Consider the following 72,089-nt stretch of genomic DNA (forward strand, 5'->3'; position numbering starts at 1 on the left):
CTGAGTTTTGGGCTGTAAAGGGCCCATATATTGTTCTTGCACAGGGGCCCTTTTCTGTCTGTGTCTGCAAGTGCTCTACAGAAAAGGTTGCATTTAAACTGGGGAGACAAGAGCAGCGAGCCTATACAGCCTATACAGCCGTACTGCTACCTCCATATGTAAAAACGTGATCCAGTCAATCAGCATTAGGAGCAGCCTGCTTGTCGATGGTTTCTACGCAGTGACAATTTTTTTCCCCATCTTGCACAGTTAAAGAACTAACCTAAAGGTAAATTTAAAAAAGCGAAACAAAAAAATTGCTTGACGATAGTGAAGATTGGCGCTTTAACAATCAGCAAAATTCATATAAAGCCGTCTGCACTCGTTCTTGTTTATTACTAGGAAAGGCTGAATTAATCTGAGGCTCGTCCATTGTCTTCATGTCTCCGGGCTGCTGAGTCATAGCAGAAGAGGGCAGTGTGGAAAATGCATAGCTAAATACTTAGTGCCACTTGCACAAAACTGGTTCCCAGCGCAAACCTGCTGCCTCGAATGGGGAAGGAAGCGGAGAGCAAAGCACATTATGTAAGAAGGCTTTAGGGGGTGATGTTATGCTGACACCGCTAACCTATAGCATTACAGTGCGCGAAGATCTTCTCTTATCTCAGAAAGGGTTAATAATGATGTATATTCCTGTAAGGACCTGGGGTGATATTTCACATTAGGCACAAGGGAGAATCAGCTTTGTCTACTCCAAGAGCATCGGCTAACTTTGTGATCTCAAAGAGAAGAATTGCCGCTCCAAGTTTCACTGCCAATTACTCTATATCCGGATGGTCAGAGTTGATCCTGCGATTATCCACGCAGGATACGACAAAGTAACGGGACCTGATAGATGTGGGATTATCCAACAGATATGGATCCGACAGAATCCGACATCAACGGGACCTGATAGATGTGGGATTATCCGATAGATGTGGATCCGTCAGGATCCGACATCAATGGGACCTGATAGATGTGGGATTATCCAACAGATATGGATGCGACAGGATCCGACATCAACGGGACCTGATAGATGTGGGATTATCCAACAGATATGGATCCGACAGGATCCGACATCAACGGGACCTGATAGATGTGGGATTATCCAACAGATATGGATCCGACAGGATCCGACATCAACGGGACCTGACAGATGTGGGATTATCCGATAGATGTGGATCCGTCAGGATCCGACACCAACGGGACCTGATAGATGTGGGATTATCCGATAGATGTGGATCCGTCAGGATCCGACATCAATGGGACCTGATAGATGTGGGATTATCCGACAGATTTGGATCCGACAGGAACCGACATCAACGGGACCTGATAGATGTGGGATTATCTGACAGATGTGGATCCGACATTAATGGCTCCTGATAGATGTGGGATTATCTAACAGATATGGATCCGACATCAACGGGACCTGATAGATGTGGGATTATCCGACAGATGTGGATCTGACAGGAACCGACATCAACGAGACCTGATAGATGTGACAGGAACCGACATCAACGAGACCTGATAGATGTGGGATTATCTGACAAATGTGGATCCGACAGGATCCGACATCAACGAGACCTGATAGATGTGGGATTATCCGACAGATGTGGATCCGTTAGGATCCTACATCAACAGGACCTGATATATGTGGGATTATCCGACAGATGTGGATCCGACATCAATGGCTCCTGATAGATGTGGGATTATCCAACAGATATGGATCAGACAGGATCCGACATCAACGGGACCTGATAGATGTGGGATTATCCGACAGATGTGGATCCGACATCAATGGCTCCTGATAGATGTGGGATTATCCAACAGATACGGATCCGACATCAACGGGACCTGATAGATGTGGGATTATCCGACAGATGTGGATCCGACAGGATCCGACATCAACGAGACCTGATAGATGTGGGATTATCCGACAGATGTGGATCCGACAGGAATCGACATCAACGAGACCTGATAGATGTGGGATTATCCGACAGATGTGGATCCGACAGGAATCGACATCAACGAGACCTGATAGATGTGGGATTATCCGACAAATGTGGATCCGACAGGATCCGACATCAACGAGACCTGATAGATGTGGGATTATCCGACAGATGTGGATCCGACATCAATGGCTCCTGATAGATGTGGGATTATCCAACAGATACGGATCCGACATCAACGGGACCTGATAGATGTGGGATTATCCGACAGATGTGGATCCGTCAGGATCCTACATCAACGGGACCTGATATATGTGGGATTATCCGACAGATATGGATCCGACATCAACGGGACCTGATAGATGTGGGATTATCCGACAGATGTGGATCCGTCAGGATCCTACATCAACGGGACCTGATATATGTGGGATTATCCGACAGATGTGGATCCGACATCAATGGCTCCTGATAGATGTGGGATTATCCGACAGATATGGATCCGACAGGATCCGACATCAACGGGACCTGATAGATGTGAGATTATCCGACAGATGTGGATCCGACATCAATGGCTCCTGATATATGAGGGAATATCCCAAATTATGAGCCATATAGTAAATACTCCGCCAGCACACTTGCGTTGGTGGAATATATGCACCACTCGCAATAGTATACAACAAATAGAGAAAAAACGAGTGTATATGCAGAAATTTATTTATTCAAAAAAAGACACAAGCAAAACAGCAATAAAACAAGGATTAAAAACAACTACCACAAAATCAAGGGGGGCATACATGGTGAAGAATACAGTATGTAGGCCGCCAGTAGTCGTGGGAAAGATGAACGTGTGGTAAAGTGGTACAAAGAGATACCAAGTTGGTTGGAAAATAGTAATACAATCAAATGTTCATCATCCCTGTTAGCCGTGGGAAAAATAGGTGGTCAAAAGAAAAAATACAGTCAACCAATAATTGGTAATATATAGCCGTGGTCAAGAGGAATGCAGAGTCTAGTTCTTTCTCTAGTCGTGGTCAGGGCGTGTGGAAATTAATGCATACACATAATGACCAAAGGCAATAGATTACCAAAAACATCTTTTTGTGAACATATTATCAAAATTATAAAGTGCAAGTGCACTTACCATTCACAATATCATATGACTCAAGTGTGGTAAAGTACCGCATGACAAAAAAAATAAAAAAAAAAAAATAAAAAATTTTTGGACTACTGGCTATAGGCGTATACAGGAATCATCACATAATGCACATACCCAAATAGAAGAAAAAAAAAAAAGAAAAAAGGGATCACCACCTTTTTTCTTCTATTTGGGTATGTGCATTATGTGATGATTCCTGTATACGCCTATAGCCAGTAGTCCAAAATTATTTATTTATTTATTTTTTTCTTTTTTTTGTCATGCGGTACTTTACCACACTTGAGTCATATGATATTGTGAATGGTAAGTGCACTTGCACTTTATAATTTTGATAATATGTTCACAAAAAGATGTTTTTGGTAATCTATTGCCTTTGGTCATTATGTGTATGCATTAATTTTCACACGCCCTGGCCACGACTAGAGAAAGAACTAGACTCTGCATTCCTCTTGACCACGGCTATATATTATTAATTAATGTTTCCTGTATTAAGCCTTTGGTTATTATTAGTGATGAGCGAGTACTAAAAAGCTCGGGTGCTCGAGGCTCGGGCCGAGCCTCCCAAGATACTCGTGTACTCGGCCCGAGCACCGAGCCCAATGTTATCCTATGGGAGACCCGAGTATTTTTGTGAAATGACCACCGGCAGCATGTAGAAACCATAAACTGTAAATTAAATAAAAAAACGTGCGTGTGTGTGTAAGCGTGCATATATATATACACGCGGAGTGGAGTGCGGGAGGGGCCGTAGCCGAGCGGGGAAGTGTCGGGCTAAAGGCACGGTCATGCTGTGAGGGCCGGCCAATCACTGCAATTCCACAACAGGGCTGTGGCATTGCATTGGTCTGCCAGCCAATCCCTGCATATGGGCTGGCTCTAAAAAGAGCGCCAACATGAAGACCACGAGTACAGCACGAGTATCGCGAGATTACTCGGTCCCCGCCGAGTAGCCCGAGTACAGTGATACTCGTGCGAGTACCAAGTAGTAACAAGCATACTCGCTCATCTCTAGTTATTATGTGTATGCATTAATTTTCATACGCCTGGGTCACGACTAGAGAACGATACTTTAATTTGCATTTCCTCTTGACCACGGCTATATATTACCAATTATTGGTTGACTGTATTTTTTCTTTTGACCACCTATTTTTCCCACGGCTAACAGGGACGATGAACATTTGATTGTATTACTATTTTCCAACCAACTTGGTATCTCTTTGTACAACTTTACCACACGTTCATCTTTCCCACGACTACTGGCGGCCTACATACTGTATTCTTCACCATGTATGCCCCCCTTGATTTTGTGGTAGTTGTTTTTAATCCTTGTTCTATTGCTGTTTTGCTTGTGTCTTTTTTTGAATAAATAAATTTCTGCATATACACTTGTTTTTTCTCTATTTGTTGGCTCCTGATATATGTGGGATTATCGGACAGATATGGATCTGACAGGATCTGACAGCAACGGGACCTGATAGGTGTGGGATTATCCGACAGATGTGGATCCGACAGGAACCGACATCAACGAGACCTGATAGATGTGGGATTATCCGACAAATGTGGATCCGACAGGATCCGACATCAACGGGACCTGATATATGTGGGATTATCCGACAGATGTGGATCCGACATCAATGGCTCCTGATATATGTGGGATTATCTGACAGATGTGGATCCGACATCAACGGGACCTGATAGATGTGGGATTATCCGACAGATGTGGATCCGACATCAACGGGACCTGATAGATGTGGGATTATCCGACAGATGTGGATCCGACAAGATCCGACATCAACTGGACCTGATAGATGTGGGATTATCCGACAGATGTGGATCCGACAGGATCCGACATCAACTAGACCTGATAGATGTGGGATTATCCGACAGATGTGGATCCGACATCAACGTGACCTGATAGATGTGGCATTATCCGACAGACGTGGATCCGACATCAACGGGACCTGATAGATGTGGGATTATCCGACAGATGTGGATCCGACAGGATCCGACATCAACGGGACCTGATAGATGTGGGATATCAGACTACAGGTCGTTGCTGTCCCAGCAACATTGGCGCTGTTATTCCCAGAGGGTCGTTTGTACATTGCTGTGTTACGAGACCGCTGCAGTCCATCAGCGTGCGCTGTCCGGACTCAGTCTTTACTATTTCATAAATAGCGGCAGGTGGTCACCACCATGTTTGTGCTTCTTAGATGGGTAATTTGACAATATACTGAATTATTGCAGTGTTTTGTACAAGCGATAAGAGATCACAGGTTCCATGAGTAGATAAAAAAGTGTTAAAACATTTTACTTAAAAATGTACAATACATTATTATTATTTATTATTTTAGTGCCATTAATTCCATGGCGCTTTACAAGTGAAAAGGCTATACATAAAAACAAGTACAACAATCATTAACAATACAAAAATAGAATGGTATAGGAGGAGAGAGGACCCTGCCCAAGAGGAGGAGAGAGGACTCTGCCCACAAGGAGGAGAGAGGACCCTGCCCACAAGGAGGAGAGAGGACCCTGCCCACAAGGAGGAGAGAGGACCCTGCCCAAGAGGAGGAGAGAGGACCCTGCCCATGAGGAGGAGAGAGGACCCTGCCCACAAGGAGGAGAGAGGACCCTGCCCGTGAGGGCTCACAGTCTACAGGGAATGGGTGATGGTACAATAGGTGAGGACAGAGCTGGTTGCGCAGTGGTCTACTGGACTGAGGGCTATTGTAGGTTGTAGGCTTGTTGGAAGAGATGGGTCTTCAGGTTCCTCTTGAAGCTTTCCACAGTAGGAAAGAGTCTGATATGCTGAGGTAGAGCGTTCCAGAGTATGGGGGAGGCACGGGAGAAATCTTGTTTGCGATTGTGGGAAGAGGAGATAAGAGAGGAAAAGAGAAGGAGATCTTGTGAGGATCTGAGGTTGCGTGCAGGTAAGTACCAGGAGACTAGGTCACAGATGTATGGAGGAGGCAGGTTGTGGGTGGCTTTGTATGTCATGGTTAATGTTTTGAACTGGAGTCGTTGGGCGATGGGAAGCCAATGAAGGGATTGGCAGAGTGGAGAGTTTGGGGAATAGCGAGGGGAGAGGTGGATTAAGCGGGTTGCAGAGTTTAGGATAGATTGGAGGGGTGCAAGAGTGTTGGAATGGAGGCCACAGAGCAGGAGGTTGCAGTAGTCGAGGCGGGAGATGATGAGGGCATACACTAGTGTTTTTGCTGATTCTTGGTTAAGGAAAGCACGGAGATATTTTTGAGTTGTAGTCTGGATGAGGTGAAGAGGGCTTGGATGTGCGGCTTGAAGGAGAGAGCAGAGTCGAAAGTTACTCCAAGGCAATGAGCTTGTGAGACTGGGGTGAGTGAGCAGCCATCAACTATGATGTATAGGCTTGTTGGAGGAGTTGAATGAGGAGGAGGAAAGATGAATTCTGTTTTGTCCATGTTAATTTTTAGGGATCGCGCAGAGAAGTACATAATCTATATAAAGAAATCCGAGTACATTCCCATGATCAAGGATATTACAGTATGAGAAAAGTGGATGGGATTAATAGAAATCTCCGTCCCGCTGCGCTTCTTTTTTTATCGCTGTGTAAATTGGCCTGTGGTGCCTGTCTCAAATGTGCAACATGCCAATGTCTCTTTTTCGGTTTTATGTGCAGATTTTTCCCATAAAATTGCATTAGATACGGAAAATCAGCAGGTAAGAAACGCACGTGTTTTTGGTGCGGTTATGCAGTGGAAATGCTTGTAATCTGCACCCAAGGATGTCAATACCAGGATGATTCAAAAACATTATAGCTTTATTTAAAGGATGAAACACTAAACAGAGACAAAAAAACACAACGTCAAAAATGCAATGAAAAAAACAAAGGTGCGGAGGAGATGGTGCAGAAATTCTACAGCGTCAAAAACTCAACTGATCCTGATGGTGGGAACGTAGACTACAAGTTCAAATAACCCTCATTTTTCCAATGCTAAAATCATATTTGGTATCACCGCGTCTGTACACGTTTTATCTTTCAAAATCTAAAATTATAATATTCTATTATTATACAGTGCCTACAAGTAGTATTCAACCCCCTGCAGATTTAGCAGGTTTGATAAGATGCAAATAAGTTAGAGCCTGCAAACTTCAAACAAGAGCAGGATTTATTAACAGATGCATAAATCTTACAAACCAACAAGTTATGTTGCTCAGTTAAATTGTAATAAATTTTCAACATAAAAGTGTGGGTCAATTATTATTCAACCCCTAGGTTTAATATTTTGTGGAATAACCCTTGTTTGCAATTACAGCTAATAATCGTCTTTTATAAGACCTGATCAGGCCGGCGCAGGTCTCTGGAGTTATCTTATCCCACTCCTCCATGCAGATCTTCTCCAAGTTATCTAGGTTCTTTGGGTGTCTCATGTGGACTTTAATCTTGAGCTCCTTCCACAAGTTTTCAATTGGGTTAAGGTCAGGAGACTGACTAGGCCACTGCAACACCTTGATTTTTTCCCTCTTGAACCAGGCCTTGGTTTTCTTGGCTGTGTGCTTTGGGTCGTTGTCTTGTTGGAAGATGAAATGACGACCCATCTTAAGATCCTTGATGGAAGAGCGGAGGTTCTTGGCCAAAATCTTCAGGTAGGCCGTGCTATCCTTCTTCCCATGGATGCGGACCAGATGGCCAGGCCCCTTGGCTGAGAAACAGCCCCACAGCATGATGCTGCCACCACCATGCTTGACTGTAGGGATGGTGTTCTTGGGGTCGTATGCAGTGCCATCCAGTCTCCAAACGTCACGTGTGTGGTTGGCACCAAAGATCTCGATCTTGGTCTCATCAGACCAGAGAACCTTGAACCAGTCTGTCTCAGAGTCCTCCAAGTGATCATGAGCAAACTGTAGACGAGCCTTGACATGACGCTTTGAAAGTAAAGGTACCTTACGGGCTCGTCTGGAACGGAGACCATTGCGGTGGAGTATGTCACTTATGGTATTGACTGAAACCAATGTCCCCACTGCCATGAGATCTTCCCGGAGCTCCTTCCTTGTTGTCCTTGGGTTAGCCTTGACTCTTCGGACAAGCCTGGCCTCGGCACGAGAGGAAACTTTCAAAGGCTGTCCAGGCCGTGGAAGGCTAACAGTAGTTCCATAAGCCTTCCACTTCCGGATGATGCTCCCAACAGTGGAGACAGCTAGGCCCAACTCCTTGGAAAGGGTTTTGTACCCCTTGCCAGCCTTGTGACCCTCCACGATCTTGTCTCTGATGGCCTTAGAATGCTCCTTTGTCTTTCCCATGTTGACCAAGTATGAGTGCTGTTTACAAGTTTGGGGAGGGTCTTAATTAGTCAGAAAAGGCTGGAAAAAGAGATAATTAATCCAAACATGTGAAGCTCATTGTTCTTTGTGCCTGAAATACTTCTTAATACTTTAGGGGAACCAAACAGAATTCTGGTGGTTTGAGGGGTTGAATAATAAATGACCCTCTGAATAAACTTTTCACAATTTAAAAAAAAATAAAAAAAGAAATAACATTCTTTTTTGCTGCATTTCACACTTCCAGGCTGATCTACAGTCCAAATGTCACAATGCCAAGTTAATTCCGAATGTGTAAACCTGCTAAATCTGCAGGGGGTTGAATACTACTTGTAGGCACTGTACCTCAAATCCCTTAAAGGGGTTGTCCACTACTTTTACATAGGATAGGTCTTCAATAGCTGATCGGCCTGGGTCCAACACCCAGCACCTCCGCCGATCAGCTGTTCTCAGTCCTGGCGGCGGCAGCAGGCAGCCAGAAATGCTCAGTTCCGAAGCTGCTCCATCTTCTGATAGTGGCAGCAGCCGGATACTGCACATTCGCCTCCTATACAGATCAACAGCAGGCGGATGTGCAGCGCTTACAAGCTCTTTTCTATAAAGCTTACGAGCGCTGCTCCATAGCTGACGGCGTCGCTGGATCTTATAGGAGTCTGTTCGACCCGCCGAGCTCATCCGTGCCACCGGCCCCAACTGTCAATCTCCAGGCAAGCAGGGAGGAGGCGCTCCTGAGAAAAAAAGGGTGCAACTGAGAATCAGTCAGTGAGCTTGGTCTGACGGTAGAGTTTAAAGCTTTTCTAACCTCCTCTGCGCTGATTTATGACCACAGACCACATCAAAGTGCAGCTCCGCTCCGATGTGGTCATAAATCAGCCGAGAAAGTTACATTATGAAACCTGACTGTGACAATTATTATTAGCCCAAAATACGGGACATTTAAATTAAATTTATAAAATCGCCCTCGAAGACGCAAATTATTATTATTATAGCGCCATTTATTCCATGGCGCTTTACAAGTGAGAGAGGGTATACGTACAACAATCATTAACAGTACAAAACAGACTGGTATAGGAGGAGAGAGGACCCTGCCCGCGAGGGCTCACAGTCTACAGATAACTTTAACTCCTCGCTGTCTGTGACATGGCCGCGTCCGAATAAAATATTGGACTAATTGGCGAAATAAAACTAATTAAAACTGCAACTTTTTGGTAAAAATAAAAGTATTAAAAGTCATGGTAACTATAAAAACTACAACTAATTTTGTGGACAGAACTATAAAAAAATGAAACTGTAAACATGGAATCAGCACTGTATATAACGTTGCCCCTAGCAACCAATCAGAAGGCCTCTTTCATTTTTCAACCTGCCTAACTGCACTGTAAGCTGAACTCTGATTGGTTGCTAGGAGCAACAGCTTGTGAATAAGAAGAGCGCGGATTGGAGGGCAGCGGGGGAGCTAGTTGTACGCGGAGGGTTACACGGAACGGCCGGTGCTGCGCTCCTCGCCGGTCTCTATAGTAACCGCCCCGCCTCCTCAGCCTGTGTAATGGCGGCTGTCGCTATGTACCACATCGCGTCTCCCGGCTCAGCCAATCACAGGCAGGCGTGCGGAGGGGCGGGGCCTCGTCATCTCTGCTCCGTGTGGAAAAGACGGTTTCGGGTGCAAAAGTTTGTATTATTTCCCTGCTCCGGACGTCAGAGATGCCCAGTGAGGGAGAAGCCGCCGCCGCTGCCGGGCTCCGGTCACTGCGCTCCCCCCCGGCTGTGATCCCGCGCGGCCTCCTCCAGCCGCCGGGCCCCGTCCCTTCGCCGCGCTGACCTTTGGACCGTGTCCTCGGCCCGGGGATCCCTCACGATGTGGGAGTCTAACCGTGTGCGGCTGCTATGTATGCTCGGCCTCACCTTCGTGTTCTTCGTGGCGGAGGTGGTGGTCAGTCGGATCACCGGCTCCCTGGCGATGCTCTCCGACTCCTTCCACATGCTGTCCGATGTGATCGCGCTGGTGGTCGGGCTGATCGCCGTGCGATTCGCTCAGAAGACTCGCTCCACCGATAAGAACACGTTCGGCTGGATCCGGGCCGGGGTGATGGGGGCGCTGGTGAACGCCATCTTCCTCACCGCCCTGTGCTTCACCATCATCCTGGAGGCCGTGGAGCGCTTCACCGAGCCGCAGGCCATCGAGCAGCCGCTGGTCGTCATCGGGGTCGGCGCCGGCGGATTGCTCATCAATCTCATCGGCCTGTGCATGTTCCGGGACAGCGCGGGGGGCGGACACGGACACTCCCACGGCGGAGGCTCCGGACACGGACACTCGCACGGGGCCAAGAAGAACCAGCGGAGCCGGGGAGAGATCGGCGGGAGATGGGGTCGTCCGTGACCGGGAGGAGACCAACAACCTGGTGGAGAACGGACCCGGGGTGGAGGTGCTGCCCGGGAAACATGGTGAGAATGACGTCATCGTGTCATGTAAGGCACGGAACCTGTAACGTAATATGGGGGTATGATGCCCTCTACATAGCCACAGCTCGTGTGTGATGTCATATGGGGGGGGGGGGGGTATAGTCTACATAGCTCCTGTGTGATGTCATATTGGGGGGGGGGTATAGTCTACATAGCTCCTGTGTGATGTCATATTGGGGGGGGGGTATAGTCTACATAGCTCCTGTGTGATGTCATATTGGGGGGGGTATAGTCTACATAGCTCCTGTGTGATGTCATATTGGGGGGGGGTATAGTCTACATAGCTCCTGTGTGATGTCATATTGGGGGGGGGGGTATAGTCTACATAGCTCCTGTGTGATGTCATATTGGGGGGGGGGGGTATAGTCTACATAGCTCCTGTGTGATGTCATATTGGGGGGGGGGTATAGTCTACATAGCTCCTGTGTGATGTCATATTGGGGGGGGGGTATAGTCTACATAGCTCCTGTGTGATGTCATATTGGGGGGGGGTATAGTCTACATAGCTCCTGTGTGATGTCATATTGGGGGGGGTATAGTCTACATAGCTCCTGTGTGATGTCATATTGGGGGGGGTATAGTCTACATAGCTCCTGTGTGATGTCATATTGGGGGGGGGTATAGTCTACATAGCTCCTGTGTGATGTCATATTGGGGGGGGGTATAGTCTACATAGCTCCTGTGTGATGTCATATTGGGGGGGGTATAGTCTACATAGCTCCTGTGTGATGTCATATTGGGGGGGGTATAGTCTACATAGCTCCTGTGTGATGTCATATTGGGGGGGGGTATAGTCTACATAGCTCCTGTGTGATGTCATATTGGGGGGGTATAGTCTACATAGCTCCTGTGTGATGTCATATTGGGGGGGGTATAGTCTACATAGCTCCTGTGTGATGTCATATTGGGGGGGGGGTATAGTCTACATAGCTCCTGTGTGATGTCATATTGGGGGGGGGGGGTATAGTCTACATAGCTCCTGTGTGATGTCATATTGGGGGGGGGGTATAGTCTACATAGCTCCTGTGTGATGTCATATTGGGGGGGGGGGGGTATAGTCTACATAGCTCCTGTGTGATGTCATATTGGGGGGGGGGGTATAGTCTACATAGCTCCTGTGTGATGTCATATTGGGGGGGGGGGGGTATAGTCTACATAGCTCCTGTGTGATGTCATATTGGGGGGGGGGGGTATAGTCTACATAGCTCCTGTGTGATGTCATATTGGGGGGGGGGGGTATAGTCTACATAGCTCCTGTGTGATGTCATATTGGGGGGGGTATAGTCTACATAGCTCCTGTGTGATGTTATATTGGGGGGGGTATAGTCTACATAGCTCCTGTGTGATGTTATATTGGGGGGGTATAGTCTACATAGCTCCTGTGTGATGTTATATTGGGGGGGGGTATAGTCTACATAGCTCCTGTGTGATGTTATATTGGGGGGGGGTATAGTCTACATAGCTCCTGTGTGATGTCATATTGGGGGGGGGTATAGTCTACATAGCTCCTGTGTGATGTCATATTGGGGGGGGTATAGTCTACATAGCTCCTGTGTGATGTCATATTGGGGGGGTATAGTCTACATAGCTCCTGTGTGATGTTATATTGGGGGGGTATAGTCTACATAGCTCCTGTGTGATGTCATATTGGGGGGGTATAGTCTACATAGCTCCTGTGTGATGTTATATTGGGGGGGTATAGTCTACATAGCTCCTGTGTGATGTCATATCGAGGGTGTGATGTCATCTACATGGCTATTAAACCTGTGATGTCATCTATATAGCTGTAGCTCCTGTGTGACGGCATAGTGCTGATGGCTAATGTACATAAGTATAGACGCCTTCTGATGTCATAGTCTGTGCTGTATTCTACACATCTACAAAGCTGGTGTGATGTATCGGCGGGTGTGATGTCATGAGGATTGGCGGCACAGACTATGTCCATATGCATAGAGCCCCGGTGATGTCATAGTGTGCTGCGCTGTTCTTGTGCAGAGCGAGGCTGCGGCCTTGTCCTTCACTGATTCTGCTTCCACTATGGTTGGTCAGCCACAATATGTGGAAGAAGGGAAGGGGGCACCAGAGTCAGTGTGCCAGGTGTGGATGTGGCTTCTGATGGGCGCTGCCCACCTTTCGAATAGACTAGGGTGCTGTAAAATGGGGTCTCCTATCAGGTAGCCTTTATATATAATGAGGGTGGGGGGCTTCTACTGGGCGCAGGACGCCCCTGTGGTAAATGAGGGTGGGGAGCTTCTCCTGGAATAAGACGCCCCTTGGGGTAAGTGAGGTCGGGGGGGGGCTTCCCCTGGGTGCAGACGACTCTTGGGCTAAGTGAGCTGGGGGCTTCTCCTGGGCGCAGGATTCCCTTGTTTTGTGGACGAGGGGCATACCCCCTGTATGTCTAAGTTTGTGTAATTACTGGTGACTGCCGTTTTGCACATCCATTTTTTAATCTCTTGCTCCTTTCCTGGCTGTGCTCCGGGGCACGGGCGGCTCCAGTGCCAGGGAGGTGCCAGTTAATGAATTGGTCACGCTCCGTCTGCTGAAGCTGCTTCCCGATCTGTGATTCTCTTGGCGTTTGATGAGATCGTGCAGTGACAGGAGGAATGCAGATGGCAGAAAACCCCTGATTGTCGTCTTTGCTGCCCGGCTGCAGAAAAGAAGTGATGGAAGTTATTAAAGCCCCCCCCCCCCCCTTTACCATGTTTAGGGGCTGTTACTGCTGTGGGGGGGATTATTAACTGCTTTTTAAGTTATTGGACCTGATTTTAAGAAAACCGGTGAGTGGTAAATATTGGTAAATCGAGGCTCTCCGGTGACCGTGCAAGTCTTGAAGTGTAATCTCAGCTCCGTACTGAAGGTCCCCTATCATAACACTCATCATTACTCCAGCCATTGTTTTGGGGTCTGCAGGAGATGGCAGAGTCCCATGCTGAGGATCGGTGGGGGTCCCAGCTTTGGCTCCCTAGTGATCTGCCCGTCATCACCTACAGTGCCTACAAGTAGTATTCAACCCCCTGCAGATTTAGCAGGTTTACACATTCGGAAATAACTTGGCATTGTGACATTTGCACTGTAGATCAGCCTGGAAGTGTGAAATGCACTGCAGCAAAAAAGAATGTTATTTCTTTTTTTATTTTTTTTTTAAATTGTGAAAAGTTTATTCAGAGGGTCATTTATTATTCAACCCCTCAAACCACAAGAATTCTGTTTGGTTCCCCTAAAGTATTAAGAAGTATTTCAGGCACAAAGAACAATGAGCTTCACATGTTTGGATTAATTATCTCTTTTTCCAGCCTTTTCTGACTAATTAAGACCCTCCCCAAACTTGTGAACAGCACTCGTACTTGGTCAGCATGGGAAAGACAAAAGAGCATTCCAAGGCCATCAGAGACAAGATCGTGGAGGGTCACAAGGCTGGCAAGGGGTACAATACCCTTTCCAAGGAGTTGGGCCTACCTGTCTCCACTGTTGGGAGCATCATCCGGAAGTGGAAGGCTTATGGAACTACTGTTAGCCTTCCACGGCCTGGACAGCCTTTGAAAGTTTCCACCCGTGCCGAGGCCAGGCTTGTCCGAAGAGTCAAGGCTAACCCAAGGACAACAAGGAAGGAGCTCTGGGAAGATCTCATGGCAGTGGGGACATTGGTTTCAGTCAATACCATAAGTAACCTACTCCACCGCAATGGTCTCCGTTCCAGACGAGCCCGTAAGGTACCTTTACTTTCAAAGAGTCATGTCAAGGCTCGTCTACAGTTTGCGCATGATCACTTGGAGGACTCTGAGACAGACTGGTTCAAGGTTCTCTGGTCTGATGAGACCAAGATCGAGATCTTTGGTGCCAACCACACACGTGACGTTTGGAGACTGGATGGCACTGCATACGACCCCAAGAATACCATCCCTACAGTCAAGCATGGTGGTGGCAGCATCATGCTGTGGGGCTGTTTCTCAGCCAAGGGGCCTGGCCATCTGGTCCGCATCCATGGGAAGATGGATAGCCTACCTGGAGATTTTGGCCAAGAACCTCCGCTCCTCCATCAAGGATCTTAAGATGGGTCGTCATTTCATCTTCCAACAAGACAACGACCCAAAGCACACAGCCAAGAAAACTAAGGCCTGGTTCAAGAGGGAAAAAATCAAGGTGTTGCAGTGGCCTAGTCAGTCTCCTGACCTTAACCCAATTGAAAACTTGTGGAAGGAGCTCAAGATTAAAGTCCACATGAGACACCCAAAGAACCTAGATAACTTGGAGAAGATCTGCATGGAGGAGTGGGCCAAGATAACTCCAGAGACCTGTGCCGGCCTGATCAGGTCTTATAAAAGACGATTATTAGCTGTAATTGCAAACAAGGGTTATTCCACAAAATATTAAACCTAGGGGTTGAATAATAATTGACCCACACTTTTATGTTGAAAATGTATTAAAATTTAACTGGGCAACATAACTTGTTGGTTTGTAAGATTTATGCATCTGTTAATAAATCCTGCTCTTGTTTGAAGTTTGCAGGCTCTAACTTATTTGCATCTTATCAAACCTGCTAAATCTGCAGGGGGTTGAAGACTACTTGTAGGCACTGTATCCTGTGAGCAAACCCTTTAAATTAACCATAATAAAACCTAAATCCTCTTAAGGACTAGGTAATTTTTTTGTTTTTATTTTTCTGTCCATGTAGACAAGGGAAGGCTTGTTTCTTATGGGACAAGTTGTACTTTTGATTGACCACCACTCATTTTCTCATATGATATGATGGTAAGCGGGGGGGGGGAATTGCAAGTGTGACGAAATATAAAAAAAAGTGAAATTCTGTAATAGCTTTTTGCGGTTTTTATTTATAACGGTAATTTTTACCATAAAACTCACCTGACCATAGGTTTTTAGAGGTCAGTACGATTACATAGATATCAATCATGTATAGTTTTTTTGTTTTAAGTGGTAGAAAAAAAAAATCCTTGCTGTCACGCCTTCCCAAGAGACGTAACATTTTGACTTTTTAGGATATGGGGCTGTGGGAGGGCTTTTTATTTTCTGCAAGCTGATGGTTTTTATTGATATCATTTTGGCGTATATACGATGGCTTGATTGCCAGTTACTACACCTCTTCCTGTTGTGACGGCAGCAGAAAAACTAAAATTCTAGCATTTTATTTTTTTTACTCATTTTGCGGTTTAACGATCCGATTCTTTTTTTTTTTTTTTTTTTTTTTTTTTTTTTTTATATTTTGATTGAAATAATTTTTTATTAAACAATTTTCATACAAACAATCAACGCAAAACAAACAGTAACTTAATACAGGATACTCGATAGATAGCAATTAAAGGGACTGTATCGTCAGAAAAAAAAAAATTAAATACCTGAAAAAATGTAAAGTAATATTATTTTAATGTTTTGTTTAAATATTACTTTTTTTAATTGAGCAAAATGTAAAAAAAAATAATAAAAAGTTTAATAATTTCCACTGTTTCCACTGCTAAACACTAGGGGGAGCAGCTTCTGAAATCCTACAGAAATCCCACTGTAGGAAAAAGCTCACGTTACAGCTTGCAGTAAAGTGGGTGGAGTCTGCTCTCCTGTGTGTGGTGGCACGCCTCCCCCCTCCCAATCTGAGTGTTTACAAAGGATAACAGAGAATGACATGTAGGGACACAATGCACAGCCATTTTGTTGGTGTCTAAAGTGTCACCAAGGACAGCAGGAGTATCACACAGGACAGGATTAGATACACTGCTCTGCAGACAGTATCACCCAGGCTAGGATTAGATACACAGCTCAGCAGACAGTATCACACAGGCTAGGATTAGATACACGGCTCAGCAGACAGTATCACCCAGGACAGGATTAGATACACGGCTCAGCAGACAGTATCACACAGGCTAGGATTAGATACACGGCTCCGCAGACAGTATCACACAGGATAGGATTAGATACACGGCTCAGCAGACAGTATCACACAGGATAGGATTAGATACACGGCTCAGCAGACAGTATCACCCAGGAGAGGATTAGATACACGGCCGTGCACACAGCATCACCCAGGAGAGGATTGGATACACGGCCGTGCACACAGCATCACCCAGGAGAGGATTGGATACACGGCCGTGCACACAGCATCACCCAGGAGAGGATTGGATACACGGCCGTGCACACAGCATCACCCAGGAGAGGATTGGATACACGGCCGTGCACACAGCATCACCCAGGAGAGGATTGGATACACGGCCGTGCACACAGCATCACCCAGGAGAGGATTGGATACACGGCCGTGCACACAGCATCACCCAGGAGAGGATTGGATACACGGCCGTGCACACAGCATCACCCAGGAGAGGATTGGATACACGGCCGTGCACACAGCATCACCCAGGAGAGGATTGGATACACGGCCGTGCACACAGCATCACCCAGGAGAGGATTGGATACACGGCCGTGCACACAGCATCACCCAGGAGAGGATTGGATACACGGCCGTGCACACAGCATCACCCAGGAGAGGATTGGATACACGGCCGTGCACACAGCATCACCCAGGAGAGGATTAGATACTGTCTGATGAGCTGTGTATCTAATCCTGTCCTGGGTGATGCTGTGTGCACGGCCGTGTATCTAATCCTGTTCTGGGTGATGCAGTCTGCTGAGCTGTGTATCACCCAAGAGAGGATTAGATACACGGCTCAGCAGATAGTATGAAACAGGAGAGGATAATACACAGCCGTGCAGACAGCATCAGCGGCGGTACTCGCATGCAGTGGGGCAAGGGCGCACACACATACACAGCAGCGGCGAGCAGAGCGGTGGCTGGGGAGAGCGGAGGGATGGGGTGTCAGCGGAGACGGGAACGGCGAGGGGGAGGGGCGGCACTAGCGGGGGCTGAGGAGAGCGAAGGGATGGGGTGTCAGCGGAGACGGGAACGGCGAGGGGGAGGGGCGGCACTAGCGGGGGCTGAGGAGAGCGAAGGGATGGGGTGTTAGCGGAGACGGGAACGGCGAGGGGCGGCGGTAGCAGTAGCGGGGGCTGGGCAGAGCGGAGGGAGGCGGTGTCATCGGTAACGGGGGCAGGGGAGGGGAGGCGGCCTGTACTCACACATCCCGGCGGTTGACAGGGGTGAAGTGGAGCAAACAGCATACGCTGTGAGCTCCACGATGATGGCGCTGAACTTCCTTCTGCTGTGATCTGGACAGCCCAGGGGGCGCGTCCAGGTCACAGCATACGCCCACTGTAACGTTAAACATAGGGTCGGATAGCGACCACTATTCTCTATGCACAGGGGCTGCCATAAAGGAGTGTGTAACTGTCGTTACACACACAGCAAATCCAACATGGCCCCCAGTGCATACAGTAAAATTAGAATAACAGAAAAAGTAAATAAGCTGCGATTTTCATTTTGTATTAGAAATACTTTGATTTCAGAATCACTATTTTTAATACAAAAATAAAAAAACGCGATACATTCCCTTTAATGTAGACATTAACGTATCAAGTGAGTAAACCATCATACCTAAGGGAAAGGGTAGGGAGAAAAGGAAGGGATGGGATGAAGGAAAGAACATTTTATTGCGCAGGAGAGGAAAAGAGGGAAGGGAGTGTGAAAGGGTAAGAAACAATGGAGAACTTTTATAATAATTCAAGTATATATATATACATAAAGAAGATAAAATGCAGAATAAAAAAGTCAAATTCCAGGTATAGAAGTCTAAATTTTCATGGATTGTGGAGTTTAAAAATCAGACATTAAGCACATGGACCAGACTCTATTAAGAATTTTGTTGGTAAGAAAGCCAAGGGCTCCATTTTTTGATATGCAGCAAATTCATTTTTTTTATATTTTGATCGGACTTTTACAAATGAAGTGATACCAAATATGTGTATTTCTTTGTCGCTCCATTGGGAGACCCAGACAATTGGGTGTATAGGCTATGCCTCCGGAGGCCGCACAAAGTATTACACTTAAAAGTGTTAAGCCCCTCCCCTTCTGCCTATACACCCCCCGTGCTCCCACGGGCTCCTCAGTTTTTTGCTTTGTGCGAAGGAGGTCAGACACGCACGCACAGCTCCACAGATTGGTCAGCAGCAGCTGCTGACCATGTCGGATGGAAGAAAAGTGGGCCCATATAGAGCCCCCAGCATGCTCCCTTCTCACCCCACTCTTGTCGGTGGTGTTGTAAGGTTGAGGTATCCATTGCGGGTACGGAGGCTGGAGCCCACATGCTGTTTTTCCTTCCCCATCCCCCTTAGGGCTCTGGTGGAAGTGGGATCCTATCGGTCTCCAGGCACTGAGACCGCGCTTCATCCACAACTCCTGTGGAGCCTGCTGGATAGGAGCCGGGTATCGTTCAGGGACATGGCCCTGCTACTTGGAGGTACTCTGTATCCCGGTGGGGACCGCGCACAGCAACACTCCAGCTTTGCTGGGTGTGCTAGTGCACCGGGGACCACGGCGCTGACCGGGTTAATATGTGCCATTACACACTCAGCGTTGCTGAGTGTGTTTATGTATAGGGACTGCCGCACTGACCGCCGCGGCCATGGAAACACTGCGTCGCGGCTGGGACTTGTAGTGCGCCGGGGACTTTCACGCCGGCCGCGCTTTTACGGCGGCCGCGTTTATTACTAGAGTCCCCGGCTTTTTGCGGCCTAGTTTCCTTTCCTCCCGCCCACAGCCCTGACAGGCAGGGGAAGGGCGGGACGCTGTACAGGTCGGCAGCACTGAGGGCTGGAGCATGCTTTGCATACTCCACCCCCCTCACTGTGCACAGTGCAGGCACCAGTTCCCGCACTTTCTGGGTCACGCCCACGGCTCCCTCCTCTCCTCAGGACGCCGGCAGCCATTCCTGTCAGCTCCTCGGACGCAGCAGAGGGGGACAAAGTCTGGGAGACCCAGGCAGGGACTCTGGTGGCCTCACAACCGCTTTAGGCGGGTGGTAAGCAGCACCTGTGGTGCTAGCCCCATTGTGCAGTAGTGTAACATTATATGTTTATGCTATATATGTTTTACACTGTGTGGTGCACAGTTGATTTCTGGCTATATACCCTATTGTGTTACTCAGGGAAGATAATAGCATGGCGCCCACGAAAGGCAGGGGTGCCAAAACACAGGCTTATGTTGCCTGCGCCACATGTACGACCCCGCTACCGGCAGGTTCCACTGACCCTCATTGTGTGCACTGTTCGGCCCCTGTGGCACTTACTCAGCCGGAGCCTCTGCTAAGAGGGGCCCAGGGGGAGCCACCTGCTAACACTGTTCAGGTGACGGGGACGGAGTTTGCAAAACTCTCTGAGACTATGGCTAAGATACTAGAAGCCTTGCAGTCCAGGCCGGTATCTCAGCACAGGGACTCTGTTGAATCTTCGTTCCCTGGCTCCCCTCAGTTGGACCAACAATGTCCTCCAGGGGTATCTCATAGATCCCAGGCTGAGGGTTCTGACACAGACCCCAGCCCCAGACCGACTAAGCGAGCTCGCTTAGATTTTCCCTCGACATCATCATATTGTGCAGGGTCTCAGCGAGGGGAATCGCTGGTTGATGACGCGGAAGTAGCTGATCAGGATTCTGATCCTGAGGCCGCTCTCAATCTTGATACTCCGGACGGGGACGCCATAGTGAACGACCTTATTGCGTCCATCAATCGTATGTTGGATATTTCTCCCTCAGCTCCTCCGGTGGAGGAGTCAGCTTCTTAGCAGGAGAAATTCCATTTCAGGTTTCCCAAGCGTACACCGAGTATGTTTCTGGACCACTCTGATTTCAGAGAGGCAGTCCAGAATCACCATGCTTGTCCAGATAAGCGTTTTTCTAAGCGCCTTAAGGATACACGTTATCCTTTTCCCCCTGACGTGGTCAAAAGTTGGGCTCAGTGTCCCAAAGTGGATCCTCCAATCTCCAGACTGGCAGCTAGATCCATACTTGCAGTGGAAGATGGGGCTTCACTCAAAGATGCCACTGACAGGCAGATGGAGCTCTGGTTGAAATCCATCTATGAAGCTATCGGCGCTTCTTTTGCCCCAGCGTTCGCAGCCGTATGGGCGCTACAAGCTATCTCAGCAGGTCAAGCGCAAATTGACGCAGCCACACGCACGTCCGCGCCACAGGTGGCGTCCATAACCACTCAGACGTCGGCATTTGCGTCTTACGCTATTAATGCTGTCCTGGACTCTGCGAGCCGTACGGCGGTTGCAGCCGCCAATTCGGTGGTACTCCGCAGGGCCTTGTGGCTACGGGAATGGAAGGCAGATTCTGTTTCCAAAAAGCGCTTAACCAGTTTGCCAATTTCTGGCGACCGATTGTTTGGCGAGCGTTTGGATGAAATCATCAAACAATCCAAGGGAAAGGATACATCCTTACCCCAGCCCAAACCGAACATACCCCAACAGAGGAAGGGGCAGTCGAGGTTTCGGTCCTTTCGGGGCGCGGGCAGGTCCCAATTCTCCTCGTCCAAAAGGCCTCAGAAAGATCAAAGGAACTCTGACGCATGGCGGTCTAAGTCACGTCCTAAAAAGGCCACCGGAGGTGCCGCTACCAAAGCGGCTTCCTCATGACTTTCGGCCTCCTCACTCCGCATCTTCGGTCGGTGGCAGGCTCTCCCGCTTTTGCGACGCCTGGCTGCCACGGGTAAAAGACCGTTGGGTGAGAGACATTCTGTCTCACGGTTACAAGATAGAGTTCACCTCTCGTCCCCCGACTCGATTCTTCAGGTCATCCCCGCCTCCCGAGCGAGCCGAGGCTCTTCTGCAGGCGCTGGGCACTCTGAAGGCAGAAGGAGTGGTGGTCCCTGTTCTTCTTCAGCAACAGGGCCACGGTTTTTACTCCAACTTGTTTGTGGTCCCAAAGAAGGACGGGTCTTTCCGTCCTGTCCTGGACCTGAAACTTCTCAACAAACACGTAAAGACCAGGCGGTTCCGGATGGAATCCCTCCGCTCCGTCATCGCCTCAATGTCCCAAGGAGATTTCCTTGCATCGATCGATATCAAAGATGCTTATCTCCACGTACCGATTGCTCCAGAGCACCAGCGCTTCTTGCGCTTCGCCATAGAAAACGAACACCTGCAGTTCGTGGCACTGCCGTTCGGCCTGGCAACAGCCCCACGGGTTTTCACCAAGGTTATGGCTACTGTAGTAGCGGTCCTCCACTCTCAGGGTCACTCGGTGATCCCTTACTTGGACGATCTCCTGATCAAGGCACCCTCTCAAGAGGCATGCCAACACAGCCTCGACGCTACCCTGGAGACTCTCCAGAGTTTCGGGTGGATCATCAATTTTCCAAAGTCAAATCTGACACCGGCCCAATCGCTCACATACCTTGGCATGGAGTTTCATACCCTCTCAGCGATAGTGAAGCTTCCGCTGATCAAGCAGCGGTCACTACAGACAGGGGTACAATCTCTCCTTCAAGGCCAGTCACACCCCTTGAGGCGTCTCATGCACTTCCTGGGGAAGATGGTGGCAGCAATGGAGGCAGTTCCTTTCGCGCAGTTTCACCTGTGTCCTCTTCAATGAGACATCCTACGCAAATGGGACAGGAAGCCGACGTCCCTCGACAGGAACGTCTCCCTCTCTCAGGCGACCAAAGCTTCCCTTCGGTGGTGGCTTCTTCCCACTTCATTATCGAAGGGGAAATCCTTCCTACCCCCATCCTGGGAGGTGGTCACGACGGACGCGAGTCTGTCAGGGTGGGGAGCGGTTTTTCTCCACCACAGGGCTCAGGGTACGTGGACCCAGCAAGAGTCCTCGCTTCAGATCAATGTTCTGGAAATACGGGCAGTGTATCTTGCCCTGAAAGCGTTCCAGCAGTGGCTGGAAGGCAAGCAGATCAGAATTCAGTCGGACAATTCCACAGCGGTGGCATACATCAACCACCAAGGCGGCACACGCAGTCGGCAAGCCTTCCAGGAAGTCCGGCGGATTTTGATGTGGGTGGAAGCCACGGCCTCCACCATCTCTGCAGTTCACATTCCAGGCGTGGAAAACTGGGAAGCAGACTTTCTCAGTCGCCAGGGCATGGACGCAGGGGAATGGTCCCTTCACCCGGACGTGTTTCAGGAGATCTGTTGCCGCTGTGGGGGGCCGGACGTCGACCTCATGGCGTCCCGGCACAACAACAAGGTACCGACGTTCATGGCACGGTCTCAAGATCCCAGAGCTCTGGCGGCAGACGCCTTAGTTCAGGATTGGTCGCAGTTTCAGCTCCCTTATGTGTTTCCTCCGCTGGCACTGTTGCCCAGAGTGTTACGCAAGATCAGGGCCGACTGCCGCCGCGTCATCCTCGTCGCTCCAGACTGGCCGAGGCGGTCGTGGTACCCGGATCTGTGGCATCTCACGGTCGGCCAACCGTGGGCACTACCAGACCGACCAGACTTGCTATCTCAAGGGCCGTTTTTCCATCTGAATTCTGCGGCCCTCAACCTGACTGTGTGGCCATTGAGTCCTGGATCCTAGCGTCTTCAGGGTTATCTCAAGACGTCATTGCCACTATGAGACAGGCTAGGAAACCCACGTCTGCCAAGATCTACCACAGGACGTGGAAAATTTTCCTGTCGTGGTGCTCTGCTCAGGGTTTTTCTCCCTGGCCTTTTGCCTTGCCCACTTTTCTGTCCTTCCTTCAATCTGGACTGGAAAAGGGTTTGTCGCTCGGCTCCCTTAAGGGACAAGTCTCAGCGCTCTCTGTGTTTTTCCAGAAGCGCCTAGCCAGACTTCCACATGTACACACGTTCCTGCAGGGGGTTTGTCACATCGTTCCTCCTTACAAGCGGCCGTTAGAACCCTGGGATCTGAACAGGGTGCTGATGGTTCTTCAGAAACCACCTTTCGAGCCAATGAGGGATATTTCTCTCACGCCTTTCGCAGAAAGTGGTTTTTCTAGTAGCAGTCACTTCACTTCGGAGAGTGTCTGAGCTAGCAGCGCTGTCATGCAAAGCCCCTTTCCTGGTGTTTCACCAGGACAAGGTGGTTCTGCGTCCGGTTCCGGAATTTCTCCCTAAGGTGGTATCCCCCTTTCATCTCAATCAGGATATCTCCTTACCTTCTTTTTGTCCTCATCCAGTTCACCAATGTGAAAAGGATTTGCACTTGTTAGATCTGGTGAGAGCACTCAGACTCTACATTTCTCGTACGGCGCCCCTGCGCCGCTCGGATGCACTCTTTGTCCTTGTCGCTGGCCAGCGTAAAGGGTCACAGGCTTCCAAATCAACCTTGGCTCGGTGGATCAAGGAGCCAATTCTCGAAGCCTACCGTTCGGCTGGGCTTCCGGTTCCCTCAGGGCTGAAGGCCCATTCTACCAGAGCCGTGGGCGCGTCCTGGGCTTTGAGGCACCAGGCTACGGCTCAGCAGGTGTGTCAGGCGGCTACCTGGTCGAGCCTGCACACTTTCACGAAACACTATCAGGTGCATACCTATGCTTCGGCGGATGCCAGCCTAGGTAGACGAGTCCTTCAGGCGGCGGTTGCCCACCTGTAGGAAGAGGCCGTTTTACGGCTCTCTTACGAGGTATTATTTTACCCACCCAGGCAGGGACTGCTTTTGGACGTCCCAATTGTCTGGGTCTCCCAATGGAGCGACAAAGAAGGGAATTTTGTTTACTTACCGTAAATTCCTTTTCTTCTAGCTCCAATTGGGAGACCCAGCGCCCGCCCCTGTTTTTTTTTTGTGTACACATGTTGTTCATGTTGAATGGTTTCAGTTCTCCGATATTCCTTCGGATTGAAGTTACTTTAAACCAGTTTATAATTCTTTTTCCTCCTTCCTGCTTTTGCATCAAAACTGAGGAGCCCGTGGGAGCACGGGGGGTGTATAGGCAGAAGGGGAGGGGCTTAACACTTTTAAGTGTAATACTTTGTGCGGCCTCCGGAGGCATAGCCTATACACCCAATTGTCTGGGTCTCCCAATTGGAGCTAGAAGAAAAGGAATTTACGGTAAGTAAACAAAATTCCCTTCTTTTATGGTAATTTTTTTTTGTTTTTTTTTGTTTTTTTTGTAAGAGAAATTTTTATTTAAAAAAACATAATTTTTTTTATATAATTTTTTTTTATTTTAAATTATTTATTTTTTCTGTATTTAATAGTCCCTTTAGGAGACTTGAACCTGGTCTGATCGCCTGTGGTACGCATGCCGATCCATCAACATTGCTGTATATAGAAGAAATCCCAGTCTCCTATGAATGCTGGCTCCGGGTTGGTTTTCATAGGAGTACTGAGATGAGACATCAGGGTCTATAGCAGACCGCTGGCTGTCATGACATCAGATTTTCATCACATGAATGTGCAGCAGGTGCTCATTAAATGGTTAACAGTGGCGTTTAACAAGTTAACAGCTGCGGGCGGAGCGCTGCTCCACCCATGACAGTTAGAGGCAGATGAAGGCTGAATGATTCAGCTGTCATCTGCAGGGAAAGGCTATGTGCGCACGCTGCGTTTTTGTGCGTTTTTGGCGGCTAAAAACGCACCTGCGTCGAAAAAACGCATAAAAAAACGCATGCATTTTTACCGCGATTTGGTGCGTTTTTGGCTGCGTTTTCCCAATGCATTGCATGGGCGGAAAACGCAGAAAAACGCAGGAAAGAATTGACATGTCCATTTTTTTTATTTTTTTTTTTTTTCAAGCTCAAAAACGCAGCTTACAAAAACAGTTGTGTGCGGACAGCAAAAATGAAAACTCATAGACTTTGCTGGGGAAGCAAAGTCATGCAGTTTTGAGGCGAAAAACGCGGAAAAACTCCGCGAAAAACGCACTGTGCGCACATAGCCAAAGATACGGGCTCGACGTGCGAGCCTGCATCAAAGGTACTGGAAAGATTTAAGATGTGCACAGCATTTCAATCGTTAAGGGGTTAATCCCATGAGCAATAGGATAGAAAAAAAAAAATCCCTAGGATTAAAGTAAAATGATTGCTGAGGGTCCAGTGACTGAGACCCCCATTGAGCCAGGGAATGGTGGGGCACAAAGTTCCTGTGTGAGACTAAATCACTACTGGGCATGTGCGACCACTGCTCTTATAGTAGGTAATGGAGCAATGGTCGCACATGCTCAATAACAGTATAGCCACAAAACCTTGAGATCGGTGGGGGTCTCTACTTCCGGCTCTCCTGCAATTCTACATTTTGTATATAGATACTGATCTGACGGCTCGGACCTATAACAGATCTTTCTTTTCTTGACAGATGCGTTGGGAGATCACGCAGTAGATCACCGACTGAATGGCAGCATTGTCCAAAACCACATTGGAGAAATCCACGAGGACGGCTCTCAGCTGAACATGCGCGGAGTCTTCCTCCACGTTCTGGGTGACGCTCTGGGCTCGGTCATCGTGGTGGTCAACGCTTTGGTCTTTTACTTTGTGTTTAACCCTTGTCCAACCGGGGAGAATTGCATCAACCCTTGTGTTCACGACCACTGCTCCGATCATCCAGAGATCAACCACACCTCACTCGCCCTGAATGACAGCGCGGAAGAGCCGCTCATCAAGATGGCCGGACCCTGCTGGGTGTTGTACCTGGACCCCGCCCTGTGTGTTATCATGGTGTGTATATTGCTGTATACAACCTACCCGCTTCTTAAAGAGTCCGCCCTCATCTTGCTGCAAACAGTCCCCAAACAAATTGACATTACCTCCTTGAAACAAAAGCTGCAAAGCCTTGAGGGCGTCGAGGCTGTCCACGAACTGCACGTCTGGCAGCTGGCGGAGAGCCGCATCATTGCCACGGCTCATATAAAATGCCATGACCCCACCGCTTATATGGAGGTAGCAAAGCGTATTAAAGACTTCTTCCACGACGAAGGAATCCACGCTACCACTATTCAACCCGAATTTTCCAATGTGGAATCCGGGTCTAGAATATCCCTCTGTGAACTTTCCTGCAGAACGCAGTGCGCCCCCAAACAGTGCTGCGGGAACTCCGAAAAAAGCATCACGGCCAGGAAGACCAGCTGCGGAGCGGCCACCCTGGGGATGATTAGTGAATCTCCGGAGCATAAACCCAAGAGAACTAATTCCTCCGAGGACCCAGACGAACTGAAGATAGACATGGACTCCGTGGTGTGAGCCGCCGCTCCTGGCCGGAACTGGGGACAATACAAAAGGGAAACTTGTTCCCGACTCACTTATGGATGATCACGACCTAGACTGCGATGGCTCATGTCCACTTGTCACAACGGGGAAAGAGAAAGTTGCCTTTAGTTTGATTCTATAGATGTTCAATGTTACAGGTTTTATTTTCCCGCTCGGCAGATCGCTCTAGGACAGAGGCTGTAATGTGGAGTGGACTTCATGTTTCTTTTTAGTTCTCGTTTCTTTTGCTATTTAAAGAAAACGGAAAATTGACGGCAGTAGATTCGGCCAGAGATGCTGGAAGTTGTGTGTGTGTGTGTGTGTGTGTGTGTGTGTGTGTGTCTCCGTTTTTGAGCACTTTGCACTTACCTTGTTGGCTGGCTTTGCTCTTGTTATTGTGAACCAATCTCATCCTATAGATTCAGAAAGATCCATTAGACAACGATAGGAGCGTGTACACTGCGTGGCTCCGATCAATGCGGAAAGTGCCCGTTTAGCAGGTGAAGCTGTTTCGCACAGTGCAAAAAAAAATTGCTCCTGGCGGTGCATCGCCCTGCGTAACCAGTCGTGCTGCTGAGATGTGCACTGAGCCGTCATTTACAGATCGCTCAGTGCGTGTAATTTACTTTAGTCTGCCCTGCATAAGCAGTTGTGCTGCCGATATCAATGGCCACTCGTGCACTGAGCTGTCATTTACAAGTTGCTCAGTGCGTGTCATTTACTTTAGTCTGCCCTGCATAAACAGTCGTGCTGCCGACATAAATGGCAGCTCATGTGCACTGAGCTGTCGTTTACAGATGGCTCAGTGCGTGTCATTTGTTTATGCAGGGCAGACTAAAGTTAATGACTCGCACTGAGCGATCTGTAAATGACAGCTCAGTGCACGAGCGGCCATTGATCTCGGCAGCATGACTGTTTATGCAGGGCAGACTAAAGTAGTCATGCTGCGGAGATCAATGGCCACTCGTGTACTGAGCTGTTGTTTACAGATCGCTCAGTGCGTGTCATTTACTTTAGTCTGCCCTGCATACGCAGTTGTACTGCTGAGATCAATGGCAGCTCATGTGCACTGAGCCGTCGTTTACAGATCGCTCAGTGCGCGTCGTTTACTATAGTCTGCCGATTGTAAACGGCCATTTAAACGACCACCAATCTGATGGAGGTAAACTATGTCCCAGCACGTGTCCTGTAGACTAAATGGAAATGTGGAGGCAGAGAACAGAGCCATGACTGGTTATAAAACCGGCTGTAAACGTACGTAATCCACAATCGTCTTAGGACTATATAAGTGCGCAAGATCAGTCACAGTAAAGCAAACTTACCTGTTCGAATGGAAGTAGATGTAAAATGATCAAAAATGGAGCCACACGATGATATTCATGTATATTCTCTCTGTTTCAGGGGATGATTATAACATTAAAGAGGGCCTTTCACCTCACGTCACATGTCTGCTTTGTTAAAGAGGTTGTCCCCTAGTTTTAGATTGATGACCTAGCCTTCGAATAGGCCATCAATGTCTGTCTGGCCGGGGTCGACACCCTGCACCCCCGCCGATCAACTCAACTGTTCTCGGTGCCGACAGCCGGAAATGCTCAGTTCCGGAGCCGCGCCATCTTCTGATAGTGGCCGCTGCCGGGTACTGCACCTCAGCCTCCCACTCAGATCAATAGGAGACGAATGTGCAGTATCCGGTCGCGGCCACTATCAGAAGATGGCGCAGCTCCGGAACAGAGCATTTCTGGTTGCTGGCACAGAGGACAGCTGATCGGCGGGGGTGCCAGGTGTCGTACCCCGGCCAAACAGACCTTGATGACCTATCCTTAGGATAGGTCATCAGTATAAAAGTAGTGGACAACCCCTTTTTTTTTTTTTTTTTTTTTTTTTTTTTTTTTTTTTTAAAAAAAAAAAAATCTATGTACCCCTCTAAAGCCGCTACCGTTCCCGTTTACTTCTGGACAGCTAATCAGGTTACCGCTGTGGCCAATAAATGCTCCGGAAGTAAACGGGACCAGAGCAGCATTGGTGCCCGAGTGGCAGCAGATAAAAGGGTGCATTTTATTTTGTTTTTATGCCTTTTTTTTTTTTTTTTTGAAGAACTTTTATCAATCTGATCCTTTAAAATATTTAAAGTTAAAATGACAATCTTAGAGAATCAGTTGGGCTGTTCCTCTGTTGCTCCTCCTGGAAAAATCTAATCATGACATCAGAGTGTTGCCGGTCCCCTCGTGGGTGGGGCCTCTCCTTGTGAAACGTGAGCATCGTCCAATCAGTTCTATTGATAAACGTAACACTCAGTTGTGTATTACTTTCCAGGAGTAATAGAGGGACAGCCCAATGCATTGGGAAAATATATAATTTACAGGTAAATACTAAAATAAGAGGCGTCTGGAGAGGTGAAAGGTCCTTGTTATCGAATACAGCACTTTTTTTATAATTGTTGCAATGTCTTGTAGATTGTAGATACGGCAGCCGATGGGCATCAATGGCTTCTCTTGTAGCCCCCGCAACAAACTGTGACAGATAATGCACTTCAACTGCCCCCCCCATCCCCCCCAAAAAAAGGTTCTGCCATCGGACGCCCCAAGTGCACACATTTATGCAAAAAAGCACCAATCAAGTAAAATTGCACTTCTGTAGTTTCAGTGTTTTGATGCTGTGCCCCATATTGATCTTCAGTTTGCACGGCCATGGTCTCGTCCTCACAGTTACACCCTCCCCAAGACCAAACGTATTGCACACAGTACTGTGGACATCAATGGGTTAATCCATTGCCGCCAAAGTTTAAAGGGACACTCCTCGGAGGCAGCCATGTTTGTGGATCCGGGCTGGGAGATTACGCCGGTCACTACTGGAGTATGCGCCGCCTACTGGTGATAGGCAGAGGGCATAAAATAATGCAGAAGGGATGGTGCCACCGCCTGCGGGGGACGGGGCCGCTGTCAACTACCTTTTCTGAATGTAATGACTGCTCTGTGTATTGAATGGTAGTGCTCCGATTTGTAAGGAAATGTCTTTTTACCGTCCTTTTGGACGCATCGTTTTATAAATTACTTGAATGGAACGTTGTTCTTCTTCTTGGTGGTGTTTGCCGGGAGCCGCCTCGTCCGCGGCCGGGTCCAGCACAGACGTACTCCCTGCCTTGCACACTGTCAGCCGCTTGGGGAATGTTGACTTGCCAGTTCTGTGTTTGCCTGTACAGCATATTTCAGTAATGTTACATGTATCGACAGCCCCGTTACTGTCCCACTCGCCTACAGACTGACTGTACGGTGCTTTTATTACATTGTCACATGTCTCCGTAGCCATTAAAGCCCATGACACTTTGTACTTGCAGTTTTTAAAGGACCAATTAAACATGGGGAGCTTGTATTGACATGACTGGGACTTCTGTTTTGTTTTCTGCTTCTAAAATATATGTATATGATCTCAAATTGGCCACTTCATTAATTTGAGGTCTCGGGAGGGGTGGCCTGAGAACCACCCTTGCTCCCACTAATAATAATATTATTATTAATTTATTCATTTATATAGCACTATTAATTCCACAGCACTTTACATACATTGGCAACACTGTCCCCATTGGGGCTCACAATCTAAGATCCCTAACTGTGTTTTTGGAGTGTGGGAGGAAACCCACGTAAACACGAGGAGAACATACAAACTCCTTGCAGATGGTGTCCTTGGTGGGAATTGAACCCAGGACCCCAGCACTGCAAGACTGCAGTGCTAACCACTGAGCCACCGTGCCGCCCATAGGCCGTAGATGTCATCATGTTGGAGGTTATTCTTAGGTCTCCTGGCCAGTGGCCACAAATGACTGACGTGTCCTGCAAATCAATTCCTATCGACCTTATTAAAGGCCTATTCTTTTACACAACCCATCACTATCAGATTGCTTAGATCTGACCTTCAGTGCTGACAATCAGCTGATTTTAAAGGACAGAATGAAACTAAGCTGCAGTACCAGGCGTAACCACTGCCTAATAAATGGTGCTGTGCCTAGTGGACACTCGCCAAAGTCCCTTCTCAGGCAATCTAGGAAATAGAAGACTGTGGAAAAAGAAGCGCAATAGGGTCTTACCCCAATAGGAAAAGGGGTTAAATAATGTGGTTGGACTCACCTATGGAAGTTGTGACAGTCACAACTCCTATATAAGCATGCAACTGCAGTCCCCGAAATGGCTGATAGCAGAGAGTAACAGGTTTTCCAAAACCGTGCCAATGACCAAAGGACGATGATAATATAAGATTAATGTTGCTTTATTTTCATGCTCAGATCAACGCGTTTCAGGAGACTCGGCTCCCTTCATCAGGACAAACAGGCAAAAGAACATCAGAGATTTGATGGTTTTTTTGCCTGTTTGTCCTGATGAAGGGAGCTGAGTCTCCTGAAACGCGTTGATCTGAGCATGAAAATAAAGCAACATTAATCTTATATTACCATCGTCCTTTGGTCATTGGCGCGGTTTTGGAAAACCGATCTCTATTACTCTCTTCACAGGCAATCTGAGAGGATGCTGGGGGCTGTAACCCCACCCATATGACTCTTAGTTATCTTATCAATATAGTCTTTGTCATTCTGTCCCTTTTAAAAGGATTCTCCAATGTACATATGCTTTGTGCAAACATTTAAGTGCTTCTCACCTGCTTGTTTTCCAAATATCTACCCTATTCTGGTTCTATAAAGCAAAGAATCCATAAAAGAGGAAGGGGGTGGAAATAGTGGGAAAGTGCACTTAGCTGTTTGGCCCGCCTTGTGCATCGAGCGCCTGTTCTTGGTTTGAGCAGTCATTCCCTTTAAATACATTTTTGTTGTTGTTTGGATTTTACATTTCGAGGTGATGCGATCTTTCCTGCTTCCTCCATTCACATGCACACTCAGTTTGCTGGAGCATCCATGTGTTTTCAGCTGGACGCACCTCACTTTGGTCTAAGTGGGATCGAAAAGATTGGAATATATAATTCAGCACGGATGAAAATGACCAAGTTGTTACCCAATGTTCTCCAAAATTGTTACCGAAATAAAAGGAAGTGGGAGCGTAGTTTGAAAAAAAAAATAAAAATTGCACAATGGTAAATGGGCAGGACGTGGCGGACCAGACACTAAGTATGAGCCGGTCTCAAAGGGGGGCTGGGAGACGACTGGTAAGTCACAGGTGGAGGGCTGAGCACAGAGCAGATTTCACTAAATGTAAGGAGGCGATTAAATCCAAGGTAGCTTCAGATATGAAGACATACAGTGACGGGATTGAGGAGTTCAAAATGCATCAATAATAACAAAAAGATCAACTAACAATATAAATATTATCTTTAATTGATAAGTTTGCATAAAGCAACTCTAAACCTCAACATAAAGCGGAAAAAGATCAGATGGGCACGTGCAGCGGGAGTACGAGTAACACCGGCACCATGGACCGTACCGGTGCCAAATCTGTACCGATGTCTGTACAGGAGAGGTTATAGTCTGTTGTGGTCAACTTGATCGGCTCCTCTAGAATATTAAAGGGGTTGTCTGGTGAAAACAAATTGTCACCTATCCACAGGACATATAATTTATTGGTCTGCGGGGGTCCGATCGCTGGAATCCGCACCCCATTATGACGGGGATAAAATAGTGCGCAAGCTCGACTGCCGCTCCGTCCATTCCCTACGGGGCCGTGATGTGCCACACTTGGCTTCTAGCAGCTCGGTAGAGCATGAATGCAGCGTCCAAGCTGCTGCTCCACTTTGCAACAGGGGTGCAAATTACCAATAAGGGTCCCAGCACCAATCGGTACATTTTCACCAGACAGCCCCTTTAAGTACACCATCTACCTCCTGAAAAAGAAACAACTTGGATGTAAAGAAACTTGGCAGCAAAATTGGATACAAAATATAAAGAATGCCAGGACACTTAGAGGTACTTTGCACACTATGACATCGCAATCTGATGCTTGCGATGCCGAGCGCGATAGTCCCCGCCCCCTTCGCAGCAGCGATCTCTTGTGATAGCTGCCGTAGCGAACATTATCGCTACGCCAGCTTCACATGGAATTTAGGCTGCTTTCACACATCCGTTTTTTTGCAGTGCGGCTCAATCCGGCTCAAAAACCTATGCAACGCATGTGGCGAAAAAAACGGATCCGTTGCATAGGTTTTTCCATTCGACCCGTCCGGTTTTTTGACAGATGCGGCTTGATACTGAGCATGCGCAGTGCAAAACAACGCATCCGGCGTCCATAGGCTTGCATTGTAAATCGCTCCGCATTGCGCCGGATCCGTCGAGATGCGGTTTTTTTCGCCGCACAAAAAAACATGCCATGCAACGTTCCATCCGGCTGCCGCATGGGCTAAATATGCGGCATCCGGCCAAAACTGGATGCAACGCAAGGCCATACGGCACAATACGGCGCTAATGCAAGTCTGCGGAAAAAACACAACCGGCGTCAAAAAAAAAACGGTTGCGTTTTTTCTGCAAAGCGCCGTATTGTACCGCTCGGCATAAACCGGATGTGTGAAAGCAGCCTTACCTGCCCTGCGACGTCGCTCTGGCCGGCGACCCGCCTCCTTTCTAAGGGGGCGGGTCGTGTGGCGTCACAGCGACGTCACATGGCAGGCGGCCAATAGAAGCGGAGGGGCGGAGATAAGCAGGACGTAAACATCCCGCCCACCTCCTTCCTTCCGCATACCTGGTGGACACCGGTAGGAGATGTTCCTCGCTCCTGCGGTTTCACACACAGCGATGTATGCTGCCGCAGGAACGAGGAACAACATCGTAACATCGGTCATTCCCAATTCATGGAAATGACCGACGCTACACCGATGATACGATTACGACACTTTTGCGCTCGTTAATCGTATCAAAAACGATTTACACACTCCAATATCGACAGCGACGCCGGATGTGCGTCACTTTCGATTTGACCCCACCGACATCGCACCTGCGATGTAGTAGTGTGCAAAGTACCCCTTAGTGTTGCGACTGAGTCTGGTTATTTCTGGCACTGGAGGCCATGGATGAGATCGGAGAATTATCCGAGCATTTAGGAGCAACAAGATCTCACAGGTAACAAAAAAAAAAACGACGAGCAGAATATTGTCACAACGCACGTCCAAAACTACAGAACTACAGAAGAAAGATTGAGGAAGAGGCAGAAACAATCCAAGAGAAAATCTTTGGAGAGAGATGAAATCTACGAGTGGGGGGAAAAAAAGCGCTATGATCTCTGCGAGAAAAGTAATGCAAACTAGCAAAAAGTTGCAAAAATTTTTGGCGCAAGGCGAAATTGTTCACAAATTTTGCATCTGGCACGAATTGCTTGATGAATCTGCTCCATTATGTATATGCTACCAACAAAACCCTAAATAAGTAACACGGGTGCTGAAGAAAACCACAACGTGACCTGTAGTAAAATAGAGGAGCAAATCATAAACTTTGATAAACACGTATTAAAGTCTTATTCATCCTTTACCACTTTTTACAGTTCCTTTTTAGCTGTCGTTTTGATTTTTTTTTTTTGCACCAAATTCATCAAAATGGATCATGAATTTTGTGCAAAATAAAAAATGCTCTTTTCTCTTCTCTTTAACTTGTTTTGTGTCTTTTTATTGCAAAAATTGGACTAAATTTTCAGGTGCACATAAAATCAGCCCGGAGGGGTGACTGGAGGACAATGGCGCCACATTTTACAACTTTTTGAACTGTCACAAATGATGAAAATGTGGACATCCTGAACGCTGCCACTTGTGGCGAACTAAATACAAATATATATATAAAAAAGGCGCAAATTAAAAGAATTTGGTGTAAATGTGAAAACAAGCATAAACAAGCAAAACCTAAAAAAAAAGTTAATTCTATAATGAATCGACCCTAATTGTATATTTCCTAGGACAGTTGATAAATGTTATTCATAACTTGAGTTAGAAGTAGGTAGAAGAAGGAAGGATAAGCGTTCAAAGAGATGCATAGAAGGGGTTAACGCCGCGCATTAGTCGATATGAAACAGTAGAGTAGTTGATGAAGGATAACTTTTTATTTCATCGGTCTACGCGTTTCGAGGTCAAAGACCTCTTCCTCAGGACCAGTACATCAACAAAAAGCATGCTTTTTGTTGATGTACTGGTCCTGAGGAAGAGGTCTTTGACCTCGAAACGCGTAGACCGATGAAATAAAAAGAAAGTTATCCTTCATCAACTACTCTACTGTTTCATATCGGCTAATGCGTGGCGTCAACCCCTTCTATACATCTCTTTGAACGCTCTTCCACGTGGGGCTGCAGCAGACGCCATTATCTCATGCGTATCAGTAGTTGTGACTTTCACAACTATACTAGGTGAGTGTATATCCTCTATATACTGCACTGTCCATCTGGTGTTACACTATTAGTGCTTCTTATTTTTAGAAGAAGGAAGGATACTCATAAATCTAACTGTCCTCATCTACATCCGACGCGTTTTAGTAAGCTGATGTTACAGGCTTAAAAAGTGTGGGCCCCAATGCAAAATGTCACACTGGACCCCCAACTATCATAGGTTCTTCAATATTAATGGTCATTTCATATGGAGCAAAAGGAGCTTTTGTGCACCCTATACTCCAGGGCACAGTTGTAATTGCAACCCCAAGCCCCTACTATGGTTACGCCCCTGGTGGACCCTAGAATTGGAGGTAAATCTTTTTCTTGCACTAAGGGACCCACAGGACTTTTCTCCACAAAAGCTTTGGAACTTGAGCTCAACTTTGGGGTCATCAGTCATCCGAGAGGAGCTCAGAAAAACAAAGATAAGGGCGTCATTTCTTCCCCAGGACTAGCGCTACTCTAGTTTTGTAACTCCTCAGGAGGCAGATGTGCAGTACCCAGCCACGGCACTTTCAGAAAGTGGGACCGCTCCGGAAGTGAGCATTTCCTGCTGCAGACACCAACAACAGCTGATCAGTGGGGGTGCCGTTTGTTGGACCCCGGCATTGAAGACCTATCCTAACGATAGGCAATCAGTGTAAAAGTAGTGGACAACCCCTTTAAATCATGTGCGCTAATCCATCTTTACCAGTGACACTGCATGAAGGGTTGAGCAAAACCTTCTCACAGCTGCAGAGCTCGTTCCTCTTTACACTTCAGTTCTCCATCTTTTCATCCTGATTTTTGCAACTTTTTTCAAACTATGACCCTTACTATAAATAATCATTACTTCTCCAAACAACAAAAACTATTTTTTCTTTTCAGCATATGCAAATATTTTTTTCCCTCCCACACAGTTCACAGCCACTTATTAAAGCTTAAAGGAAATATCTCAACGCGTTTCACTTCCACCTTCCACAACCTACTTCAGTCAAAAAGAAGACGAATAGAGTTCCTGAGGATTTGCAGACCTACTATGCATACTGATATCAGCAGTTTGGGAGTGGATTACAAAAAACAAATTCCCTTTACAGAATATGGACTTCTTTGTGAAGCATTTTTATTTACCTTAAATTCATGTATTTGGAGCTAAAAAATCATTTTTGCAATTTGGTTTCATTAAAGCTTTTATACTGTTGACCTCTGTGTTTCACTATTGCAGGTAAAATGAGTTATCTGAGAGTCTTTCTAATTTGTTTTATAAAAAAAATAATTTATGCTTTGCTCACCCTCCCTGAATACTTATTGGCTGCAGTGCTATCGACATGACATCAGCACTGCAGACAACAACAGACACACGGTCAGTATCGGCGGTGACCCAGCAATGGATACACGGAGCCAGGGACGGTGAGTAAAGCAGTTTGTTTTCCAAATATCAGCTGGGATACTGGGGTTTTCAGAAAATAGAAACCCCTTTAAATATCCATAGCTTTTCGAAAAGTCATCAGCCATAGTTTGTTTGATCTGATCCTGTCATTTACATAGTTACAGTGTCATGTATACAAATAGTACTAAGCTATAGTGCCAGGCAAAGATCGTCATAGTTATAATTAAGCTGCACTGAGGTTCCAAAAGCCCGTTAAATATCCATAGCCTTTAGATTAGCCATCAGTATTTGTTGGTGGGATCTAATCCTCTCCATTTACACAGTCACAGTGCCACATATGCAAATAGTACAAATCTACAGTGCCAGAGAAAGATCGCCACAGTTATTAAAACAAACTGCACCGAGGTACTGGGGTTTTCCAAAATTGGAAAAGCCCTTTAAATATCCATAGCCTTTACATAAGCCATCAGTATTTGTTGGTGGGATCTGATCTTCTCCAGTTACACAGTCACAGTGGCGCGCATACAAATAGTACTATGCTACACTACAAGGCAAAGATCGTCATAGTTAAAATTAATACAAACTTCACCAAGGTACTGAAGTTTAACAAAATTGGAAAAGCCCTTTAAATATCCATAGCCTTTAGATAAGTCATCAGTATTTGCTGGTGGGATCTGATCCTCTCCATTTAAACAGTCACAGAGCCACGTATACAAATAGTACTAAGTTGCAGTGCCAGGCAAAGATCGCCACAGTTATTAAAACAAACTGCACTGAGGTACTGGGGTTTTCCAAAACTTGAAAAGCCCTTTATATATCCATAGCCTTTAGATAAGCCATCAGTGTTTGTTGGTGAGATCTGATCCTCTCCATTTATACAGTCACAGAGCGACGTATACAAATAGTACTAAGTTGCAGTGCCAGGCAAAGATCACCATAGTTATAATTAAAACAGACTGCATTGAAGTGCTAGGGTTTACAAAATCGGGAAAGCCTTTTAAATATCCATAACCTTTAGATAAGCCATCAGTTTTTGTTGGTGGGATCTGATCCTCTCCAGTTACACAATCACAGTGCCACGCATACGATTAGTACAAAGCTGCACTACCAGGCAAAGATCACCATAGTTATAAATAAAACAAACTGGACTGAGGTACTGGGGTTTTCCAAAATCGGAAAACTCCTTTAAATATCCATAGTCTTTGGATGATACATCAGTATTTGTTGGTGGGATGTGATCCTCTGCATTTACACAGTCACAGTGCGGCGCATACAAATAGTACTATGCTACACTACAAGGCAAAGATCGCCATAGTTATAATTAAAACAAACTGCACCAAGGTTCTGGGGTTTTCCAAAATTGGAAAACCCCTTTAAATCTCACAGAACACTTTTAATACAGGTGTAATGGGTAACAGTTCCATTGGGAATACTTGGGTTAAATGTCAAACTATCTTTCCAAAAGAGGGATGTCGTGCAAGGTTCTAGCAGCGCTGCTACTGGAAGAGAATGCAGCACACAAAATTGCCATAGGTCAATAATACTACAATATGTGATAACTCTCCCTCCATACCCGCAGACTCTTATCTGGGCCATTTCTAGATGTCTCTTCCATTTACTGAAGTTCCACAGTGGAAAGTTTACAAAAGTCACACTTTTGCCTCGTGCTGGATTCTCTTCTGCCCTTACAGCTCTGGAAAACAAGACTTCTCTGAAGATAAATGATCTTCTGGAGCCAGGACTTCAATGCCAACAACCCGATATCTTTCTTGGAATAGGTGCAATGTCCAGAGGTCAGCCGCTTTCTAGGCAGTCGCTCTCGTAACATTCTTTATCTATATGAAATCTGCTAAAAATAGATGATGGCAAAGAGTTGTCTGTATGGGCTGTAAATGACACGCAAGAAGATATAGAGTATAGATACCAACACTTGTGTATATATGTACCCCCCTCCTTCTGACAAGGGGGGCACTGGCATTATATCCGTTAATATCCATAATATCCATTAGATTGTGTGCAAGGGACGATGCTAATGTCTTCCATCTATGGGCTCAGAATCACTCATTTTTACTTGCCTGTCCTGCATCACATCCTCTCTCCATCCAGTTCTTTTTTCTGTTCTGTGCATCAGGTTATCATGGCAACCTGATGCACAGAAATGTCTTAATAAAAGAGCAGTGGCTGAAAATGCTTTATGCATTCCACCGTTTTAAAAATGGAATAATTGAAACAGGCTGTCCACCTTCTGAGGAGCCAACAGAAGTCTGTCATGCTCGCTGCCGGGGATGGTACTGTGGCGAGCAAAAGTGGACCCACTGGACCACAGATAGACCCCAGACCTACCTCTTTGAGGGGTAATGGCTGGGAATGTAGCAGCTGACCCCCAGGGCAGGGGTGGTAAGAGCAGACAGGACTAAGGGGTACTTTGCACGTTGCGACATCGCTACTGCGATCTCGTCGGGGTCAAATCGAAAGTGACACACATCCGGCGCCGGTAACGGCGTCGCAACGTGTAAAGCCTAGAAGCACCAATAAACGATCGCAAAAGCGTCGAAAATCGGTGATCTGTGTAGTGTCGGGCATTTCCATAATTTTGCTGCAGTGACAGGTATGATGTTGTTCCTCGTCCCTGCAGCAGCACACATCGCTGTGTGAGAAGCCGCAGGAGCGAGGAACATCTCCTACCTGCATCCCGCCTGCAATGAGGAAGGAAGGAGGTGGGCGGTATGCTTACGTCCCGCTCATCTCCGCCCCTCCACTTCTATTGGCTGCCTGCCATGTGACGTCGCTGTGACGCCGCACGACCCGCCCCCTTAGGAAGGAGGCGGGTCGACGGCCAGAGTGACGTCGCAGGGCAGGTAAGTGCGTGTGAAGCTGCCGTAGCAATAATGTTCGCTACGGCAGCTATCACAAGATATCGCATCGGGGGCGGGGACTATCGCGCTCGGCATCACTACAATCAGCTAGCGATGTCGCAGCGTGCAAAGTACCCCTACCACTAAGGGGTACTTTGCATGTTGCAACATCGCTAGCCGATGCTAGCGATGTCGAGCGCGATAGTACCCGCCTCCGTCGCACATGCAATATCTTGTGATAGCTGCCGTAGCGAACATTATCGCTACGGCAGCTTCACACACACCTGCTCGGCGACGTTGCTCTGGCCGTCGACCTGCCTCCTTCTTAAGGGGGCGGGTCGTGCGGCGTCACAGCGACGTCACATGGCAGGCGGCCAATAGAAGCGGAGGGGCGGAGATGAGCGGGATTTAAACATCCCGCCCACCTCCTTCCTTCCGCATAGCCGGTGGAGGCAGGTAAGGAGATGTTCCTTGCTCCTGCGGCTTCACACATAGCGATGTGTGCTGCCGCAGGAACGAGGAACAACATCGTACCGACATTATGGAAATGACCGACGCTACACAGATCGCCGATTTACGACGCTTTTGCGATCGTTTATCGGCGCATCTAGGCTTTACACTTTGCAACATCGTTACTGGCGCCGGATGTGTGTCACTTTCGATTTGACCCCGACGATATCGCAGTAGCGATGTCGCAACGTGCAAAGTACCCCTAAGTCTCAAGTGCAAACAGAGACCACGAGGGTAGCAAAAGCAGAGGGCATGGTCGGGATGGGCAGGTACAAAAGGGCTGGATGGGCGCAATCTCTGATCTGGCGAGTGCCACCGGAATAGCTGAGGCTAGAGGCACAGTCGGCCTGAACAGGCACAGTCTCTGGTGTGGCAGGGGCCACCGGGATAGCGGAGGCTGGAGGCACAGCCGGGACAGACAGGCACAGTCTTTGGTGTGGTGAGGGCCACCAGGACAGTGGAGGCTGGAGGCACAGCCGGGACAGACAGGCAGGGACATTGGCACTGACAGGACAGGAAAGGAGCGACAGGCAGGGAACCAACAGGACTGAAGGAATGTGACAGACAAGGGGACCTGACAACTAGCTAGCTGGAGTACTGGACACTGACTAGCTAAACTAAGGCGTTGAACAGGTAACTCCCCTAGTGGGAGCGGGCCATAAATACCCAGTGCCTCTCAGCAATAGGCTGAGAGGCATGGCCTGTGAGTGGCACGCTGACCCTATAAGTTAAGGGCAGCGGCGAGCGCTCACTACTGAGGAGCGCTCCTGGAGGTCCTGTTATGCGTGCACAGACTCCAGGAGGTTGGGGAGGAGAAGCCCACATGGAGGAGAGGCATAGACGCCGGGCAGCGTGGAAGGACCCGGCCGCGGTGGTGAATTAGAGAGCATCCCTGCAGTAAAGCAAGGAGTGCAAGGACACAGCGTTACAGAGTATTTCTGTCATGATTCATGCATGGCTCTGCCTCCGGGGTTTAGGTCCCTTGGGAGGAGACTGTTCGTTCTGGCCTCCTTCTAGGGGTCGTGCCACCACATCTTGGTGCTGCTGCCTCCGGGACGTCACCAGTAATATTTCTGGCTCTGCTGCGTGCACTGTTCCTGAGAGAAGTTCTCTGTTTCTTGTCCTGCTACCCGGTACTGCTCATCCTGACCTCCATCTCTCCTTCCTGACCTTACCTCCGTTCCTCCCTGTCCTCCGGACTCCGGTCCTGTTCCGTGTCCTCAACTCCCTCCCTCCCCTGTGCTTACTTGCTCTCCCGGTATCTGACCTCGGCTCTGTTCTTTGACATTGGCTTGTTTTCACCTTGGTTCAGACGTGACATCCCAGCATAGACCCTGACTGATCGACTATCCCTCCTCTTGTGTTAGCGACCTCTTGTGGGCTTCGGTCCCCTAGCGGTAGCTTGACATTTTCTAACACTAATCAAAATTCCCCTACTCTGGAGATTGGTGCGGGTCCTCAAGGTCATGGATCGTAGAGGGGCTAGTGCCAGCCATACAAAGGTGGTTGGATATGTATAGACCCTTGTGATGTCGCAGTTTGCTGGCTTTCCGATCTTTCACCTATATTAGTGCATTTTTGAACATTTCTGACGGGTGTAGCCAATGTCTTTATCTTCTTTATTAAACCCTGCCTGAGGACACTATCATGGAATATTAATAATGCCGTCCGCACTCTGATCCTACGTACTGATGGGTATCTTGCACGGGCAAGTAAACCAAGGAAGAAATTGGCAAGAGAAGTGAATAACAGTGATGTAAGTTGGGTGGAGTTGTTTTCTTAATGCTCGCTGCTCTGTCAGGTTGCACCATGCACACAGCAGTGCCAATTACGGCCTCCGAAACGTATCATATAGGGATTGTGCAATTTGGGAGCATGAAGCAGAGCAGGCGATGGATGCACATCCGTTCTACGGGAGAAGGAACAAACCGCTGTAAACAGGAGTGGTGGATTTTTCAGCCTCCCACACAAAAAATTATAGTGCAGGGACAATAAAAAATCTGAAAGCTCCATAGAAGAGCAGGTGTGCGAATGCTTTAATACTTGTATTTGTGTTTATGCCATTATTATCCCCCTCCTCAGTCTGCCGCCTCCATTGGCCATGTATACTACACAGTATGAACTTGGGAAAGGTGATTTGTTCAGATAAGAATAGAATGAGCTCCTCAACATCAAAATGGCAACATCAAGGAAGAAAGAAAGCCGTGGAATTATGGACATCACAGTAGGGATGAAAAACAACCAAAACATCTCAATTATTTCAGTCTGGAGTCTGAGCGCCACGTGCAAAAATCCCGGCACTTACTGCCTCGGCTGATATCAGTGAGGTCATTAATGGTCATTTGAAAAAGGTTCTGCCGCTGAATGGACTTGGGCAAATCATCAAGATCCCCTGCTGGCAGCTACTGTGTAATCACCGACTAATGACGTCCCAGATGTGCTCAATAGGAGACAAGTCTGGAGACGCTGCAGCCATGGGAGCACATTTAGGCTACATAGGTTGCTCACAGTAGCATGAGCACTAAGTGGCCTTAGGTGTTATTGTATAGAAAACAAGGGAGAGTTTGGAGAAATGGCAGCAGCACTGGTTCCCCAGCCAAATCTATGTAATGCCGAGTTGTTAGTGTATCTGGTATGAAGACTAGATGGGTCCGGTCACCGTACGTTATGCCACCACACAATATAATCCTGGGAGTAGGACCAATGTGGCAATCCCTTGTGAAGGCTTTTTTATTGTGGTGGTCTTGTTGGATTCCAAGAATGGTGCGGAGTGATCCAGTCTGTACTGCAAGTGCAACCATAAGGTACATATCATAGGTGTCCACACAAACCATTAGAAAATATCTGCACCACATTGGGCTACGAGCCAGACGTCTATCTACAGGTGACCCATTGACCTGACGCCACCACTGTCAGAGGCTACCATGGTGCAGAGCAAGATGGCAATGGCACTGGAATGGAAATCTGTGCTCTTCAGCGATGATTCCAGTTTTTGTCTTGGGATTCAGAGATAACTGGAGATCTAGAGACCATGTGGGCATCACCATGAGGTTACGTGCACGTTTCCCAAGAGCTGGTTTTCAATCACATTTTGGTCGTCTTATTGTGAGCCGCCTGTGTGGCCTAAATGTGCCACCATGGCTGCAACATCTCCAGACTTGTCTCCCACTCAGCACATCGGGGACATCATTGATCTGTGGAGCTGCCAGCAGAGGATCTTGATTTGCCCAAGTGCATTCATCACAGCAGGACCTTCCTCAGATGACCATTAATGACCTCACTGATAGCAGCCGAGGCTGTAAGTGCTGGGATTCTGCACTCTATACTGAATAAATCGGGATGTTCTGAAAATATTGCTTCTATTTTTTCATCATTTGCAGATCAGTGACCTGTCTATCCATCCTGTGATTTCCAGAATGGGAAACACTACTGTAATATATTCCATTGCTGATTTACGAAGCGAATACCACGTGGATGTAAAAATTGGACAAATTGGTGGCAACAGATGAAAAGGTGTCCAATCAGAGCAGACAGCATCAGAATAGCCCCTCGGCAAAAAAAATAATAACATTTCAGACATTTATGGATGCTGGTTCCACCTCCCTGGAGAACAAGGACGTCTCCTCGTTGACTTCCATAGGAGTAATGAGAAAAGCCTAGAAAGTGTGCTTGGCTATTTTCAGAACTCCCATAGACATCAATGGAGTGAGACATGCATTGCTCTGTTCTCAGTCGGGCCCCATTTTCCAGATTGATGGGGGTCACTTATGGCACATCCATATCTTAGATCAGATGATTTGTGACTGACATAACGGGGGCTCCAAATCTCTAAGGCTTCTTGTATTTTTCATGTTGGATGTGGAGCGTCTATACAATAGACCTCTTGTCCCCGGGGGTAAATCCGCCTTGGGGCCTCCATAGTTTTATCATCTTTCTCAGATCACTCCATGTTTCCTTAGGTATATAACATACAGAATTGACTGCATTGTAAGCGGCAGCAGAGGACATTTCCAAGAAACACTCAACAATGCGTGTGATTGATCCTCACCATATCGGCCCTGGTCACGGGGGAGTCACAGGCCTCCATGTAAACTAACAGAACTTGCTGAACTCTAGCCTGATTGTTACACATGTGCCGGGGTCACATCTATGTTAATCAGTTTATGGAAACTAATCTATTAAAAGGGTCTGAGTTATGGAAAGACCCTCAGGACGCCATGTAGTAGGGTCAATAGGTCTCCAACAAGACATTTAATATTATTATGCTCTGTGCAGTATCAAATTCTGGAATATTTCTCATCTAGAAGTAATGATCCAATAGAACTTGTTATGACTTTTCATCTTTCATCCAGCACAATGACTGATAACAGTATATATATATATATATATATATATATATATATATATATATATATATACATATATATATATATATATATATATATACAGTTAGGTCCAGAAATATTTGGACAGTGACACAATTTTCGCGAGTTGGGCTCTGCATGCCACCACATTGGATTTGAAATGAAACCTCTACAACAGAATTCAAGTGCAGATTGTAACGTTTAATTTGAAGGTTTGAACAAAAATATCTGATAGAAATTGTAGGAATTGTACACATTTCTTTACAAACACTCCACATTTTAGGAGGTCAAAAGTAATTGGACAAATAAACCAAACCCAAACAAAATATTTTTATTTTCAATATTTTGTTGCGAATCCTTTGGAGGCAATCACTGCCTTAAGTCTGGAACCCATGGACATCACCAAACGCTGGGTTTCCTCCTTCTTAATGCTTTGCCAGGCCTTTACAGCCACAGCCTTCAGGTCTTGCTTGTTTGTGGGTCTTTCCGTCTTAAGTCTGGATTTGAGCAAGTGAAATGCATGCTCAATTGGGTTAAGATCTGGTGATTGACTTGGCCATTGCAGAATGTTCCACTTTTTTGCACTCATGAACTCCTGGGTAGCTTTGGCTGTATGCTTGGGGTCATTGTCCATCTGTACTATGAAGCGCCGTCCGATCAACTTTGCGGCATTTGGCTGAATCTGGGCTGAAAGTATATCCCGGTACACTTCAGAATTCATCCGGCTACTCTTGTCTGCTGTTATGTCATCAATAAACACAAGTGACCCAGTGCCATTGAAAGCCATGCATGCCCATGCCATCACGTTGCCTCCACCATGTTTTACAGAGGACGTGGTGTGCCTTGGATCATGTGCCGTTCCCTTTCTTCTCCAAACTTTTTTCTTCCCATCATTCTGGTACAGGTTGATCTTTGTCTCATCTGTCCATAGAATACTTTTCCAGAACTGAGCTGGCTTCATGAGGTGTTTTTCAGCAAATTTAACTCTGGCCTGTCTATTTTTGGAATTGATGAATGGTTTGCATCTAGATGTGAACCCTTTGTATTTACTTTCATGGAGTCTTCTCTTTACTGTTGACTTAGAGACAGATACACCTACTTCACTGAGAGTGTTCTGGACTTCAGTTGATGTTGTGAACGGGTTCTTCTTCACCAAAGAAAGTATGCGGCGATCATCCACCACTGTTGTCATCCGTGGACGCCCAGGCCTTTTTGAGTTCCCAAGCTCACCAGTCAATTCCTTTTTTCTCAGAATGTACCCGACTGTTGATTTTGCTACTCCAAGCATGTCTGCTAACTCTCTGATGGATTTTATCTTTTTTTTCAGCCTCAGGATGTTCTGCTTCACCTCAATTGAGAGTTCCTTAGACCGCATGTTGTCTGGTCACAGCAACAGCTTCCAAATGCAAAACCACACACCTGTAATCAACCCCAGACCTTTTAACTACTTCATTGATTACAGGTTAACGAGGGAGACACCTTCAGAGTTAATTGCAGCCCTTAGAGTCCCTTGTCCAATTACTTTTGGTCCCTTGAAAAAGAGGAGGCTATGCATTACAGAGCTATGATTCCTAAACCCTTTCTCCGATTTGGATGTGAAAACTCTCATATTGCAGCTGGGAGTGTGCACTTTCAGCCCATATTATATATATATAATTGTATTTCTGAACATGTTTTTGTAAACAGCTAAAATAACAAAACTTGTGTCACTGTCCAAATATTTCTGGACCTAACTGTATATATATCTATCTATCTATATATATATATATATATATATATATAATATACAGTACAGACCAAAAGTTTGGGCACACCTACCTCATTCAAAGAGTTATCTTTATTTTCATGACTCTGAAAATTGTAGATTCACATTGAGGGCATCAAAACTATGAATTAACACATGTGGAATGAAATACTTAGTGAAAAAGTGTGAAACAACTGGAAATATGTCTTATATTCTAGGTTCTTCAAAGTAGCCACCTTTTGCTTTAATTACTGCTTTGCACACTCTTGGCATTCTCTTGATGAGCTTCAAGAGGTAGTCACCGGAAATGGTTTTCCAACAGTCTTGAAGGAGTTCCCAGAGATGCTTATCACTTGTTGGCCCTTTTGTCTTAACTCTGCGGTCCAGCTCACCCCAAACCATCTCGATTGGGTTCAGGTCTGGTGACTGTAGAGGCCAGGTCATCTGCCGTAGCACCCCATCACTCTCCTCCTTAGTCAAATAGCCCTTACACAGCCTGGAGGTGTGTTTGGGGTCATTGTCCTGTTGAAACATAAATGATGGTCCAACTAAACGCAAACCGGATAGAATAGCATGCTGCTGCAAGATGTTGTGGTAGGCATGCTGGTTCTGTATGCCTTCAATTTTGAATAAATCCCCAATAGTGTCACCAGCAAAGCCTCCCCACACCATCACACCTACTCCTCCATGCTTCACGGTGGGAACCAGGCATGTAGAGTACATTCGTTCACCTTTTCTGCATTGCACAAAGACACGGTGGTTGGATCCAAAGATCTCAAATTTGGACTCATCAGACCAAAGCACAGATTTCCACTGGTCTGATGTCCATTCCTTGTGTTCTTTAGCCCAAACAAGTCTCTTCTGCTTGTTGCCTGTCCTTAGCAGTGGTTTCCTAGCAGCTATTTTATCATGAAGGCTTGCTGCACAAAGTCTCCTCTTAACAGTTGTTCTAGGGATGTGTCTGCTGCTAGAACTCTGTGTGGCATTCACCTGGTCTCTATTCTGAGCTGCTGTTAACCTGCGATTTCTGAGGCTGGTGACTCGGATAAACTTATCCTCCACAGCAGAGGTGACTTTTGGTCTTGCTTTCCTGGGGCGGTCCTCATGTGAGCCACTTTCTTTGTAGCTTTGATGGTTTTTGACACTGCACTTGGGGACACTTTCAAACTTTTCCCAATTTTTCGGACTGACTGATCTTCATTTCTTAAAGTAATGATGGCCACTCATTTTTCTTTACTTAAAATTTGTATTATGGCAAGAAAAAGCAGCTAACAGTCTAATCAGTAGGACTCTCAGCTGTGTATCCACCAGACTTCTGCACAACACAACAGATGGTCCCAGCCCCATTTATAAGGCAAGAAATCCCACTTATTAAACATGACAGGGCACACCTGTAAAGTGAAAACCATTTCTGGTGACTACCTCTTGAAGCTCATCAAGAGAATGCCAAGAGTGTGCAAAGCAGTAATCAAAGCAAAAGGTGGCTACTTTGAAGAACCTAGAATATAAGACATATTTTCAGTAGTTTCACACTTTTTTGTTAAGTATTTCATTCCATATGTGTTAATTCATAGTTTTGATGCCTTCAATGTGAATCTACAATTTTCAGAGCCATGAAAATAAAGAAAACTCTTTGAATAAGAAGGTGTGTCCAAACTTTTGGTCTGTACTGTGTGTGTGTGTGTGTGTGTGTATATATATATATATATATATATATATATATATACTAGCTCTTCTCAGCCAGCTAACGCTCGGCTCAAGGGTATACAGCTCTCCTCCCAAGGGTAAACAGCTCCCTTCTCCCCCAAGGGTATACAGCTCCCTTCCCCCAAGGGTATACAGCTTTCCCCCCAAGGGTGTACAGGTTCCCTACCCCCAAGGGTGTACAGCTCTCTTCCCCAAGGGTATACAGCTCTATTCTCCAAGGGTATACAGCTCTCCTCCCCAAGGGTATACATCTCTCCCCCCAAGGGTATACAGCTCTCTTCCCCCACAAGGGTATACAGCTCTCCCCCTAAGGGTATACAACACTTCTCCCAACAGTATATAGCTCACCTCCCTAGTATATAGCTCCCCCCCAAAAGTGTACAGCTCTCATCAAGAGTATACAGATCTCCTCCCCCAAAGATATACAGCTCACCTCCCTGGTATATAGCTCCCCCCCAAAGGTGTACAGCTCTCATCCTCAAGAGTATACAGATCTCCTCCCCCAAAGATATACAGCTCACCTCCCTGGTATATAGCTCCCCCAAAGGTATACAGCTGTCCTCTCCCAAGGGTATACAACTGTCCTCCCCCAAGGGTATACAGCTGTCTTTCCCCCCACCCCCAAAGGGTATACAGCTCCCCTCAAGGGTATACAGCTCCCCTCCCCCAAGGGTATACAGCTCCCTTACCCCACAAGGGTATACAGCTCTCTTTCCCCACAAGGGTATACAGCTCTCCCCCAATGGTATACAGCTCACCTCCCTGGTATATAGCTCCCACGAAGGTATCCAGCTCTTATCCTCAAGGGTATGCAGCTTTCATCCCCCAAAGTGTATACAGCTCTCCTCCCTCCCAAGGGTATACAGCTCACCTCCCTGGTATATAGCTCCCTCAAAAGTATATAGCTCTTATCCTCAAGGGTATACAGCTTTCCTCTCCCAAAGGGTATACAGCTCACCTCCCTGGTATATAGCTCACCCCAAAGTTATACAGCTGTCCTCCTCCCAAGGGTATACAGCTATCCTTCCCCCAAAATGGGTATACAGCTCCCCTCCCCCAATGGTATACAGATCCCCTCCCCCCAAGGGTATACAGACCCCCCCAAGGGTATACAGCTCTCCCTCCAAGGGTATACAGTTCTCTTCCTCACAAGGGTATCCGGCTCTCTCCCAAAGGGTATACAGCTCTCTTCCCCCACAAGAGTATACAGCTCTCACCTCAATGGCTGGATAACACCTTTATATACAGTAGATAACACAGGATCCACCATTCACAATAGGTGATGTCACAGCTCACCTCCTCTTGTACAATGACTGATAAAACCGCTATGTGCAGTTGATACACAGGATGCACCAGTCATAATAGGTGATGTCATAGCTCACCTCCTCCTTCTGTACAATGACTGATAACACCTCTATATACAGTAGATAACACAGGATCCACCACTTACAATAGGTGATATCACAGCTCATCTCCTCCTATACTATGACTGATAACACCTCTATATACAGTAGATAACACATGATCCAGCAGTCACAATATGTGATGTCACAGCTCACCTCCTCCAGTACAATGACTGATAACACATCTATATGAAGTAAACAGGATCCAAAATTCACAATAGGTGATGTTACAGCTCACCTCCTCCTTCTACACAATGACTGATAGCAGCTCTATATACAGTAGATAACACAGGATCCACCATTTACAATAGGTGATATCACAGCTCCCTCCTCCTCCTATGCAATGACTGATAACACTTTTATATACAGTAGATAACACAGCATCCACCAGTCACAACAGGTGATGTCACAGGTCACCTAATCCTCCTTATGTACAATAAAGCTGTGTATAAAACAAGCGGATACTTCTGGACACATTCCGACTAGACGTGTCCGGCCTCACTCAATTCACTTGTATTGAGCAAGGCCACGCATGACTAGTTGGCATGTAACTGCATGTATGTAAATTGAAAACCTGCGGTGTCATGACCTCCCACACTCACCGTCGACACCAAAGAATCCTGACAGCGTGTAGTGTGCGTTCTCTGATAATGCAGAAGTCTGCAGTCACATAGAGTGACACACAGGGACTTCAAACTTTCATCATAAACTTGAACAATCCCTTCAATGCTCCTAACATAAATAAAAACAAGCAACTCTTACCTTTTCAGACAGCACAATACTTTATTAACATAGCCATGTATAACAATCTTACAAGTTACGAATTGTTACATATGTACAAGATCAGAACTAATAACAGCACAAGAATGCATCACCAAAACCCTAATCAGTACAGAAACACGGCATCACAACCCTCATCAGTACAGAAATACATCACAAGAACCACGATCAGTACAAGAATACATTACCAGAACCACTATCAGTACAATATATATCAATTGTAATGTCAGGTCAGACCCATATACATTTATATTGCATGAACCGACAACTCACAGTACATCCTTAACAATGGTAAGAAAATAATGGGAGCTATCAGTTATCATCAGATTGCTGCCCATACAGGAAGCACTGTGCTGATGAGAATTAGCCAGTATCGCAAATAATCATTTATTGTTTATCATTACTGATTGGCATTGTCTCTTTCTGTTCTTCTTCATCTTGCGCAGACACCATGATGACTTTTCACATCCACAGCTCATCTCTGCAGACCTCCATCTTCTCCAGTCTTCTGCAGCACATCTCTACATGGTACTCTTAAAAATAACAGAATTAGTATAATGTTCTTGAATAAAAAATATAAGCCCTACGCTGTGCCCCTGACTAAATAATTGCTCTTCACTGTGTTCCCGGCACAAAATATGACCCACACACTGTTCCTCTTATGGTACATGCCCCACACACTACCCTCTCCTTTGCATACTGAGCCCTCTCTTCACACTGTCCTCTACACTGTATTCCCCCTATACAGACCAGTTTTTATACTGTACTCTCTCATCACACTTCCCCTCCTTGGCATGCTGTGCCCTTACATTATCCCCCCATGGTATTTCCTTTTTTTACTGCCCTTGCCACACACACACACACACACACACACTACCAAGTATCTATTCTATGCACCCTCACACTTTTCTACCCACATACTGTCTCCTCACACTATTCCCCTCAAAAGGCTAATCACATTTCCCTACTCTCTCAAAAGGTCTTCTCTCACATACCCCCATTAACCATACTGTCTCATCACATATTGACCCCCTCATTTCCCATACTGTCTGCTAACACATATCCCCCCCGATCCCTATACTGTTTACGCATCCATTTCATCCCTTGTGATCCCCATACTGTGCACACAAACATCCCCCTCTCATACTGTCTCCTCATACAGGCCCACCTCACTCTCCAGCACCCAACCGTTCCTCTCCATCCTGTGTCCTCAAATTTCTCCCTTCCCCCTTGCTCTCCATATTGGGCCCACACCCATCCCAGTCCCCTCGCTCTCCATATGGTGTATGTATGCATCACCCCTCTTATCCTCTCATACTGTTTCTTTCCTCATACATGCCCCTCCCTCGGTCATCATACTGCGTCCACACTCATCCCCCCTTGCATACTGTTTCATCATACATCCTCCCTCGCTCTCCATAGTGTGTCTGCAGCCATCCCCCTTCACTTTCCATACTTTGTCCGTACTCATCCTCCCTGCTCACCATACGGTGTCTGCACCCATCCACCCTTGCTGTCTATACTGGGTCCGCACCCATTCCCTCTCACTAACTATACTGCCTGCACCCATCCCCCCTTTCTCTGGAAACTGTCTGCACCCATCCCACCTTGCTCCCAATACTGTGTCTGAACCCATCCCCCCACTCACCATACTGAGTCCACACCCATTCCCCTCTTGCTCCCCATACTGTTTCTGCACCCATCCCCACCTTTCTCCCTATACTGTCTCTGCATCCATCCCCCCCACTCGCTTACCATACTTTCACACCCATCCCCCTTGCTCATCATACTGAGTTGGCAGCCATGCCCTCTAACTTCACTTACTGTGTCCTCATACATACCTACCTTTCTCCCCATATTGTGTCCTCACACATCCACCCTCGCTCCCCATACTGAGTCTTCAAATACTCCCTCCCTACCTGTATCAGCACCAATCGACCCCTCACTCCTCATTCTGTGTCAGCACACACCCCCCTTTACACCGCAAACTATGTTCTCAAATAACCCTTCCCCAATTACAATAAATGTTTGATGTCTTCTGCTCCACTGGAGCATTTACCACCAACGCTGTCTGCACCTCTGTGGGTCAAGAGGTGACCTCAGCAGTGTGATCAGCCGATCTAATCATGCTGCTGACGCTCCCCTGTGGGTGGTAAGGGCTTTAACCAACACCCTGCACTTTCTTTAAGCTGGTTGTATGCTTGATATCCGTCTGAGAGAATGACTGACTCCCACTATGGGGCAGCAAAATGCAACCACTGGGGAAACACCTGAGTGACACTGCCAGCTGCGTCCGTGGCAAATGCCCCACGTGCCTCACCCCCCCCCCCCCGATACTGCGCTGCTTTGGTAAAATTAAACAAACACCGGTATCTTCCAATCAGATCTCAGATTTCTTAACTGTCCTAGAAAAGTGATATTTTTTATTTGCTGCTTATTGTGTCTTTTGTTTCCTGATTGTTTTGCTTCTTCCCACCGAAGACATTTCTAGTAAAAATGAGGATGATTTGAAAAGACAAAATTAGAAAGGTTTTTTCCCGTGTTCTCAGAAGTGACAGCTCACGTGGCCACTTCTCCTTTACACTAAACCCATAAGAACAGCTGCTAATTGTGGAAGTGTTAGAAAACCGAAACTGATGGTAAGAAACCACAGCGTGCAGCGGAACGGGCAACGTCGTGGCTTGTTCTTACCCATTCACTCCACTGGGAGAACCTTAAGTGGTTAATTCCCCCACCACTATGGGGATTTTGTTTAATTCATTGATTTCTTTTTAAAGTTAAAGAACCATTACAAGACTGCCCTGTATGAACAAGGACTTAGATTGACGGATTCTTTCCTCCAGTTCCTTCTGGAATACTGGACAGCCGACAGCTGCTGCATCTTCACCCATTTGGAGATGTTACTCTCTTATAAATCAGGTCAGTAGAGACGTATTGCTGGTCGTTAAGGGGTTAAGATTATAAACTGCTATAACTATAAGGCTACTTTCACACTTGCGTTGGACGGCTTCCGTTGCTATCCGCAGCCTTTGAGGAATTACGGTTGCAAGAAACCGTTATATTCCTCATAGACTTCTATTAGTTACGGATTGCAACGGATGGTCTTGCGTTGCATCCGCTGCACAACGCAGCGTTGTTATTTTGACTCTGCGTCGGGTGGAGGGAACGTAGCATGTAGCGTTTTTTGAGCAGCGCAATCCGTAGGATTTCGCTACTCATGCTCTCTCTGGCTCCCTGCACACGTAACCAGGGTAAATATCGGGTTACTAAGCAATGCGCTTTGCCTAGTTACCCGATATTTACCCTGGCTATGGGTGCAAGGAGCCAGCGCTAAGCGGTGTACGCTGGTAACCAAGGTAAATATCGGGTAACCAAGCAAAGTGCTTTGCCTAGTTACCTGATATTTACCCTGGCTACGTGTGCAGGGAGCCCGACACTTTCCCGCTCGGTTCCGCCCCCTCCCGCACTCCACTCCACATGTACACACGCACGCACGCACACACACACACACACTCTCACTCACCTGTTCCCAGCCTTGCATTCCTCGCTGCACTGACGTCCTCAGCGCCATGGTCCCGCTCGGCTCCACCCACCCCGCTCTCCGCCCCCCGCACTCCGCCCCCCTCACATATTCTCGGCGGCCAAACGATCAGCTGATCACCCGGTGACCGGCTGCTGTCAGTGATCAGCTGATCACCTGGCGACCGGCTGCTGTCAGCGATCAGCTGATCACCCGGCGACCGGCTGCTGTCAGCGATCAGCTGATCCCCCGGCGACTGGCTCCTGTCAGCGATCAGCTGATCACCCGGCGACCGGCTGCTGTCAGCAATCAGCTGATCCCCCGGCGACTGGCTCCTGTCAGCGATCAGCTGATCACCCGGTGACCGGCTGCTGTCAGCGATCAGCTGATCACCCGGCAACCGGCTGCTGTGAGCGATCAGCTGATCGTTCACAATAGTCTGCCACATAACGAAAGAAGAAAAAAAAAAAAGATTCCATTGTTTTGTACGATCCGTTGCATCCGTTGTGCCACTAAATGCAACACATCCGTTGCATCCGTCACACAACGCAATGCAACGGATGCCGTTCAACGCAAGTGTGAAAGTAGCCTAACAGATCTGATCTCTTTTACAAACTGTGTCCAGCTTGCCTTATATACGTACTGCTGATCGACCTGCTTAAGCAAGTCCGGACAGGTCCACGCATGTCCGCAGGAATATTTACAATATAGTTTAATGCATTAATATTATAATGAGTGAATATAGGCTCTGCATGGATAACTTAAAATCTAGGCGTGCCAGGCAAATTTGGAGTTTATATTTGGAATCAGCGCATTCAACGTAGTATAAGGCCGGCGTCACACTTGCGATTGGAAAATCGGTCCGAGTCTCATGCTAGAAAGTAGGATGAGCTCTGTCCGAGTGTTGATCCATGTGCAATGCACCTGCACTGCAATTCTGTGATTTTTCTCTAGATTGTAGTCCGTGTGCAATCCGTGTGTGATCCGTTTTTATTCTCAGCAGCTATGTCATCTGCCATTCAGCTCTGCTACATGGCCGCTGACAGCAGACACAGACAGCCATGTAGCAGAGCTGAATAGCCGCTGACAGCAGACACAGACAGAGCCATGTAGCAGAGCTGAATAGCCGCTGACAGCAGACACAGACAGAGCCATGTAGCAGAGCTGAATGGCCGCTGACAGCAGACACAGACAGAGCCGCACGATCAGAATGAAGTCGGATGAACTTCACCGGACGTCATTGTCATCCCGCGGCTCTGTCTGTGTGTCGAGGTCTGATTTTCGGTCACCGGTGAAGGTCTCACCGGTGACCGCAAATCCCCTGAGTGACTGAAGTGATCTGCGCGATCATCGGTGCCGTCACTGAGGTTACCCGGGCCACAGCTGAAGTCCTCCCGCTGAGATCTGTGGCCGCGGGTAACCTGAGTGACGTCATTGCTGATAGCACGACTCACTTCAGTTGCTGCGGGGAGCTCACAGAAAGCGGTCGTGGGCTGTGGCTGCTCTCTGTCAGCTTCTGATGTAGCAGAGCTGAAAGCATCGTGGAACCTCTGTGGATTACGTTGGACCTGGAGGGGTATTTGGGGATTTTAATAAAGTGGTGAATGAGGGTGTTTTTTTTTGTCATTTATTCCAAATAAGGATTTTTGGGTGTATGTGTTTATTTTATTTAATTTACAGGTTAATCATGGAAGGTATCTCGGGGAGATGCCTGCCATGATTAACCTAGGACTTAGTGGCAGCTATGGGCTGCCATTAACTCCTTAATATCCCAATTGCCACCGCACCAGGGCAATTCGGGATGAGCCGGGTACAGTCCCAGGACTGTCGCATCTAATGGGTGCAGCAATTCTGGGCGGCTGCTGGCTCATATTTTTAGGGTGGGGGGCTCCCAGTAACGTGAGGCTCCCCATCCTGACAATACCAGCCTCCAGCCGTATGGCTTTACCTTGGCTGGTATGAAATTTGGGGGGGGGCCGCACGCTGTTTTTTTAAAATGATTTATTTTACTGCACGATATAGACTCACCCACCGGCAGCTGTGATTGGTTGCAGTGAAACAGCTGTCAATCAACGTGGGGGCGTGTCTGACTGCAACCAATCATAGGCGCCGGTGGGCGGGGAAAGCAGTGAATACAAGATGAAATAATGAACGGCCGGCATTTTCAAAAGAGGAAAAGCTGCCGGAGCTTTGTGAGAGCCGCGCAGCGCCGCGCCGGTGATCGGTGAGTATGAGAGAGGGGGGCAGAGGGAGAGACCGACAGAGAGAGAGAGATAGAGACAGAGAGAGAGACTGACTGACAGAGAGAGATTGACCGACCTCGACAGACCTCATTCATTTACAGTGTTCTCTGCAACATGCGATAAATGTATTTAGTCCGATTTGAGCTGAGAAAAAAATAGCAGATTGGAGCTGCCTCATTGATTAACATTGGTCCGAGTGCAATGCCTAAATCACATTTTTTTCTCTCAGTTGCCAACACTAAGGCGGGCTTTGTACGTTGCGACATCGCAAGGAGCCGATGCTGTGATGTCGCACGCGATAGTCCCCGCCCCCATTGCAGGTACAATATCTTGTGAAAGCTGGCGTAGCGAAAATTATCGCTACGTCAGCTTCACATGCACTCACCTGCCCTGCGACCGTCGCTCTGGCCGGCGACCCGCCTCCTTCCTAAGGGGGCGGGTCGTACAACGTCACAGCGACGTCACACAGCAGGTGGCCAATCAAAGCGGAGGGGCGGAGATGAGCGGGACGTAAACATCCCGCCCACCTCCTTCCTTCCGTATAGCTGGCGGCGGCAGGTAGGAGATGTTCCTCGCTCCTGCAGTTTCACACACAGCAATATCTGCTGCTGCAGGAGCGAGGAACTACATCGTACCTGTCGCGGCAGCATAATTATGAAAAAGTCGGAGCCTGCAACGATGATACGATAACGACGCTTTTGCGCTCGTTAATCGTATCATCTAGCATTTACACACTACGATGTCGAAAGTGACGCCGGATGTGCGTCACTTTCGATTTGACCCCACCGACATCGCACGTGCGATGTTGCAACGTGCAAAGCCGCCCTTAGGCCGAAGTCACACTTGCGAGTGCCTCGCATGTAACTTGCGCGAGTCTCTCATTGTATGGCTGGAAACAGAAAGTGGTGGAGAGAGGGTACTTTTAACACCGCGCCAATGACCACTGGTAAAGATGATAAGATCAATGTCGCTTTATGTTAAAAGTACCCTCTCTCCACCACTTTCTGTTATCAGCCTATGGGTTGCTGCTGCCGTGGCCTATCTTTTATGCATTTACAGTAGTTGTGACTCTCACAACTCGACTTGGTGAGTGACCCCAATTGTGTTTACCCTGTGTGTTTTTGGGGTAAGACCCTATTGCGCTTTTTTTCCACAGACTCTCCCTACTATTGTATGGCAGGAGTCACACTTGTGAGAGACTCGTGCAAGTCTTGCATCGCATCACCCAACACGGCCTGCAGCTCTCCTGACAGGAGCATCTCAGCTGCATAGAAATACATGCAGCTGACCCGCTCCTGTCAGGAGAGTGTGTGGCCATGGCAGGTGATGCGATGTGAGACTCGCGCGAGTCTCTCGCAAGTGTGACTCCAGCCTATCACCTGGAACGGCCGCACACTCTCCTGACAGGAGCGTCTCCGCTGCATAGAGATACATGCAACCGACCGGCTCCTGTCAGGAGAGTGTGCGGCCGTTCCGGGTGATACCATGAGAGACTCGCGCGAGTTGCACAGTGTTATCATTAAACTGCACTTTACACATTGTAGCAGTCTGTATAATTTGTATAATGAGAATGTCTATAATGTTTTCATAACTTTCAGGATCTCCGCTTGCTGTCTATGAATTAGAACATTCATGTTTATAGCCAGAGAAGAGACAAAACTTTACATGGGAGAAGTGGATATCATTGTATCCAGGCTGGGCAACGCTCTGTGAGATAAACACATCAGCAGCAGCTGCACATAGCTGGTAGTTTGCAACAATGTATCAGTGCGGAATTCAACTGTTGAAATCTAAGAGAAAGTAAAACTTTTCATTCATCCAAACTGCAAATTCAGCTACTTTTTGGGGTTGCTTGGGACCTTATATTAATGGCCTGTCCTTAGTCTAGGATGCTGACAAACGTATTTTTTATGATCCAAGAAAATCAGATTAATTAGGTGTTATCATAGTGTGATTTGGTTTTTTTGGATGTGGAGAAAATAGAAAAAAATAACATTTTTACATTGTGTCAGTCCATGAAAATCAGGTCACACTCGGATGTCATTTGAGTACGGTCTGAATTTTTTGATGGACCCATGGACTTGCAAGGCCGAGTGCGATCTGATAATCGGACATGCTGCGATTTGTCCTTTGACTGATTTGGTTTTAGGAAAAAATCAGACTTATCCATGGCCCCACAGAATAACATTGGTCCGAGTGCGAGTGCACACCGACTGAGAATACGATCATGTGCACAAGCCCTTAGGATAGGTCATTATTATAAGGTCATTGGGGTTTGACATCCGGCACTCCCACTGATCACCGGGGTGGCTGCATGTGATCAATTGCAAAACACTATATAGTGTCAGTCCCAGAGAGCATGAATGGAGAAAGGATGCGTAAAACCAGCTCCGCATGATTGGGTCCCAGCAAGTCCCTGGGACACTGGCGAGCGGTGATGTCACTCATGAGAGTGATGAGCGGTGATGTCACCGTTTATTAGTATCTCGAGTCTCGCAGAGCGCAGAATGAGCCGTGAGTAGCTGCTGCTCAACGTCTATGGAGCCTTGTTCTGAGCCTCGTACTGAGGTTCCAAAGCCTTTGATCCAAATAATAGAAGAACGTTGTGAGAAGAGCTAAACTATGTTAAAGCCGCGATTTTTGTATTCTAATAAATTGGTGAGCGAGAAGCAGTGTATTGCTTTTATTTCCCTCTATTTATGTCTTTCAGGTTTCCATTTGTGGACTGCCTCGGAATCCCAGGACTATGGTGGACTTGCATGGCTTTTTTTTTTTATAAAATAGTGAAACAGGGAAGTGTTGGGGAGTTTTTTTTTTCAAAAATTTTTTTTTCACTTACTGGATAAGTAATGGAGTTGTCTAATATTACTCTAACACCAGGGCTTGATGCCAGCTGACACTACACAGCTGACATCAACCCCATTTACCATTACCCCAATTGCCACTGCATCAGGGCAATTGGGGAAAGCCGAGGCAAAGTACCAGAATTGGAGCATTTAATGTGATGTGTCACTTCTGGGGCAGCTTTGAGCTGATATTTTTAGGCTGGGAAGGGCCCAATAACCATGGACCTTCCCAACCTGATAATACCAGCCCCAATCTGTGTGCTTTACCTTTACTGGTTATCAAAAATATAGGGGAAGCCCATGCCATTGTCATGGGGGTACCAAGATGGAGAGTGATCGCCAACACGCTACACGCACCTTTGCACTAGTTGGACCTGCTTTGCTTTCCAGTTAGCTGTGCAGATTTTCCTTTGTCCAGTGCTGTAGGGGCTAAGCAGTACTTTTGGTCTCCTTAGGCTTTCCGTCCTGGGTTATCTCAGCTGTCCTGATTTTTCCACTCCCCTCTGCTATAAGTAGTCACTTCTCAGCTTGGATAGTTGCCAGTGATAGCTTGCCATACCTTGGTTTTGGTGTGGAGGTGTGAGCTGTGGACAAAGAAGTCCCTTAAGAAGATGTATCTGGAGAAAGCTGCTTGGAAGTTTAGTGTCTTCCCATCTTTTTCAGCGTGCCTCACTAATCTTTTCCTTATTACTCCTTCCTGTAGTCTAGTGTGCATTGTACGATTGCTGTTTCTTTTCCCCTGTCTGTCTCTTGCCCTTTATGTCTTTATCCTAGAGCGGGACTAGTGTTCCCGCTGCCCTGCACACTAGGCAGGGTTGTGCTCTTGGTAAGACAGAGATAGGAACGTGATTGCTGCACAGGGTGAAAGAACTCATCTAGGAATGTCAGGGAGATCAGGATTTCTTTGGGTAAAGGGTACTTTACATGCTGCGACATTGCTAGCGATCTCGTTAGCGATGTGAAAATCTAGATCTCTTTCGAGATCGCACATAGGTCATTTTACGCATGTGCGATCTCAAAAGATCGCACTTGCGATCTAGAATTTCACATCGCTAATGATGTCGCAGCATGTAAAGTACCCTTAAGTGTCAGGGGTTGCCCCTCTCAGTATATCCCTTCCTCCCGTCTCGCCTTAAGGCCGCTTTACATGCTGCGATATCGGTATTGATATCGCTAGCGTGGGTACCCGCCCCCATCTGTTGTGTGACACGGGCAAATCACTGCCCGTGCCGCACAACATCGCCCAGACCCGTCACATGTACTTACTTACCCGGCGACGTCGCTGTGAACGGCGAACCGCCTCCTTTCTAAGGGGGCGGTTCGTTCAGCGTCACAGCGACGTCAGAGCTGCGTCACTGAACCGCCGCCCAATAGAAGCGGAGGGGCGGAGATGAGCGGGACGTAACATCCCGGCCACCTCCTTCCTCACCTCCTTCCTTCCGCATTGCGGCCGGGAGGCAGGTAAGGGGAGCTTCCTCGTTCCTGCGGCGTCACACGGAGCGATGTGTGCTGCCGCAGGAACGAGGAACAACTTCGTTACTGCTGCAGTAACGATATTTGAGAATGGACCCCCATGTCACCGATGAGCGATTTTGCACGTTTTTGCGATGATGCAAAATCGCTCACAGGTGTCACACGCAACGGCATCGCTAATGCGGCCGGATGTGCGTCACCAATTCCGTGACCCCAACGACTCGCATTAGCGATGTCGTAGCGTGTAAAGCCCCCTTTACGCCGACCAGCCCCTCTGTAGACCACAACAACCAGGAGCTGCCCGGGAGTGGTACCTGGTGCTTATCGTCAGACAAGTCCTTCCTCATCATCAGAGTCTCTGGTGAAGACTGGGTAGGCACTTAGTCACGTCCCTCCGGGGATAGCCTGGTTCTAAGAGCAGTTGGCCTCTGTCTCTCTCTGTGAAACACAAGAGAAATTGGCATGCTGCGGATTCAAAAAACGTGCTGCAGATCAGTTTACGCAGCATAAAAAAGAGGCCCAGTGGGTAGGAGAGTTCTATTAATCCCATCCACTTTGCTTGTGCTGTAAAACGTTGCGCTTTTGATGAAACGCAGCGTCAAAAACGTGAGTAACCCTCATGGTGGGCACGTACCCTTAGGGGTACTTTGCACGCTGCGACATCGCTAGACGATTGTAGCGATGCCGAGCGCGATAGTCCCCGCCCCCGTCGCACATGCGATATCTTGTGATAGCTGGCGTAGTGAACATTATCACTACGGCAGCTTCACACGCACTTACCTGCCCTGCGACGTTGCTCTGGCCGGCAACCCGCCTCCTTCCTAAGGGGGCATGTCGTGCGGCATCACAGCGACGTCACACGGAAGGCGGCCAATAGAAGCGGAGGGGCAGAGATGAGCGGGATGTATACATCCCGCCCATCTACTTCCTTCCTCATTGCAGGTGGGACGCAGGTAAGGAGAAGTTCCTGACTCCTGCAGCTTCACACACAGCGATGTGTGCTGCCGCAGGAACGAGGAACAACGTCGTACCTGTCGCTGCAGCGAAATTATGGAAATGACCGACACTACACAGATCACCGATTTTCAACGCTTTTGCGATCGTTTATTGGTGCATCTAGGCTTTACACGTTGCAACGTCGTTACCGGCGCCGGATGTGCGTCACTTTCGATTTGACCCCGACGAGATCGCAGTAGCGATGTCGCAACGTGCAAAGTACCCCTTAGGCTGTATAATTAAGCACAGACAAAGACCAAGACCCTGACACAAGCTGTCTGCCATGGTTGTTTTGTTTCTTTTTGAAGAAGACCCTAATTTGGCTAAATATCCTAAGTCATGTTTCGATGCTAATGGACGACGATGTGGTTTTCCGTGTCATCTGTTTGTCAGATTGAATACATGATGAATTCTGATGTTTTTTCTGAACTTGCTGGCACATTACTGGGACCATTAATCCCCGACGAGAGGCTGCGTCAGCAGAAACCAGTCAGTATGGGAACTTGTGGTGCAGAATGTGGAAGGGAAGGGGAGCAGCTGGCAGGGAGGGGTCCGGCGCTCGGCTTGTTTTCTAACCTGCCCTGTTGGTTTGCTCTGAGGATTAAGCATTCCTGATTTACTAGTCAAATTCCTTTCAGCAACTAAATTGCCACATGAACCATGGCAGGAATCTCTGGAAGGACTGAACCGGCAGTACCAGAAATTCAGACAGATAAGATTGGAAAGGGATGAATCAATCACATTATGCCAGTGCTACGGTGGATGGTGCTTAAGGTCATCCCAGCCATTTACCTTTTTCTATTTTGCAGTTCACTGTATCTTTAGGTACATTGATGATTGCTGTGGTTGAGCGGTTATGTGTCACACCAGCACATGCCATATAAATAACAAGTAGTGCCCAGTGTTACCTATTTGTGCCACAGCAGCGTATTATTGATACTGTGCAATTGGAATGTTCAAAGCTAATCGCCTCTGTAACCACCAAGCCAATCGCCTCTGTAACCACCAAGCCAATCGCCTCTGGAACCACCAAGCCAATCGCCTCTGTAACCACCAAGCCAATCGCCTCGGGAACCACCAAGCCAATCGCCTCTGTAACCACCAAGCTAATCGCCTCGGGAACCACCAAGCCAATCGCCTCGGGAACCACCAAGCCAATCGCCTCTGTAAGAACCAAGTTAATCGCCTCTGTAACCACCAAGCTAATCGCCTCTGTGACCACCAAGCCAATCGCCTCTTGAACCACCAAGCCAATCGCCTCGGGAACCACCAAGCCAATCGCCTCTGTAACCACCAAGCTAATCACCTCGGGAACCACCAAGCCAATCGCCTCGGGAACCACCAAGCCAATCGCCTCTGTAAGAACCAAGTTAATCGCCTCTGTAACCACCAAGCTAATCGCCTCTGTGACCACCAAGCCAATCGCCTCTTGAACCACCAAGATAATCACCTCTGTAACCACCAAGTTAAGCGCCTCTGTAACTATCAAGCTAATCGCTTCTGTAACTATCAAGCTAATCACCTCTGTAACCACCAAGCTAATCATCTCTGTAACCACTAAGCCAATCACCTCTGTAACCACCAAGCCAATCACCTCTGTAACCACCAAGCTAATCGCCTCTGTAACCAAGTTAAGCGCCTCTGTAACCACAAAGTTAATCAACTCTGTAACCACCAAGCTAATCAGCTCTGTAACCACCAAGCCAATCACCTCTGTAACCACCAAGCCAATCACCTCTGTAACCACCAAGCCAATCACCTCTGTAACCACCAAGCTAATCACCTCTGTAACCACCAAGCTAATTGCCTCTGTAACCACCAAGCTAATCAGCTCTGTAACCACCAAGCTAATTGCCTCTGTAACCACCAAGCTGATTACCTCTGTAGCTACTTATTTTGAAGCCCAAAGTTGAAATAAAATTTTATTTGATTTGAATCAATTCCACCATTATTATTGTTCTATACACGATTGGGATATCTTGTCTTCTGTACTTCAGGAGTCAGAAAACGAGGATTTTACTTGTCCATATGTAGATATAGATGTTTTTGAGGTGGAGATGACATGAACGAGAGAGTGAACGAATGTGGGGAGCAAAGAAGAGAGTCAAATATAACCAGAAGACGAGTGTGCTGCTGGGGAGTAACACACACAGAAATGGTAAGATTGGGTTTGGGAAGGTTGGGAGAGGGAGGAAACATGAGGAAGTTCAGTTTTTGACAAGTTCAGAACTGGAAGACAAGCCAGGAATCTCACAGAACTGGAAGACAAGCCAGGAATCTCACAGAACTGGAAGACAAGCCAGGAATCTCACAGAACTGGAAGACAAGCCAGGAATCTCACAGAACTGGAAGACAAGCCAGGAATCTCACAGAACTGGAAGACGTCTCTAAGGAAGAACAGATGAAAATCCCTCAAACAAGAATTATAATGTGCCGCCCCCATGGAAGCAGCCGATCTGCTGAGATCCGGGTTCGCTGTGGCTCGAGGGTCTCCGGACCCAGGGGTTGTGCGGCCACTCAAATGAAAGGGGGGTATTTACAGGGGAGTTGATGTATAGCTCGTGATGCCACCTGTGGTGTACGGTAATTTGGAAAGTACCGCCGCTGCCGCTGGGAGTACCCGGGGTGATGAAGTGGGGCAGCAAGGTGTTGCAACCCTCCATGGGTAGGGGGATGCTCCAGGACTCGGTGAGGGGGATGCAGGGGTCACTCTCATACTCACTCAGTTCATAAGCAGACACTGACAAAAGGGTAAACCAAGTCTCTGGGTACCGCTGCCGCTGAGGGGAGCTCGTCCGGGTCCCGTCCCCAATGGTGCTGCCTGGTGTTCCGTAACCTGCCTCCTGGCACTTAGTTTGACTTCAACTTGATGGCCCGGTAGCATTGAACTAGCCAGGCCCCGCTCCCTACTATGGCTAAGTGTGTGAGCTTGTTCTCAGGGCGCACGCTTGGGATTTTCTGGACTGTTTTGGATTGGAAAGTCCTATCCCCCTCGTTGCGCTAATGCCCCGATTCTGGAGTGGGTGGGAACAGATCATAAAGGCTTCGTTCTCCTCAGGTGAATTGCCGGGTTGCCTGAAGCTACTCCCCGACCTAGGGTCCGTGTACCCCGTCGTGCCTTCGGTCCCGGACCGGTGATGGTGCTAGGCTGCCAGCTGTCTTCCTCGACAGGTCCGAGCACCTTGCCAAAATCCCCTGCGACTGGGGGTCTGACTCCTCTAGGCCCAGACACCGTCTGCAGCCTAGACAGTTCCTTCATGAGTCACTACCCCCGACTTCCTCTGAGCTACTCACAGCCCGAAGGTTACTTCCCAACCTCCCTATTTCAATTCTCAAACTCGACTCACTACACTCCTCACCTCCCCTCCCTGACCCCCCAGGTGGGCGACTCTATTCCACTCAAGCCATCTACTGGTGTGTCTTGTGGGTGTGGTGCAGGGTGTATCTAGGATTTGCTGTTGGAGGCAACACCATTTGGTTAGGGACCTAGAACCAAGAGGGAGGTGGAATACTGCACGGAAGGGCAGCGTGTGCAGTACCCTGTGATGACCTGACAGTCCAGGGGCGTCACAATAAGACTCTTGGCTGCTACCAAAAGCATTTACAAGCTGTGATACTTGCCAAAAGGGGTGCTACTAGCTCACCTGTCTGTCAAACTGCACACAGACATAGCAGACAGGTGGGCGTTTAGAGACAGGGAGATGCCTGGAGACAATGGCTGGGTAATGAAGAAAAAGAAGTTCCAGCACCTGTAGTGCTGGCAGAAATGCTACTGAAGTGGACATTCCCAGTGCAAAAGAGTGGATGGCACGTTAGGAGAAGAACAGTTCATGGACATATGAACCATTTTAATGTGTGGGATGAAGGCTTTTCTACACGTCGTTTGCAATTTAAAGTTCTTGCATTCATAGACTCACATCTTGAGATTTGTGCATGTAACAGACCCACCTTCCAGAAACCTGGTCCTGCTCAGGGATCACAGTGCATTGAGAATTACAGTCTATTTCTGTCCTGAAAATCACCCCTCCCCCATTATAACATTAACATAATGAGAAATCTTATGGAAATTTCCCGTGATTTACAGTCACCCACATAACCAGTGACAAATATCTGCCGTGTATCCTCCCAGCATAATAATTGTGCTGGGCCTGGAAACCTATAATCTAGGCCCGAGTTATTCTTTGTAAATGATGATGCCGCAGTGTAAATCCCTGGGACTGCCGACAGCTAATTATTTTTCTCCCGCACCTACAGTGTAATTACCAGATCTGCATATTCGGTGACGTGACGGAGCCGGAGTGCGGAGCCATTCATCATCCTGTCACAATTACTGCGCTCACTGCTTAGTAATTCATAACCAATGGCAGAGTCATGATAAAAAGCCCGTCCTAGAGATGATGAAAGCCATCGTCACGTGTGATGGAAGTGTCATGTCCGCGGCATCTAATGCTGAGAGGGACTATGACATCTTCTTATGTGTATTAGGACAGGAGCTTCCCCCTATATACAGTAATGGGGAGAAGTTCTGAAACCCCCATCTTAGTCCTTGAGTCCCATAACCGCCCCAATGTATACCGTTCAGCCCCTCACCCCCAATGTATAACATCTGGCCCCCTCACCCCCAATGCATAATATCTGGCCCTCACCCCCAATGCATAATATCTGGCCCTCACCCCCAATGTATACCATCCAGCCCCTTACCCCCAATGTATATCATCCGGCCCCTCACCCCCAATGTATAACATCCGACCCCTCACCCCCAATGTATATCATCCGGCCCCTCACCCCCAATGTATACCATCCAGCCCCTTACCCCCAATGTATATCATCCGGCCCCTCACCCCCAATGTATAACATCCGGCCCCTCACCTCTAATGTATAACATCTGGCCCCTCACCCCCAATGTATAATATCTGGCCCTCACCCCCAATGCATAATATCTGGCCCTCACCCCCAATGCATAATATCTGGCCCTCACCCCCAATGTATACCATCCAGCCCCTTACCCCCAATGTATATCATCCGGCCCCTCACCCCCAATGTATAACATCCGGCCCCTCACCTCTAATGTATAACATCCGGCCCCTCACCTCTAATGTATAACATCTGGCCCCTCACCCCCATTGTATAACATCCGACCCCTCACCCCCAATGTATAACATCCGGCCCCTCACCTCCAATGTATAACATCCGGCCCCTCACCCCCATTGTATAACATCCGACCCCTCACCCCCAATGTATAACATCCGGCCCCTCATCTCCAATGTATAACATTCAGCCCCTCACCCCCAATGTATACCATCCAGCCCCTCACCCCCAATGTATACCATCCAGCCCCTCACCCCCAATGTATAACATCTGGCTCCTCACCCCCAATGTATAACATCTGGCCCCTCACTCCTAATGTATAACATCCAGCCCATCACCCCCAATAAATACCATCCGACCCCTCACCCCCAATGTATAACATCCAGCCCCTCACTCCCAATTTATATCATCCAACCCCTCACCTCCGATGTATAACATCTGGCCCCTCACCCCCAATGTATCTGAACCCCCTGCTGTGTCGTCTGCTTTACTAACGTGACAGTGTGGCTGATGGTGCAGACCTCACTGATAACAGTGCGTCCTGTAATAGGAACCACCGGGGTAACAAGGCTATCCATGGCATTTCTTCCTCCTAAAACTTCTTCCATCACCTGTGAGTGATGATATTGCGAAGGAACCGCAGCAACTCAGCTACAAAGTGGACACCCTTTAATGCTACAGAATGGGGGCCGAGTGCTTAGGAGCAAAGGGCAGAAAAGTCACCACCGTTCTGATAACTGCAGAGTCCTGACCTCCTCTGGTAACATCAGCACAAATACTGCGCCTGCCGGGAGCTTCATGGCCGAGCAGCTGCAGTCGTACATTACCAAGCACAATGGCAAGCCGTACATCACCAAGCACAATACTGAGCCGTACATCACCAAGCACAATACTGAGCCTTACATCACCAAGCACAATGCCGAGCCGTACATCATCAAGCACAATGCTGAACCATACATCACCAAGCACAATGCCGAGCAGTACATCACCAAGCACAATGCTGAGCCGTACATCACCAAGCACAATGCCAATCTGTACATCACCAAGCACAATGCTGAGCCATACATCACCAAGCACAATGCCGAGCCGTACATCACCAAGCACAATGCCGAGCCGTACATCACCAAGCACAATACTGAGCCGTACATCACCAAGCACAATACTGAGCCGTACATCACCAAGCACAATGCCAAGCAGTACATCACCAAGCACAATACTGAGCCGTACATCACCAAGCACAATGCCAATCTGTACATCACCAAGCACAATGCCGAGCCGTGCATCACCAAGCACAATGCTGAGCCGTACATCACCAAGCACAATGCTGAGCCGTACATCACCAAGCACATTGCAGAGCCGTACATCACCAAGCACAATACTGAGCCATACATCACCAAGCAGAATGCCGAGCCGTACATCACCAAGCAAAATACTGAGCCGTACATCACCAAGCAAAATACTGAGCCGTACATTACCAAGCACAATGCAGAGCCATACATCACCAAGCACAATGCCGAGCCATACATCACAAAGCACAATGCCGAGCCATACATCACCAAGCACAATGCCGAGCCATACATCACCAAGCACAATGCCGAGCCATACATCACCAAGCACAATGCCGAGCCGTACATCACCAAGCACAATGCTGAGCCGTACATCACCAAGCACAATGCCGAGCCATACATCACCAAGCACAATGCCGAGCCATACATCACCAAGCACAATGCCGAGCCATGCATCACCAAGCACAATGCCGAGCCGTACATCACCAAGCACAATACTGAGCCGTACATCACCAAGCACAATACTGAGCCGTACATCACCAAGCACAATACTGAGCCATACATCACCAAGCACAATGCCGAGCCGTACATCACCAATCACAATACTGAGCCGTACATCACCAAGCACAATACTGAGCCGTACATCACCAAGCACAATACTGAGCCATACATCACCAAGCAGAATGCTGAGCCATACATCACCAAGCACAATACTGAGCTGTACATCACCAAGAACAATGCTGAGCTGTACATCACCAAGCACAATACTGAGCCGTACATCACCAAGCACAATACTGAGCCGTACATCACCAAGCACAATACTGAGCCATACATCACCAAGCAGAATGCTGAGCCATACATCACCAAGCACAATACTGAGCTGTACATCACCAAGAACAATGCTGAGCTGTACATCACCAAGCACAATACTGAGCTGTACATCACCAAGCACAATGCTGAGCCGTACATCACCAAGCACAATGCCGAGCCGTACATCACCAAGCACAATACTGAGCCGTACATCACCAAGAACAATGCTGAGCTGTACATCACCAAGAACAATGCTGAGCTGTACATCACCAAGCACAATACTGAGCTGTACATCACCAAGCACAATACTGAGCTGTACATCACCAAGAACAATGCTGAGCTGTACATCACCAAGAACAATGCTGAGCTGTACATCAACAAGCACAATGCTGAGCCGTACATCACCAAGCACAATGCCGAGCCATACATCACCAAGCACAATGCTGAGCTGTACATCACCAAGCACAATACTGAGCTGTACATCACCAAGAACAATACTGAGCCGTATATCACCAAGCACAATACTGAGCTGTACATCACCAAGCACAATACTGAGCTGTACATCACCAAGAACAATACTGAGCCGTATATCACCAAGCACAATGCTGAGCTGTACATCACCAAGCACAATGCTGAGCCGTATATCACCAAGCACAATGCTGAGCTGTACATCACCAAGCACAATGCTGAGCCGTATATCACCAAGCACAAGGCTGATCTGTGCATCACCAAGCACAATGCCGAACCATACATGACCAAGCACAATGCCGAACCATACATGACCAAGCACAATGCCGATTGTCGGATGCACTGGACTGTGGACCAAAGGAAATGTGTTCTGTCTATATCTTTTCTCTATCTGGCTGATGGATGAATCTGGGTTTGGTGAATACCAGGAGAACTATACCCACCTGACTGCATAGTGCCCGCTGTACAGTTTGGTGGAGGAGGATAATGCTCTGGACTTGTTTTCAGCGGTCGATCTAGGCTACTTCATTTCAGGGAAGGGAAATTTTAATGTGTGGAAGTGATGATCCGGCCCCCACAGATCCCTGATCTCAGTATCATCCAGTCTGGAATTACAAGTCTCAGAAACAGAAGATCTGTGGTTGTTTCTCCAAGATGTTTGGAACAATCTTTCTATCTTCTAAATGTATCTAGAAGAACTGATGAATGCAAAGGGCGGGTACACAAAATATTGATTTAATTTAGATTTCCCTCTTCTTCATTCACTTTGCATTTTGTTAAATAAAGACCTTTCAATTGATTTGTAAATTTAAGCTGAGCACCGCCTCCATTTGCCGCTGTCACACCGATTCTTGAGCAGTTTTTATTTTTGTTCTGTGCCCCTCCATTCCAAAGTTATGGCCTCCATTAATAAAGGTGCAAATATTCTCTTCAACCAACTGGGCGTGAACCACAGACCTTCTCTGTGGGCGTTTGCTTTTTCTCCTCTGATGCCAGCCAATCAAAACACATCCACACTTATAGGGATGTTCTGTGGTATACGCCCAGTTGGTTGAAGGGACAATTTGCAGCATTATTTCTGGGTGGGTAGAACTTTGGAATGGAGGGGCACAGAAGAAAAAGAAAAACTGTTCCGGAATTAGTGGAGCAGCAGAAAATGGAGGAGGTGCTCAGTTTAGATATTAAAAAATACAGTGAATGATCCTTTTTAATTGCTAAAAATAAACTTTAATTTCAGAGCATCCTTACTTTGCAGCATTTCCTCCACACCTCCCTAAAAGCTTTGCTAGACTTGAGATTTTATAGATTTTTTTTAGGAATAAATCAGACTTTTTTATATTGTTTTGCTGATTTCATTTTGCTATTCACTGTTAGTGCAACGGTTCACATTATTACTATTATTCAGTATGAGACGCATTTATTCATGTTGGATGCGGCGATTGTGTGATTTATGCCCATCGATATTTATTTTTATACAGTGCTGTAAATTGATTATTTTCGGTCAATAATATAAATTTGAATATAAATACTGTATTTCCATTTAAAGGGAACCTGTCACCAGGTTTTCCCCTATAAGCTGCGGCCACCACCAGTGGGCTCTTATACACAGCATTCTAATATACAGTATATAAAAGCCCAAGCCGCTGTGTAGAACGTAAAAATCACCTTTATAATATTCACCTAGGAGGCAGTCCGGTGCAATGGTTGTCGCTGCTCTCGGTCCGGCGCCTCCTCTATCCTGTGCGAGCCCCGTATGCATGATGTGTCCTACGTCATCCACGCAGAGGCCACCATTGCGCTCCTGCACAGGCGCACTTCTCTCTGCCCTGCTGACGGCTCATCAAAATATTGTAATGCGCAGGCGCAAGAAAAGGTCAAAGATCATCCGCGCATGCGCACTACAATACTTTGATCTGTCCTCAGCCATGCAGATCAAAGTGCACCTGTGCAGGAGCTCAATGGTGGCCTCTGTGGGGATTATATAGGACGCATCCTGCACATGGGACTGGACAAGAGGACAACGATCGCACAAGATGGAGGAGGCGCCGGACCGAGAGCAGCAATAATCATCGGACTGGACCACTCCCTAGTTGAGTATTATAAAGGTGTTTTTTATACTTTATACAGAGCAGCCTGGGCTCTTATATACAGTATTCTGGAATGCCGCATATAAGAGCCCACTGGTGGTGACCGCAGCTTATAGGGAAAAAACCTGGTGACAGCTTCCCTTTAAATATAAGATATCTTGTGATGATGTTTCTTCGTTATAAGTTGTTAAGCTCTATATCAAGTTATGTTCTTTTTATGCTAAAATTTGCCGTAACTACAAACTCACCATACTTTTAATTTGCATCGGTTAGATGCAGTTCACACTATTGCGGTTGAATTTTGGATCCGTGTTGCATGTTTTGTTTAGCTCCATGATGGAGGTAGACCTGTGCTAGGTGCTCTCTACACATCAGAGTTCTCATGTGCCTTGTGTATAAAACATTGGCACAACTCAAACCATCAGGTTCGGATTCTATGTGGTCGGCACTGTTACTTTTGATCTTTTATCTTCCGATGTGATTGTTCTTATATCATTTTAAATGCTGAATGTTTATATATATATATATATATATATATATATGTATATATATATATATACATATATATATATATATATATATATATATATATATATATATTACAGTACAGACCAAAAGTTTGGACACACCTTCTCATTCAAAGAGTTTTCTTTATTTTCATGAAATTAATTGAATTAAAGAAGTTGTCCAGTTACCAAAACTGATTTTTTTTTTTCTGATAAATCTTGCTAATATGTGCCCCGTCAACACATCTATTATGTTTTTTCAGCAAAATTACCTTTTATTGTGCACCAGCAGCACATGCTCATTGCTGGCTCCAGCTCTGATGGGGTTAATCTCTCCTCTGACTTCCTGTGTTCAGTTCCTACAAGTCCCAGAATTCTTTGTGGCTCTAGGGCGGTGTCTAGCTTATCTAACACACCCACTGTGTCTAATACACCCACTCTGCTCCCACCCAAACCCTCCTCCCTGCCTCTTCCCAGTGGATGCACTGAGAGCAATCACACAGAGACAGCAGCAGCTCTACACAGCCAGGGGAAGAAAGTGTGTGCGCGTATATACAGTGTATGTGTATGTGTGCGCGTATATACAGTGTATGTGTATGTGTGCGCGTATATACAGTGTGTGTGCGTATATACAGTGTGTGTGTATATACAGTGTGTGTGTATATACAGTGTGTATGTGTGAGTGTATGTCATACTCACCTGTCTGCAGGGTCCCGGTGCCATGCCCGCTTCCAGCCCCTGTCTCGGTACCGCCGCTCTGGCTGTGTGCAGTCTCCCCGGGGCAC

General features: G+C 47.3%; 1 protein-coding gene across 1 annotated transcript; it reads left to right on the forward strand.

The window, feature by feature from the left end:
* The first annotated feature begins 9,886 nt into the window (after positions 1–9,886).
* On the forward strand, positions 9,887–28,600 carry SLC30A1 (solute carrier family 30 member 1). The gene is given in 3 exon segments (XM_075339159.1): positions 9,887–10,765; positions 10,767–10,863; positions 26,030–28,600. Coding segments are annotated over 3 exon segments (1,467 nt in total). The 5' UTR covers positions 9,887–10,276; the 3' UTR covers positions 26,911–28,600.
* The last annotated feature ends 43,489 nt before the right edge of the window (positions 28,601–72,089 follow it).

The sequence above is a fragment of the Anomaloglossus baeobatrachus genome, chromosome 3 (genome assembly GCF_048569485.1).
Source record: "Anomaloglossus baeobatrachus isolate aAnoBae1 chromosome 3, aAnoBae1.hap1, whole genome shotgun sequence".
In the NCBI taxonomy this organism is placed as follows: domain Eukaryota; kingdom Metazoa; phylum Chordata; class Amphibia; order Anura; family Aromobatidae; genus Anomaloglossus; species Anomaloglossus baeobatrachus.